This window comes from Haemaphysalis longicornis, unplaced genomic scaffold (genome assembly GCF_048455015.1).
Source record: "Haemaphysalis longicornis isolate Haplotype H1 unplaced genomic scaffold, Haemaphysalis longicornis Haplotype H1 scaffold_2, whole genome shotgun sequence".
Classification (NCBI taxonomy): Eukaryota; Metazoa; Arthropoda; class Arachnida; order Ixodida; family Ixodidae; genus Haemaphysalis; species Haemaphysalis longicornis.
Window position 1 is genome coordinate 222,303,960 of NW_027526295.1, and position 69,590 is coordinate 222,373,549.

Consider the following 69,590-nt stretch of genomic DNA (forward strand, 5'->3'; position numbering starts at 1 on the left):
GCTCGGCTAAGGTAGCGTGAGCTAAGGTTCAGCAATCCAATCGAATCCAGTCCAGTCCAGTCTAATACAATCCAATCCAGTCCAGTCCAGTCCGGTCCAGTCCGGTCCAGTCACTGCTCCTCGCGCATGCGCAGCACGGCTCCCCAGGAGCCACGCGAAACGGCTATCAAGCGGCTCCGGCCCAGCGTCAGATTTGGCTACTGTGCAACAGAGGCGCACAGCCGGGCACGCGCCGGCGTTAGTGCGTCTGCCGCGCCTATGACGTCACTCCTCTGGAATGCGTAGACCGGCGAATGGGCAGACCCACTTCTCTACTCACCCGTACTCCTGTTACAATCCAATTTAATCTGATCCAATCCGAATCCAATCCAATCCAATCCAATGCTCCTCGCGCTTGCGCAGCACGGCCCTTCAGGGTCTACGCGAAACTGCTCAACCTCGGCCAGTGACATCCGCATTGGCGGTGAGATGTTTGAGTGGCGCCCTCTGGCTCTGACGTCAGCTTAGGGACTCGCGCCGCTGTCGTCTGCTACACTCCGCTTGTGAGGAGCAGCAGCGCCTGTGCTCGGAATCACCGGCTTTGATGTTTTAGTGCATTCAAAAATTTCCAGTAATTTTTGCCAGCTTCTGGAAACTCTGAATAATTTCAAGCTGTATCCCGCTCAAGTTCGCGACACACGAAGAGAAAGAGAACAACTTTCTTCAGAGCACCGATGAGACAATCGTCTTTAACTCGTCCTTTCTAGCTTATTTGCGAGGTTCAGTGCTCAGGGCTCCTCTATAAGTATTCAAAATGCGTAGGCTTCCCTAAAGTATGTTTGAGATGCTCTTATGAAGACTCAACGGTCTAATGCTACGCACTAAGCAGCGGTCCCCTACACGCCGATCGCACGGCAGCAAATAAAGCGGCTGTCTTCTATTCCTTTCATTGTTGTTGGCTTCTATCAGATGAATGTTTTTTCTGTGTCCAATGCTTCTATTTTTCTGCACCGTCACAAACGTCTTATTAGTACGTTTAAGGAGGTTTTCAAGACTGACAAAGTTTGCGTGAATATTTTCTTCAGGCTGTACGCATAGATACCGTTTTTCACAAATTGGCTTTCCTTACGCGGATGCGTGCAAGAAGGTGCATATCCGCAGCGTGCGTTCTTTATTCACATGCAAATACAATGAGGAAGTTTATTTGTGCTACGCCACCGCGAAACAGCGCAGGCAACGTTGTCCAGAGTACTCAAAGCGGCCTTTGTGCCCCGAATTTCTATACTAACCATCGTTAAAATAACGAACTGACTCTTAACCCGAACAGTTATGACATGCTTACGGTGTTGACGGCTTCATATACTCGCTCACAAACGCAATAAATGCTATACGTGACAGTTTCCAGTATAACAAGAATCAAAACCATTGAATATGTCAAAGCAGATCTTCATTGTTTTCCAACCCTTCCAGGTGTAAAGAACAAATCCTGGCCTACTCTGGATGGCGTACTATGAATTGTATAAAAATTACTCTTGTCCTGAACTGAGGACCCCGACCACTAACCAGCTAGATTTCACTGTTAAAAGAGTTTCCTCCTCCTGCTCCTCCTCCTTCTCCCCATCAATGCAGTTTTACTTACACGATCTGAATATTGCAAAGAAATGGCTCTGGGACATGTACCGAAATATCCCTCCAGGTCTGAACAAACACGGTGTTACTGTATTTTTACCGTACACGTGAGTAGTTTTGCTCAATAAGCCTCCATACTGATGAGAAGCCTGATATATAGTCAGAACGCACCTATACACACAGTAGGTTATTTGGAACTCAACCGACCGTTTTTGTGGCCCAAAATGCGTGTCGCCGTACTTTCGGCATACTGACAACATAAAGTGATGTGATACAATACTTTAGAGTTTTCGGTGGGTTGCGGAAACTGTTTTCCTATGCATACGATTAAATGCCTTCTGCCAAAGCGGAGAGCCCCGAAGGGCTGGAATTCGTTTTGGTCTTGCATTTTAGCTGTTGTGGGTTATTAGCAGCTAGCTGGTCCCTTCGTTCCAAAGATTGCTGAATACAGAAGCTGACGCCTAGCTCCTACTCTTCGCGCTCCGCACAGTACCGGCTTCGCAAAGAATGGGGCGACGGCGGCAATGTTTCTTTTGCAGCGGTATCTAAAAGTGTACTTAAAATCACGCCTTGAGCTAGTGTATGCAATTTGAAGTCTATCATTACGATAAAAAGTTACACACGCGCAAAGTGTTCTGCAGACGAACATCAGACGTCAACCGAGCGCAAAGAAACAGCTTGGAGTGCGAGTCCGGGTGAAGCAGACGACAAATACGAGAATCCCTAAGCCGACGTCACGGAGGCGCGCTTCGCAGCGCCGCCTGTGGTCGCGCTCACCGCCAATAGGGGGAGAAATGGCTGAAAACGCTGATTGGTCAACGTGTGTGACGTCATCAAAAATATGAATGACGTCATTATTTTTTTGGAGTTAGATTTGTTTGTTTAGTTGTTGTTTCTCTCCATAAATTGTTCCCTAGTCTTTGCTAAAGCGCTAGAATGCCTCCCAAGTCTGCCTACTCCCCACAGGAGGCTAGCTATGTCCCCGCGCTTGGACAAGTAATGGCGGAAAGCTCTTCAAGCGGGCTTCTTTGTGTTGTGGTTGCAGAAGTTCATCATGGTGTGGTGTGTTGAGTTTCAGCACACTGCACATGCCACTGGCTGCAGTAAAAAAGGTGAGACATCCATGTGATTTCTGTTATTAGTGCTCTCTTATTTTTATTTAGGCCTTCTTGTTTACTTTAAACATTCCTTTTACGTGAACTTTTTGGGCCCGGTTGTTTTGCTTCGGCAGAAGTTGCACGCTCCACGTGCGTCATTCCACGAACTCGGTGTTCAGGGGAAAAAAAAGGGAGATACAACAAGTTTTGAGGACAGATTTGTTCGTGGAGCGATCGCATGGTATTCCATATTTTTTCCTGTGTGGCGTGTGCAGGTATTGTGGCGCCTGTGCACTGAAATGACGACCGTCCCTGATGAAATGACGATCGCCCCTTTGTCCACCCTGTTCAGATCCTCAACCTTGGCAGCAAGGCGTACTTACTAATAACATTTCGAGACCGCTTCCAACATTCTACAATATAATAAGCTTAAGCGCGTGCCTATCGTGAAATTCCTGATAGCAGATTGAAATGCTGTGTTGACGTGGGCAGTGCATGCTTTAACGGCGGCGTGAATCATGCAAAATGGGTTTAGATTGCGATGTGGCGTGGCTACGCAGCGCAAGTGTGAAGGCCCGTTCGCACTTGCGACTGGAGCGATAGAAGCGACGCGATTGCTGTCCTTGGCGAAAAAAAATGGTCGAGACCAAAAGAACACGGAAAGCGGCAGAAACCTTGCCGCTTCTACCGCTCCAGTCGCAAGTGTGAATGGGCCTACCATCGTCCCACCAGAAACACATGTAGGTCATGTAATTGTCCTGTATTTACCATAGAATGCACTGCGTTTAATGCGTAATAAAATAAGCTGTATTCAAAAACTTAACCTAATCTGCAGTGGCTTACATGGAGTAAATTTGACACGTACGTTTCTATATTTTCGTGCGCCTTTTAAAAACCCTGTTGCAGTAAATGATTACTTGTGGCTTTGCCGGAATGTTTTCTTTTTCTTTACAGAGCCTGCCTGATAGTGCATCCGCCAGGTGGTTGTAAGTGCGAGGCTCCTACCAAATAAGGACAGAGTAACTCGCAACCCTTGCCTAATTACCTGGCACAGCAAAAAACTTTATGGCTGTGGCTATTCTCTTCTGAGGCAGCGCTCAATTACGCTGTTTTCCCTGGTTCCGGAAAGCGTAAAAAATAAATGCAATCACTAATTCATTAAAAACAAATAGTGATAAGTCGTTACAAAAAATGAGTGAAGAAAACATGGTAGTGCAAATGATTTGTTTTATAGAATACTTTTGGTAATAAGTCACTAGAAAAACGAAGTAATGAACAATAAGGTTGCCTGAAGGCTACAAATATTCAGCTTAATATTCCACATAAAAATGCACTTTTCGGCAAGCCCGCAATAACCATGCGCTGGCCTAAAATGACGCAGAATTGCATTGCGCACAAGATCATCTGTAACAAATCAATACGAACTGCGTTCTTGTAACCTCCACGTCAACAAAACGCGCAGCCTGAAGTGCTCGCCTGAATTCATCTTTCGAAACGCCCGTGTCCCAAAACGTTCGGTGTACAGAAAAGACCGAACCGAAGCGCCCTGTACCGAAACGTCATAGAGTTTGTTTCCGGTCGTGGTCACTGCATTTCTGATGAGGGCGAAATACATGAACGTGCTATATATGGGCCCTAAATCATAAAATTTACCACCGTTTTACAGGTCACAATTTTCTTTTTTAATGCTATAATGTGCTCCATGGAATAAATGAAGGTTCACCCGAGATTGTACAGGTTTGCTCCCGTTTCTTTGAGGTATGCAAAAAGGGAGCGGTGAGGCTTCCCAGGATGAAGGCCTGTTCGCCGCAGCAGGGGCGGATCCAGGCGACTGCTTATCGGGGGGGGGGGGGGGGGGGGGGGGGGAGGGGGGGGGAGGGGGGGGAGGAAGCAACTAATCAAAATGTCATGATTTGTACTCAGACGCACACAAAATTCTCTTTTCATCAACATATTGCATGCACCCATGTGACCAATTTAAAAGAGGCTCCCTCCTCGCTGATACTACTTGAAGGGGAAAAATTGGTAGTGGGGATAGCGATGAGCACGCTCCCACTAGGGCAGTGGTTGCGTTAGCCAATATCACGCCTAACAAAAAGAAGTGAGGGGTGTTTTGCTCGCCACGGACTGCGATTGTTCGCGCCAGGGTCTAAAAAAATTACGCGTGCCGAAAGAACAGCGTCGAGGAGGTGGAAGCGGGCGTGGATTGGTTAGTAGCGCGATCGCCCCTCCCTTCCTTTTGGATCCGCCACTGGCTCGAAGGTGTCGAACCCTCGATGCACAGCGCCAAGTAGGATACGGTCGCTGCCCCAACAATCGGCGCCCCACAACCGGGATCCAATTGGGATGGCATGTACCATACCTGCTAACTGTTTACGGTCGCAGGTGTGCGCCACAAGCAAGAGGCAGACCCAGAAGCTCCGAGTCACCAGTTTATTCCAAGAACTGTTCTAGAAATCTCTCGCTCTCTCTTTGGCCATGGCACGCGTAGCCCGCAACCTGGAACGGGACATCGCGGCTCGTTTTGCTATCTACGCTGACGACCTCACAGTGTGGGTTGACGCCGCCGACTACAAATGCACTGAAGACATGGCTACAGAATCGCAGACGGCAGCAAACAGCCTCTCAACCACTCTTCCAACCCTCGGCCTTGAGCTGGCACCAGAGAAGACAGAATTTTTCCCGGTCCACGGTCAGCACCAACCGCCCGCCAACATGCATCATACTATCTACATCGGCGAAACACCCATTGCTTCACATTGTGGCCATATCCGTCTACTAGGTGTTCCCTCGCCAGCCACAGCAGTGCTCGGCAATGAATAACGCAGCTGCGCAAAAACTGGAAACCGATGCTGCGCCTAATCTCTCGCCTTTCCAACAAATCTGGCGGCGCTAACCAATCGGCGTGTCTCACGCTCCCAAGGGCAGCAGCCGTCGGTCGTCTGACTCATGGCGCCCCGGCTTATGACCTCTCTTCGACTAACAAGACGCACTTAGCGGTGCTTTACCGGGCCATGCTTCGTACGATCACAGGCCTTCCGAAGCATACTCGCATTGACGCTCTTGAACGGGCTGCCCCAGTCCCTCCGATGGGAGAGCTCCTTGCGGAAGCCGTACAACAACATCGGCTTCGGCGGACACTAACACAACAGGGGACTGCACCAACTGCACTCTGTGCGTGGGACGAACGTGTACCTCCAGTACTTCCGTCGGCATCACCACCCCCTCCCCCTTGGTTAAGCCCGCCTGTTACAGTTGCTCACCAACGAACCGGAATTCCGCGCTCCCGTCGTACTGCTCGTGAAAAGGCCCTTCAGCGCGTCCTCGCAGCGAAATTGCCGGACGAGGTCGATGTTTTTACGGATGCTAGCCTCTCCCCTACCCATATGGGTGTGGCCTGGCGCTGCCCAGCTCGACCGGACCTGGACGGCTCCCTTACACGTGACGCTTTTAACTCGTCCCTCCTGGAAGCGGAACTCCAGAGCATCCTTACCGCACTGGATCATTTGACCTTCACTATTGCAATCCCGCCACCTCCACGCATCCGCATTCTCACAGATTCTCACCAAGCCCTCCAAGAGCTGCGCAAGCCCTTCACCGATCATTCAACAGTGCACCGAATCCAACATATGGCCATCATTCTGGCTCCGTAGTGGGATCACTACCCGTTTGGCATGGGTGACGGGTCACACGGATCCGTATGGGGGCAACCAGGCTGCACATGAAGCAGCACTGGAGCGTCTTGATAGCACCCCTCCCCTGGTCGACAATGCGTCGCCCTCCTCCCCATTCCCTCGCCTTCAACTAGATCACGCACGCCAGGCACAAAAGTGCCGTCTTTCTTCCGTTACCTCTCCTGGCTCTGGCTCCCCCGATGCCTCGCCCTGCAGGAAGTACCGTAATTACCCGATTTTAACGCGCCCGCGATTCTAACGCGCACCCGATTTTCCCGGCAAAAAACCGAAAAAACTTGACCCTCCGATTGTAACGCGCACGGAAATTTGTGAGCAAGAAAAACGAATGCGAGAGAAACGGGCGATTTATTTCTCGAAGTAATCTCACTCATCTCACTCCTCGTCGCTCTCCGCTGACAACATCTCGTCCTTGGTGGCGTCAAGCTCGTTCGCAATGCCACACTTCATAACGGACGTTCAACCATTGTCGATGGGATCGTGGCCCACGCCTCGCACGCCCATCCTGCGAGCTTCTCCAGAGGCGCATGCTTCAGCCGACCGCTCATTTTGAACGCGTGAGAGCCGCTGCTGCCACTGCTGTTATCAAGCGCGCAAGTGGAACGATTTGACAGTTTGTGTGAACGCCGATAGAAAGGCCTAGGCGCCTATGCTTCCTGCGTACAAAAAATCGTTGCTAGAAGCTTTAGCGCCATCTTGAGATGGTGATGGCGATGGGCCGGACGAAATTTCCGTTGTTTCGGCAGTTTCAGTTTCGTATCCGATTCTAACGCGCATGCGATTTTTCGACCTATTTTTTCGGAAAAAAAGTGCTCGTTAGAATCGGGTAATTACGGTATTCGTCAACAAAGCCAGGGGTCTCCACCTCCTTACTGTCGCACCGCCGTATGACCGTATTCGCCACCCTTCACCACCTAACCTGGCGCTGCTCCGCGTTTTCACTGTACCGACCTATCCTCACCAATGCTATGCCTCCCGATGCCTCAGAAGATGATCCTCCATTTGAAGATCCAAATTTTATCAGAGCCCTTGGGCTGTTCGGCGTAGAGAGTGGTCTGTCAAGATTAGTGTAGAATGGGGCCTACTCTGGTCGTGAAAATCCCCTAATGGTAGATCTTCACCTTAGCCTGACCTCCGCGGTCTGAAGGGAACTCCTGTGCGGTCTTCATGGACGCATCATCTTTTTAACTGGGCTACTCCTCCCTTCCCCTCCTTCCCCTCCTTCCCCTACCCCTATTTTGGCCGCATGGCCTTCCTTCGATTAATAAAGGACTACAACAACAACATTCTCATCGAACACAGCTTCTATCACGTCACACCCCGTTTACCTTATCTGATATATCAGACAACATAGACCGCGGTGAGCTTCTTTGGGAGCTTGCTAGCCTCGCAATTAAGAGTGGTCTGGCGCGGGTCGTCTAGCAGGGCGACGCCTAGTCCGTCACACTGACTGAAAGACTGTGAAGTGTGAATAAGTTTGAAATGTGAAGTGTGAAATGTGAACTGAGTGTGAACTAAGTGTGAACTGTGAAGTGCTAACTAAGAGCTCTAATATTCCCCTTCCCATCCAAACCCCAACCACCCCCTCATTGGCTATGGCCTTCCTTTCAAATAAAAGCTTCAACTAACTCTCTTTCAGGCGCCTTACCCGCGATGTTCCTGCGGGTGCATTTTTTAGGGAGGTGTTGTATGGGCAACCTCCAAGGTCGCGTGGCATCCGCAGCAACATCGCGGGCAAGGCGCCTGAAAGAGAGAGCGAGAGATTTCTAGAACAGTGCTTGGAATAAACTGCTGACGTGGAGCTTATGGATCTGCCTCTTGCTTGTGGCGCACACCTGCGACCGTCCTTAAAACCACCCCTGAAGTGGCCCAGTAACACACGCCGCCGCCATTCACTTGAAGTACGGTATCCCCATTGAAACCTAAACGAGATATAGAACACGATTAAAAAAAAAAAAAAAAAAACACCAGCGCTGGTGTCGTTCCCCTTTCTTATTCATGCCTAATTTTGCGTTTCGAAGATGCATATTCAACTAGCTTGCCCCTTCATTTTGCTATCTGGTACTCCCGTCGCAATGAGGGTCATTGAAATCACCAGCCATTAATTGATTCGCGCGAACAGAATATAATTTGCACAGGTTCCTTTGTGGATATGTCAGTAAAGTATTTTAAAATGCTCAGCAAGCCATCCGCTCTTTGGCAATGGTGCCACTTAGATATGGCCTCGATATATTGTCCAATCTGGAAACAAGGAGATAGCCTGTTTCATGGTGATATTATCGCTAGATAAATGCCGCGGTTACAATTTGGGTGCTAAAACATCAAACCGCGAGACTCTGGTTTAACCGCAAGGCTTTAATTAGATTGTGCTCACAGGAACTGTTCTTGTGACGGTGACAAAAAAAAGAGTCAGCGAGAGAACGCGGTGGTTTCGATGTCTACTTCGAGGTCATAAGTGCTACGAACTCGTCGTAGTTAATTTGGCCGTCACCGTCGACGTCGGCTTCTCGTATCATTGCGTCGACTTCTTCGTTTGTCAGTTTTTCTCCCAGAGTGGTCATCACGTGCCGAAGCTCCGCCGCAGTGATGAACCCGTTCCCGTCCCTGTCGAAAACCTACGCAAAAAGAAAATTTGCGTGTTAAGACGCCATGCATCATGGAGGAAAAAAAAAACTTTTTTCCCCTCCATGCCATGCATGTACATGTCATGAATCATATAAAGCAAGGCTTAATCGTGCTGTGCTGGGTTAATTGACAGGTTTCCGATTGCAAAACTTCCACTAGCGTCAAGCCGATGTCCCGACAGGCATGAAACAGGAGTTGACTAAACACAGCCCCACTCTCTGTCCCAGGACACAAAAGGTGTTGCGCATGCGATGATCTGATCCTGGATCTCGAAGAAATGTGTAATTAAAGTGCTCCGTTGATCCAAGGTTGAATTGAATTCACAAGTCACATTAATATCAATGAGGACTGCGAAATTCACCAGCTTTATTTATAAGAAGTATTCTTGCAAGAAAGACATCGGTGATAAACAAAATCATGATTTTATGGATACATGTTCCTCTCATAGGTGAAAAGGGGTAGCTATAGCAGGCTGTCCCCCATACCTAATATAGCATCAACTTCTACAAGATACCTGACCCCATATGTTAGCAGCCGATTTCGTCGTTTGGAGCCCACTGCATTCGTAATGCACCAATTAAGCCACTTTAGTCAAAATTTCCAGCAAGAGCTAGCTCCCCAGCAATTATTCATACAATAGCTATACAATTGATAACGCTTTAATATTATTTCGCATTACACCAGTGAACTGCCGAAATCTGTTAACACGGATGCAGGCATTGCAGAGCAAACGCAAACTGGTCCGACCTATTTATCTTTTAGGTCTTAAAAGTTGATTATCTTCCAAGCGTATCCTTGGCTCGTGACGCACCTATAAAAAAAGCGTTTGGCATATCCTAGACTTGTTTCGCGCTGCAAGGACGTTCTAAGAACCAGACAGGAAAGGAGAATTCGATAAACGACCATATCAATGAACTGGCGAACTAAACGCGACGAATGCCCGGCGTTGTCTGATGTCGGGTCGCGCACGTGAGCAGGCATATAGCTTGTTTTGTCAAAAGTTCACTGAAAGCTCTTTCGGACTGGCGAGGCAAATCTTTCCCTAGCGGCGTCGACTGCCAGCCCTGGATTGCACCCGAAAAAAAAAAAAATTGCGGAGCAGGAGAGAGAAAAACTGGGCGCTATAGCTACAGGAGTCGTAGCGGCAATCATTAGATCAATACCGTAATTACCCGATTCTAACGCGCACCCGATTTTCCTGACAAAAAACCGATAAAACTTGCACCTCCGATTGTAACGCGCACGGAACTGTGTGAGCAAGAAAAACGAATGCGAGAGAAACGGGTGATTTATTTCCCGAAGTAATCTCACTCATCTCACTCCTCGTCGCTCTGCGCTGACCACAACATCTCATCCTCGGTGCCGTCAAGCGCGTTCGCGATGCCACACTTCTGAACTAACGGTCAACCATGGTCGATGGGATCGTGGCCCACGCCTCACGCCCATCCCGCGAGCTTCTCCAGAGGCGCACGCTTCAGCCGACCGCTCGTTTTGAACGCGTGAGAGCCGCTGCTGCCATTGCTGTTATCAAGCGCGCAAGTGGAACGATTTGACGATTTGTGCGAACGCCGATAGAAAAGCCTAGGCGCCTATGCTTCCTGCGTCCGAAAAATCGTTGCTAAAAAAGCTCTAGTGCCATCTTGACATGGCGATGGTGATGGGTGGGACGAAATTTCCGCTGTTTCGGTTTCGTATCCGATTCTAACGCGCATGCGATTTTTCCACCTATTTTTCTGGAAAAAAAGTGCGCGTTAGAATCGGGTAAGTACGGTATGTTTCCCGCGGGTACACTGCGTTCAGGATGTTGAGGCAAATAGATATTAAGTTCGGCCGTTCTTAAGTTAGTTCGGCCAAAGGAGACAAATCGCACGAATATCGTTATGCCGGTTACACGCGGGAGCAAAAAAAAAAAAAAAAAAAAGTGGGAGTGGACTTCCACATACGCAGCGTGGGAGACCCTGCGCATCCACGTCGGGGCGCTAGGCGATCACAAGCAGACACGTACGCACCGGCGAGGTCTGCATGCACCCCCCCATGCTCTGTCCGCGGAGGCCGAAGACTCACCTTGAAGGCTTCGCGGATCTCCTCTTCGGTGTCCATGGTGCGCGCCTTCTTGGTCATCATGGCGAGGAACTCCGGGAAGTCGATGGTGCCGTTGTTGTCGATGTCCACCTCGGCGATCATGTCCTTGAGCTCGGCCTCGGTCGGGTTCTGGCCCAGGGCGCGCATCACGGTGCCCAGCTCCTTGGTGGTGATCACGCCGTCGCCGTCCTTGTCGAACAGCGCGAACGCCTCGCGGAACTCGGCGATCACGTCCTCGGAGAGCTGCATGCCGGCCGGTAGCGTCACGGACAGTGCCGCCGGCTTGCTGCTGCTGCTGCCGCTGGCCTTCTTCGAGGGCTCCTTCTTCGTCTTCTTGGCGCCCTTCTCGCTGGAAGACGCCTTGCCCGCGTCGGCCTGCGCCGCCGGTGCTGAGCCTGTCGTGCCTGCAGCCGGTGCTCCCTCTTTGGAGGCGGCCTGGGGCGCGTCCGAGCCTTCCTGCGACTGCGGTGGTTTGCGGCGGCCCGAGGAGCGCTTCATGCGCGCGCCGCTCGCGGGCCCACACACGCGCCCTCGCTGCGACCGCGTGCGCACCCGCAGGTCTCTTCGTGGCATGCTTCTATCGTCCCGATATGGCCAATCGCCTCACGCCCACGACCATATATACTACTCGGATAGCCGCGGCCTGCTCTCTTCGCCGCTTTGCCGTGGTTCAGAGGGTTCCCTAAAAGCTAAATACGTATTTCGACTAAAGCCGGACTGAAGTAAAATGTTTTCGTCCATCATTGTAGCGTCCGCACTAAGGGACAGGTTTAGAAGGAAGGACATGCCATTAGCTCGATGGAGGGACGAAATAAGAAAATTCGGAGGCAAGGAATGGACTCGGGAAGAGGCCAGGTCTGGCTGGAGGTCAATGGGAGAGGCCTTCGCCCTACAGTGGAGCTAAACGGGCTGATAATGGTGATGGTAACTATAGCATGCCTCGACTTGCAAATCAGGACCAATGAAAACATTAAATAAGAAATAAACATTTTCACCCGCTGCTGCTTTGGTTGCAAATAGCGAGCGTTGTGGAAAGCGCCGTGCCGTAGGGCAACGGCGTGACGTGCTGGGAGCGCGGCTGTAGCTGCGCATCATATGAAGGCGGCAGCTCACATATTTCTGGATCGTGGATCTCCACGATTCCCATAAGTTGTAACGAGTGGCGTGACCACGCATGGTATATGTAGCTTGCGACAGGGACATAATTATCGGCACGCTTTAATGATAGGCGGCGTTGGTGTCCTGGTATAACTAAGGTCCCCAGGGACCTTAGGTATAACACCCCTCCCCCCTCCTCTCCCGAAAGCCAGTGTGTGAAGCCTCCCGTAATCTAACAGCGAAGCTGCTTAGAAAATCGTTATTTTGTGTGTCCGCTGTTGAAAATACCAAGAAAATTCTGAGCGCAAGTAAGGGCGTGCCTCGCGGCGACCGCCCAGCGTCCCCGGCGCACGTTTGTCAAGCCAAGCATACCCACTTAGAAAGATTGGCCAAAACTGCGGTGACCGCAGGGCAGTTAAAAAAAATCCAAGAAAATTCCTAGCGCTCGTGTGTGCGTGCCTCGCGGCGACCGCCCAGCGTCCCCGGCGCACGTTTGCCAAGCGAAGCATGCCCACCCAGAAAGATTGGAAAAAAAAAAAAAAACCTCCAGCGTTCGCCGTAGTTGTGGCAACACTTGCTTGGAACAAGAAAGACACGTCATAGCGTATGCCCCTCCAAGGTGACGTCCAATGATTATGGTACTCCCAAAACAATGAAGGACGCTCACACTTTTAGTAACGACGGAGTAAATGTCGTTGCGGCAGCGAAGAAGCAGCAAATCGGCTGCAATTGTGGACTCAAACCGATGTGATGGTCGTAAAGGTTGCACCCAGCTTCGCTACCTTCAAGTCTTATGCGTTAGTGCGAGCTTCCTTCATTTTTTCCGGTTTATAACTCTTGCACAAAGGTTGCCGCCACTGGCGGATCCAGAGGGGGGGTCCGGATGTCCTGACCCCCCCCTCAATTTGGGAATTTGTACCACCTAGAAGATGACCCCTCAGGTCGTAGAAAAAGTCTAGTTTAATATTTTTTTCTATTTCTTGTATTTATGGTTTGAAATATTTCAGCTGAATAAAAAAACACTACTATCCTCATCCTCCATTTTATCATCATCATCATCATCATCACTGGTAGAAGCTGACTCCCCCCTCAGGAAAAACCTGGATCCGCCCCTGGTTGCCGCTCAGCAGAGGGTGCGGGCAACAAGTATGAGCATGACATTGCTGGCGCGTCGTAAGGCTTAACTTGAAGGTTGCCAAAAGTCTCATACAAAACATGGGATGTTAGCAAAATGTCGCGCTTTGAGGTCTACCACCATCAAGCAGTACCTATTGGAAAAAGTACTCGTACGTCAACTGCGGGTAGCAGTTGACGTCGTAAGACCTCAAAACGAAACATCAGGCCTAAGTTCTTGCATGCAGCTAGCAGTTCCTGCTATTACTGATACACATACCCACAGTGGCTATTGGGCGACGGTTTACAAGTGGGAATGTATGCTGCCATAGCACGCAAGTAATCTGTGCCCATACTCAACCCTTGTATGGGCATTCTTGTATGGGTATCCACAGTGGGGCGCTGGACAATGCCTTGTAAGCAGGACTGTATGCTACTTTAGCACATCCCATGATTGGCACAGCTAAACCGTATGCACATTTTTTTCTTTTGTACAAAAGTGTAGTCAAGTTTCTCATCTGGTTTTGCACAAACAACACGATTTAGCGCCAAACTACATCCTCTGAATTGAGCACATAAAATCTGTTCATCTCATTAAAACGGCAATCAGGAATGGCAAGAACATCAAGTGCAGAAGGACTGCTGGAAACACTGGAAAACAAGTTTGCAGAGACGTTACATTTCCTTGTGATCATGGTAGACAGTATCAGGACAAAACCTGTGAAGATATAGCCACCTTGAACAGCCTTCAACATCAACAGGGGGCACCGGGGTCAAGATGGGTGACACTACAATTTGGAGGAATTAAACCATTGCCAGGCCCTCCTAGAAGTTCTCGACGGCATCAGGTCTTGCCTTGAAAATTTGGCTGGGAAACTTATGTTGCATCAGTGGATAATTGTTGCTTTGCCGAGTGACATACAAGCAGAGGGTGAAGCGCGCTGAAGTCAATGTGTAGCTGCTAGCCAAGCAAATCAGGGTGAGAGCAATTTGCGTAGCAAATATCTAATCGGTAGATGGAATGTGAATTTATTCATATTATGTGTTGCAATGGTGCAATAAAACGGCCTTCTTAGGCCAAGAGAGTTTGGGTAGGGCAACCAGAGGCAAGTGAAATCTTGAATGTCCCGTCAATGCTATTGTGTTGTCAAGCCTTTGTGCTGTTTCCCTACCCACCACCTCCCACACACTGACTATATTTTTGCTACTTCTCTATCTTAACTAAACTTGTAATGGACTCGCTTCCTTTTATTAACACCCCATTTGTGTCCACTGCAGAACAAAGGCTTTTCTCAGAGATTTCCAACCACTCCTGACACAGGTTTTTAGAGTCCACTTTTTGCCCCCAAAGTTTTGAATTTCATCCTTCAATCAAGTCCTTTGTATATTCCCATATTTCGATTGCTATCCCTTGGCAGCAGTTCTGTTCAATAGATGGTCCACCCGTTGGCCATCATTGGCATTACACGACTTCCCCATTTTTTTTTTTTTTTTTTTTGCAATACATTTGAGCTAAAATGTCCTCTCCCCAAGTGCAGTCTCAACAGCACACAACAGATTACCACAGGTCATCAGGCCTGGAACTTGCAGGTTAAGTGGGTGGAGGATATCGAAACAGGCCAAAAAAATGAATGCATAAAAGCCAACATTCATCACTCCCAAACAACTAAACCCTTTCTCTCAAAACCCCTGAAACAAATGTCAAAGACAAGCAATCAGTGTTCTTGTTACGGCAATGCTTATGCATAAATAAAAGAGTAAAGGACACCATTCGAATATTTTTTCATAAGTACTAAAGAATAAACAGGCTTAAATGCATAACCAAGGGACGATAGATCACAGAATGCAAAAATTTATTCCTGCCCGATACCTCATGGGCAACTAAATTAAATACAATACCACAGCCAGCTTAAGCTGCTAGCTGCCACAAAACAAGAACAATATAGCAGCGACAGGCAGACAAAAAGAAATTCAGAAAGTAAAGAGAAAAAACAAATTTAAACACTGCTGAACCAGGAATGATAACAATGGCGAATGTTCTCGGTCAGCTGACTAGCTTGTCTTCTTGTCTTCTCCGGAATCAGAGGTAGGCCCAGAAAGGCCGTTGGCAAGCTTGGCTTGGTCGGCTCCGTCTATGGTGGCATCATCGGCAGCCTGCACAAAAATAAAATAAAATAAAACCCATTGCGGATCCCATGGCTAGCTGGCCTAACAAGGCCACCCATCATACTTAATTTCAATAATTTTCACATAAAAGAACTACGCCTGAGAAAACATTTCAAACAGACAAACAGTTCTAAAACCCCTGCCTGATGTGTGAAGTAGCATTTTTTGGAGAACATTTCAGTTCCATAAGAAGCTTTTGGCCAAACAGGCAGGAACCATAAATTTTAGTAGGAACTGATCATGTGCTGTTGTAATACTGTCAAACAGATAATTTCAATCTCGCTACAATCATTCAATACGTAAGTTGTTACAATAAAGAAGGACTACTACTTTCGTGCTTTTTTTGGCTCCATAGTATATATATCAACTTTGTAACACAGCGTAAACACACAAGGACAGAGACAATAAAAAAAACACACAAGCACTGACTATTAACTAGTTTTCTATTCAACAAAAGAACATAGAGGTAATACTGAAAGAACATGAGCATTACACATGTGCTTCTTTCTTAAGAAAAAAAAAAACAAAAAAAAAAACCACTTGGTAGTAAGTGCTTGCGTGTCTTTCCATTGCCTCTGTCCTCAAGTGTTTGCACTGTGTTACAAGATGAATTTGTACAAACTTGTCCAAACCACTACGTTGCTCACTTGCCCTAGCCGCTATGTTACTCCGGCATGTAAACCTTATATGCATCAACAAAAATTCACTTGTTGTTGCTGGGCAGCCACCAAACTCAAAAGATTGGGGTGACAAAGTACTTGTCCGGCAGCCAATAAAGCTTTATTCACTGAGAAATTTAGCAACTGATGCCACAATTTTAATTCTCCCACTGCATAACACTTTTTGTGATGTCAACGATGACGTACTGGAGGCAGGTATGGAAGGTTAGCACGTCAACCTCACAGTGTCTCTATCCAAATGCTGCAATGCAACAAAACCTGTAAAGTGTTATGAGATATACCAAAACGCACTTGGTTGCTGCCAGCCTTCTTAGATGATACAGCGATGCTGCTGGGCGCAAGGGTCAGCTATCGTTTTTTGAAAGCAAGTGTTTCATGAAACATTGAGTATGACTTAACATACGGGGTTACGTAAGTGGCAGTGTCATTTATGCCAGTTGGCTGGTGTTGCGTAAAAATAGTGTGCACAGCCACAGGCGTCATCTACAAGAGGGAGCGGGGCACATGCCTGCTTCCTCGCAGGGGACGACGTCTTGCACCTCCCTCCCTCTGGCTACCCAGAGAAAATTTCCTTTCTGCCACCCTCCTCCTTCCTAAGAAATTATAAAAGGTGGTTCGCCGCATGGAAAAAAAAACCTACATGTACATGTCGGTGTTCTCTATTGTGTCTTGTTGTGAAAAAAAAAATCACGCGGATTGGCACTGGTGAACGCACCGCCGTGAAACTCCTTGCCATCCCCCCTTACAATGGCATTATGAAATAGGTTGGTTGTTAGTGTATGTTTCAAATGTTCAAAAATGAGGGGTTTAGTTGTAACAGCGAGGGAATGTCAGAGGTGGTACAGAGCATTTTTTCATGAAGCAGCAAAAATGGGAAATAATCTTCACATGTAAGCATACATTGACACTGATGGGGCCTCATTTTCCCAATTTACAAACATAAATGGAAATAAGCAGTGGCATAACCGGGCATTTTTTTCGGAAGGGGAGGGGGGTGCTCAAACTTTATGGTAAAGGGTGTTAGGCAGGGAATCGGACATAAGCTCAGGCCAAAAGCTTATTGGCCAAAAGCTCACCGGGCAGAAGCTCACCAGTTTCTTGGACGGCTAAGACATAACCTCACTCGTTCTTACAAAACCTGTTGCGAAGCAGCCAGAGCTATCATTAGGATCATTCTTCGTGTTTTCCTCCAGGTTAGTGAACTTGCACCAGAAAGTGTTAACGTAAAAAACTTCAGTATTACTGTTGGCGTCTCCAGCCTCCTAAAATATTTATGTGCACAGATGCCACCTCCAGGTCCATAAAAATAACAGGATAAATGGTAAGTTTCCACACATGCATCCTTTTATTTCATGCACGCAATCATGTGTACATATATATATACATATATATATATATATATATATATACATATACAGTAATTCCTCGTTAACTCAAAGTCGTAAAATCCGGTGAAATTTTTGAAATAAGCAGAGTTTCGAGTAAAGCAAAATGCCGAAAATTTGTGGCCAGGTCACTGAAATAAGAACTAATATTGGTAACAAAAGATCCACTGCACAGAGGAGGTTTCTTAATAAAGGGAAAAACGTCCACAGGAAGAACGAATTGTTATTATTGCGGAAGAAAGAACTGCATGATGCTAGCCTGTTCCACGTTTCCCCTGGTCCCAGAAAAATGTGCTCGAGCTGCTCAATGCATCGCATCAATTCTTGGTCACCACAGCCACATTCTACCTTGTTGCAAAGCAGGCCCCGCATCTCTGTTTCTGAATTATAGGCACTTATCAAGGCTCCTTTTCGTCCACATTATCAGCTGCATCGTCCACAGCTCTCTCCAACAATGTAGGCGTCGGACAGCATTCCGGTAATGGGATCCTCGACCTTGTACAGCGCAAATTTGCCGTTCACGACCGCGTTCGGCGCACAGTGGCATCTACACGTTAGAATGGAGATGTGATCATGTGCCTGTAGCGAACTTTGCCTTGTGTCCTCTCGTCAAAATTTACAGAAATCCGCAGTCCCCTGAAAAAAACATTTCAAAGGGGGGGGGCAAATACATGGCGCCTATGGGAGGTAAATGCACGGCGAAAAAAAGTTTCGGCTTAACCAATATTTTGAGATATCTGAGTTCAAGTTAATGGAAGACGAAATTGGGCTGCCTGCCGTGTCCCTGCCCCCTCCGGGAAAATGAAAACTCTACGACTACGTGCACAGCGGATGGCAGGAGGCAGGGTTTCACATGAAAATGTACTGGTTCATGTGTTTATTTGGAATTTCTGGAACCTTTTTACCCCACCATTCTTACTGCATAAAAAAATTATGCACGTAGCTCAGTCTGCAAAGCTTCGATCTGTGTTTAATTTGTGTTTGATTTTGTTAGTCTCGACCAATCACACAAGTGGATCAACTCAAGTGCTGAAAAGTAGGTGGCGAGCTGCATGCCTCCCGTTTTTTTCTTCAATACACAGTTTATTTCAGTGAAGTTTGTGTTAAAAATGGTATCAGTGGTATTCTGATGGGGCAATATTTTGAATGAACCAAACATACATTTCGTCTTCATGGCCCCTTTAATAAGCAGCGCTGTGTCTTTCCCCACTGCTTTTACTTTACGATGGCAAGTACAACCAGCTGAATTGCTCTGATGTGGTAAAACTACAAACCGAAATGCATGCAGGGGGCCAAAAAACAGCAAAGTGCCACCGCTGTTCCCACCACCTCACTTGAGTGTGACTTACAGTGCTCGACTTCTCTTTGCCAGGCGCATCTCCGGCAGCGTCCATGCGGATCTCCTTCTTCGCCCATGGGTTCCAGATGGAGAGCACAATGGGCTGGATGAACCGGTACCAGATGTACAGCAGCACCGGGGCAATGATGCACGGAATGCACACCATGGCTAGCCGCCTTAGAGTCCCCACCAAACAGCTGCGGGCAATGGCGACCAGGTAGTACAGTTTGAATGGATGATTTAGCCTCAAAGAATAACCATGCAAGACAGAGCCTGACACTCCCCCACTTGCTGCTACAAAGAGAGGACCAATCCTCACTGAAAGGGCAACTACAGAGACATGCATGCGACATTAGCGATGTGAAGATCCTTCCGTGTCGCACACAACTTCATCACCCTTGTCAGTACCTTTCACTCATGCACCCTTTGCGAAGACGATGACACCGTGTGCCACACTGTGGGTGTGCCCCGAAAACACTTATCCCTTTCATCGATCGATGAGAGGCAGCGTTGGGTGGTGGAATGCATTGCAAAAGTCCTACGCCCAGTGGTCACAACCTCCCCTAAATTTTCAGTATGCAAATTATTCCTCCTCCTCTTCACTGAATTAAGGGCCAGCGAAATTCTCCCGTGAAGTACATGGGGGGAGCAGACAAAGAGGACAGCCACTCAGAAAACAAAGATCTGGCGATGGGAGTTCAACCTAACGCAACCTAATGGGGCGCTTCATTTATAACCGTGTGGAAGCAAGTGTCCGGTGATCCAGACGATGAAGGTTAAGCTCTGGTTTTTTACATTTGACCAGGATTGGAAAACTAGAGCACAACTGAACTCTCAAGATAACAATAAGAAAACGGCCAATCCAAGTTCCTGACATTTATATCGATTTCCGCGGCATACAGCCAGAGCAGAGTGCGAGGCGCTTCCGTGATGCTCTCACGTTGAATGACGCGGGTGATGTCACCAGATGACGTCAGTCAGTCGGTGCGGGAAATGCCTCAAAAAGTTGCATCTCATCGACATGTATTTATATTTATCAAGCCAAATTACGCACGATTTGCGTTAAACGTGCCCGGGTTGTGATTTCGCCACGGAAATTTTTTGAATGGTCTCAAAACTGCAGAACGCTTCATCACTTTTACTCTTCATTGCATGGAGGAAAAAGATGCTGCATTGGATGGAAACTCAACTGCGCTGCCGCGGATAACTCCGCGGACCATGGGGTGGCCTGTGAGCGTCTTTGCAACACGTGAAAACTGAAAAGTTCGATTACAACGGGGCTGGAGGCCCCTAGTTCACGCCTCAAGCGATCGACTGGTGCTCCTGATTGGCCTTCAGCAAGCGCAGTGTTTGCTTAGATGTAACTGACCTAAAATATTCCAAGAAGAACTGCCTGTGAAAGAAATTCACTGTGATGCAATTAGGGTGCGGTCTTTCAACGCACATCACACGCTGCTTGTACGGCAGGGGTGCGGAGACGTTGGGTCACTTGTAAAAAAAAAAAAAAGCAGTAGCGTTTTGTTCGATAAGCACATTACAGAGCAATGCTAGGAAGGACAGTAAACGTAATGGCGTCATCTTAAACAAATCTTAACATTCCCGACGGCTAACGAGTCGCAGCGAGTTGGGTATGCAGTAGGACCGCGATATGCTCATGCGAAAAACAGCGGGTTGTTGAAACATGCACTACTCACCTGGCGTACGGAAAAACTGTACCGATGAAGTTTAATAGCTCGAAACCTGTCCCTGGCCTTAGTGAAGTAACTAACCGTTACATTACAGCTGCATTCGCGTGGTTTTGTGCGCTTCTCCGGCTTCTCCAGTCGCGCTGATCGCTTCCTGTTGACGACAGCTGCACGGCTGCACAGCCAGGCACAGCTGCCTTGCGCCTACTGCGCCGCCAAGCGTGCTTCATGATGTCCGAGCTAAATCGTTGAATTATCGGATCGGTCACATAACGCGACGTTACTGCGTTTATTACAAAAAATATGTATTTTGGCTGAAAAATTCGACGTATTTACGCACTTTCGACGCCGACGTGTTGGCGCCTTTCTGCGCTTTGTGCCCCTAGAGCAATAACGCGCTAAATTCAAACGAGACCGACGCCAAGACTGACGGTCCGAGGTCTTAACGATAGTGACGTTTATGTACATGACAAAATGATGAGAGCTCTAGAGGGTACGAAAGTTAGGTATGGCTGTTTATACCTCCAGAGTTCCTCAGACTCCATCAGTTTCCTCCAGCCCATGGAGGCAGTCCAAGTCCCGCCCCTCCACGTTCTGCGCCACACGCGAGCGAGTTGGCGCAGGCACCAAAGTCGTCCACGTGCACACAGCAAGGCCTGTACAATTGACGACGTCGACGCAGCCCTTTTATCCCGTGCCCAAACACATGGCGCCCTCGTGATGGGAGGACGAGACGGGGCACAGCATATAGTCGTTCATCCCATCTTACAGTAACACGCCCGACTCAGTACTATCACGGAGCTTGTAAACCAGCGTGAAGAAGCAAGAAAGCTCCAGCATTTTTATATACCTGTAGCCGCAGCCCTTTATTCCCATTTCTGTAGTGAGCCACCCGTGACTTCCACCACGGCGGTACACAACAATGACAACCAATAGGACAACAAAACAACGAAGCTTTGTCACCATGGCCAGCCAGCGCCAACCTCAGAGAGAGAGAAGCACCTATAACTACATCAAAGACTTTCTTTCAGACAGGACAGCTGTCATACACGTGGGTGACCTCGTAACCCACATTTTGTCGGTTGGAGGAAGGGGTACTCCTCAAGGAGTCGTTCTTTCGCCAACCTCAGATACCACCATCCCCAAAGGTTACTGCGCATTGTACACTGACGCAGCTCTTCTAACGCACAGAGGACGAAGCGCTTTCGTCAGTGCCACACACCTGGAGCTTAAAGACACGCCAGACCCGCTGCTACTGGAGCTCCAGGTTGTATACACCATTTTCCATAAGCAGCCGGGAAAGGAGGAAAATACTCGCAAACCAGTTCTCTCAGCGGTTCTCTCGCAAACCAGTTCTTTCATCTAAAACAACTTTGATATTGCATGGATGGGACAGCATAACCACATTTCACTGCATTTCGTGTGGCCTGACAAATTTGACTTAGGTAAAGCGTCTATACACACCTTAAATGCAGCAATAAGCACACTGAGCAACTTTTGCAAGACTAGCAATTTTGTTATTCAAAATAAACATGACAAGTCAAAATAGAATAAAAGGGGACCAAAAGATGTGGGAGTAAATAAAAACTTGATATGCATAAAAGGCAAAAATTAGAAACAACCCATCCTATTTGGTTTCCATAGCAATTAAAACATGCTTATAAAAATGACTAGATACTGAATGCCTTTCAGCCTTTCAATGTTATAGCGGAAAAAAAAAAGTCAACTGCAAGAACTAAAAAGAATGATCATAAAAAATAAGTTAGGGATCACAGAAAATATATCAAAACATGTGCATTACAGCGAAAACTATATTTAAAGTGGCCGAGTCTTGATGATGTTTGAGAGAGAGAGAGAGAGAGAGAGAGAGAGAGAGAGAGAGATAGAGAGAGAGAGAGAGAGAGAGAGAGAGAGAGAGAGAGAGAGAGAGAGAGAGAGAGAGAGAGAGAGAGAGAGAGAGAGAGAGAGAGAGGACTTTATTGAGGTACCGGCAGTCGGGGACGGATCAGGCCACGCAGGGCTTCACCGTCCCGTAGTCTTCACCGCTCACCGCGGCGTCGGGCCGACCCCGAGGTCTGCGTCTGGTCGGCGCGGGCAACTTGGAGTGCCGCCGCTGTCGCCCCTAGCCCTCGCTCCCGCAGGAGGAGGCCGAGGGGAGTGCGGGTTCCCCTTTCGCCTTTGCCTGTCCAGTGCAGCCTCGAGCCGCTGGATCATAGAGATCATAGAGCCGCTGGATGGCCCTTAGCTGCTCTTCTCGCCCCGAAGAGCGCACTGAGTCCGCAATGTCCGGTGGGAGGATCGGCCTCCCCGCACTTGAGTCGTGGACCGCACATCCCCACATCAAGTGGGCCAAGTCTGCTTTCACACGCGCACACACACTGCACACCTCGTCCTCGTACATGTCCGGGCACACGTGGCGCGCGAGCGCCGGCGTAAGCACCGTCCCGGTTTGCAGTTGTCGTAGAAGCACGGCCTCTCTCCTCGCGAGCCCCGGGTGGGGCGGAGGATAGGCCTGCCTCTCTGTCCTATACCAACACAGCGTAGCACCGTATGTGGTCAGGGGCTCTGCGCCGTTGTCGTCCTCGTCGTTGCTTGGCTCCTCGTCGACGTCGGCGTCCGTCGCTGGCGCGGCCCGGCACGCGGCGAGATCACGGGCCGCAGCGTCGGCTGCCTCGTTGACGTTCCTGTAGCCGCCTCGCAGCTCCCGACCCATGTGGGCCGGAAACCAGCGCACGGTCGTCGTTGCGTTCTTGCGCGCGCCTTCCCCGATGCCGGAGAGGACTCGCATCGTTGTCTTGCAGACCGTACCCCTGGCGAGATTGGCGATGGCCGACTTCGAGTCGCTGAACACCGTTCGCGTGTCGGGGTGAAGCAGGGCCAGCGCTATGGCCGCCTCCTCCGCCTGTCTGGCGGTCTTGGCTCGCACGCTGCCCGCACTCAGTACTTCTCCTGTGGCGGCTCGTATCGCCACCACGGCGTAGGTGTCTTCCCTGTCGCGGCGTTTGGAAGCGTCCACGTACACCGCGTCGCTCCTCCCATTGTACCCTTGGCGAGCGCACACGCCCGCGCCATCCTCCGCTCCGAGTTTCGCCCCGGCGCCACGTTCTTGGGTAGCGGCGGGATCACCAGGCTGCTTGCGATGATGTTTGAAGTGCTGGAAATTCAGGTAGGCCGATCCAATGATGGAGGCTTAACCTTCCTGCGATGAGATAAACACACTAATCTGAGTATACATAAACACGCACCCAAATGAAACACCAGATGGACACATTTTTGTGTAAGGAGACTTTTTTAGACCACAAGGCAGGGCAAAGGTAAATGCTTAAGGTAGCTACTATTTTACAGGTAACCAGTGAACTCTTGCTGAGAAATTTTTTTATGAACCATTCTTTCCTTTTGATACATGGAAGGCCATGGGTAGGGGAAGTCAACAGCGACTGATGATAGGGGAGGGGGAAGTGGGTACACATTTAAGTGGCTTCAGAGTGCCACTTATGCAAGATGCCGATAATATGCCGAATATGACAACGTCAGGTTAATAATGCAAATTAGTTGCAGGAAATAGTAAAACGTTGCTTGAATACTATTTTAGGCAATATAAGGCAGCATAAAATCTTTTCATCAATTTCCACAATATTAAAGCAAATTTAGAAGAGGGGCAACACAAACACAGGGGGTGTGGAATATTGGCTGCATTCTCTTCCAGGCTACTACCCACTATGGAACATTTTTTTTTTGTGGTGGCCACCTGACCATTTGGCAAAATTGTGCATCTTGCAATGACAAAATATGCCATTTCAACCCAACTTTGAATTATACTTGGGATTGTTTTTTTTTTTCAGGTAAAACCCGAATTTATTGTATTTTTACCCTCAACATGTGTCAGGAGAATTGAGTTTAAACCCGCTTTCTCCTCCGAATAGACCTTTTCAAAGTAGCGATCTGCACAATCATGGGCTGACGGTCCACCGTTCTCAACCAGCACTTACTGGAATTCCAGCAAGCCCCAGAAGAACAGCTTCCAATTGAGTATTGACATGACTCTACTGGTCACTACGCCAGGTCGGCAAACGCTGCACTGACAATCTTGTGCCTTGCTGATGGAAACTTTGGTACCGAGATGACCTTTTCCCAGCTGAGATACGTTCAACGATCAGAGAGATCTTGAATGGAGACCGACATGTTGCGCATGCAGATGATATGTGCATAAACAAAGACATGTAAAAAATGTTGACCAGGTTTTTGTGGACAGAATATTTCATTTTTTAAAAGTTATCAATGCTTTCCGCTGTCATCATTACTGATCCATTTCCAAACAAACGCCAAATTTTGAACGGTGTTCAATAGGAAGCCCTGATATACCCCCGGTTACCAGCTTGAAACAAACATCATTTTTAATGCGTCAAAGTTAAGAAGCTCATAATGCTTACTGATAAAACAAAAGTGAAGTCAAGAGTTTGACGAAACTTCGTCAGGTCAGGCATCATGATGAGGACGAAGATGCGGTCACTGACCAAGTCAAGGTGAAAACACAGACGTTTCGTGACCCGTACGAGTTCCTTGATCACACTAAGCCGGCGAGCAGGGGCGTAGCCAAGATTTTTTTTTTCAGGGGGGGGGGTTAAAGTTGTTCTCAAGCCCCCTCCCCCCCCCCCCCCCCTTCCCGACAGAACAAAAATCGCGGGGTAGTTTGTAAGCGCCTCTAAAGGCTAAGACAAAATACATGGTTGGTTCATTAAATAGACTCTATTGTCCGGATAGCAATGCTATCAATCTTATCGCAAGCTTCACAGGAATAAAGGGCACAACGAATGGCGGTAAGTTTTGATATTAAAGAAAACCTAAGAAGCAGTGGCGAATCCCCATCCGCCCATTTTCCAGCAGTTTCTTTATGACGTCACAGGATCCTGTTGGTACGATTGGCGCCCAACGACCTAAACCACCGCCACAAAACATGATCACGCGATTGTTGAAGGGCCTCTAATTCAATTGATCCTATCATGTGAATTTTAACTTGCTGCTAACTTATAATTACGTCTTAATGATGGCCTAAGCTACATCACTGCTGCCGATATTACGTCACTGCAGTGCGAAATTTGCAAATTTTTTTATTTGTTGCCTTGCTTCGGGTGAAAAACGTCTTCTGTGACTGGAATGGAGCTGAGTGAGTCATCAAAGGTTAGTTTTTCAAATTCAACAAGGTTGTATTCTGTCTTCAAATGGGCTGTGCAAGGTCTCGCTCATGATATTGGTGTTGATTATGATGTTATTTTAGTGCCAGGTGAAGTTGTAAACGGGGAAAAAATCCGCAGATAACGTGGTGCAAATCTACGCCCCTGATACGGGACGTATACTGCACGCACGGGCACCTTGTGCAGACATTGCATTGAATGACCATAGTTTCATGTGATTACTTGCTTTATTTCAACGTGTGTGGTATGATGAGTGTGACATCCGCAGTAAAACGGCTAGGCCTTAAGAATTAGTTTTTTTATTTAGTTGCTGTAGTCCAAAATGCAGAAGAAAAGTTTTTGCTCATGAGCATTTTGCACCCGTACAGCAGCTTTCAGTGTAAGGCCAATGGAGCTCATTTTGTGCAACCCATATCAAATCTATGCACTTACGTTCTGTGTAGCGCTGGTCTGATTGCACGAACATGTCAGGATTAGCCCTCATGCAAAGCGGAATAATTCAGCCATCGGTATTGTGAAGCCTTGTCAGTTGAAATTTTCGATTCTTTTTTTATTCTGTGACGCAGTCCACCTCGTATCTTCTAAAGACGCCGGGCGGACATGAGAAGCTGGTGCTTTGTAACAACATCAATCTGGTTAACATTTCGGCACAGCCCAAATGTAGACTCTGCTGTAATGAGCTCCCCCTTGGTGTTTTAAAATGCTTGCATTATTCTCTGTCAAGTTTTCAATGCTTCGTGCATAAATGCCCTTTAGTCTGCCTGAAGGCGGCTACTATCCAGCAACTTTTCTGGGGCGGCCACCCCCTTTAGTTGTAGGTACCACTCCTGGATAAGGTAGAGCAAGTCACTGCAAATTTCACTATTCAATGCTATATAGAACTTTAAATTTAGCAAGAACAAATATTAATGCAAAGACGGCGTTGTCTGACCATACACTTTGTGGTTGGTCATGTTCTACGCAAGTTGAGCAAAATCTTGCTGTGTTTGAACTTTCGTCGTGAGATCTGAGGAAAGAATTATAATGAGGTCCTGCCATTCTGGTTTGAAACAAAAATGAAAGAACATACTTTTTAGAGGACGCGTGCGCTGCTCTGTTCAGCCGAGTACACACAGTCGGTTTTAAAGCTAAACGAAAAAACATCAAGGGCGGGAATGTATAGGGCGCATAGGAATTTTGTAGTTTTCGTTAGCGACACGGGAAATGGAAACTATGTTGGGAAGCTCCTTGGTCCACCAGAAACCGGAGCATTGGGCAGTTGTACAGAGCCAGCATGACCTTCGAGCGTGGGTCGATGCTCGAAACAAGTTAGCATTTTGTTGTCAGCAGTGCACCAAGAAAACATGCGTAAGGGCATGGCCCCGCGTACATAAATGCTACAGACTACCGCGTTTCAGCACGAAACGGACAGTAATAGTAGAGTTAAGGCATTCGCTTGGTTGACAGCGACCATGATGTTCAAGCATGGTTTCAGGCTACGACATAATTTATTGGCAAAAAATTGCAAAATTTGCGGAGATAATTCATGTTTACGGTGATGATTCCTCGGTCATTTTGGTTCGTGTGGGTTCTTTCCCCATTTGCAATTTGGGTCCTTGGAGGTTGGATGACCGATGGGACGCACTTTCAGTGAAGGTTGAATGCACTTTTAGAGAAGGTTTTGATGCAGTTCTGATGTCAGAAATCTTTCGCACTTCTCTCAACTTCCTTTAGGAAAGGATGAAGTTTTTTTGTATGCTGCACACATTGTCTCCCAGACCCAGTTCCTGCAGCTCAAGGCCCTTGGTGCTGTCGACTTTTTCTAGTGGTTTGGTGTGTTTTTTTAGGGCTTTAGCTGTTGATGTTACCTTGGCTGTGAATTACCCGTATAATCTCCAATGTGCCCAGTATTCTCAAATTAATTTACTTTATAATCGTAATTTTTATTGATTTAAATGATTCCAATACCCACTGAAATGTGTTACTCCTTACAGCAGTTGCCGTTTTTGTACTGGAAAACAACGCCGTTTTTCAGGCGAAGCTTGCATTGGTGGCGGCGTTCCATTATTGGGCAAAGCTCAGCGAAATAACAGGGTTTCGTTTTGGTGGATCAATGGCTTTGACTTTGGTCATCGGATTTAGATTTTATTCGAAGTGTTCTCGCTTTCACTGAGCTTAATTGTGCTTCCCGAGCACCCTCATTTCCAGCGAGAAAAGTGGCACCGAATTTGATTGATTGTAGGGTTTAATGCGCCGACGCAGGCGATGAGGTGTGCCGTAGTGGAGGGCTCCGGATTAATTTTGACCAGGTGGGGATGTTTAACGCGTGCCGAAATTTCTAACACACGGGCGTCTTTGCTTTTTGCCTCCATCAGAAAAGCGGCCGTTGTGGCTGAGAATCGAACCCGCTTCCTCGTGCTCAGCAGCACAACGCCTTAGCCACTGAGCCAGTCTTTAGCCCTATTCACGACTGGAACTTGCCCTGTGACATTGTATCGGTTATACCTAATGATTCGTTCTTTTCAAAGTTGGTGTAACACGTTTGGTTGTTTTGAGTGTTTGTCTATTTGCGTTCTATGAACCTAATGATTCTATAGGTGCTTATTTGTGGTGTATGTCTGCATTGTACAGATGTTTTGTGCGCTTGCAATGCTGTAAGGCCGGTGTGCGGCTGACTGCAACCCTGTGTTATTTTGTCCACCCCCCCCCCCCCAACTGTAATGCCCGTGGCGCTGTGGGTATTATATAAATAACTACATAAATAAATAAATATAACCCAGGTGTCGCAATTCGGACATGTAGACGGCTCGTCACATCATTCAAATTGCTGAAGCATGCCAATTATAAGATCCCCAATAATTTTGTTCTCTCATTTGTCGCCCGCTGTTGTCATCCTTGCAGGCCAGCGCCGTCCACCGGTACAGCGCGACGACGGCGGACTTCTCGCGCGAGATCCGTGACCACACGATGCACGCGACGGTGACCGTGAACACGTGGCTGGTGGTGTGCCCGCAGCGCGAGTCACGCGCCTGCAACGACTTCATCAAGCAGCTGGTGGACGTGGGCCGCCCCATCGGGGTTGCCATGAGCCTCCCCCAGATCGTGTGGCTGGAGGACGACCGCACGGGCTCGTACGTGCGTGAGCTGCGCGACAAGGGCGCCAGCACTCAGCTCGTGCTGCTGGTGGTGCCCAACAACCGCAAGGAGCGCTACGACCTGATCAAGAAGCAGGCCTGCTGCGAGATCGGCATCCCCACCCAGGTCTGCTCGTTTCTCTCTACTGGATTGAGCTTGTGCAGACGTTTGAGGCTGCATTTGGGAATGCTTAAATGGGTATGCAAACACTTGATATGCAAGGCAACTAGGTATACCTACTTGCCTTCAAATGGTGTCCTGTGCGTAGTGTTACGAATGGGCCAGCGCCGCAGTACTTCCCCGCATCACTCCTCGGCTGTGCGGCGAAGCCAGTCGTGCGCCTTCGAAAACAGGCGCAACCATGTCGGCAACAAGTTGCGACAAAGCCTCGTCAGACGCTTCGCTCTCTGCGCATTCGGCTGCCTGCGGCGGCTGAACTTCGGCGGCTGCCTGCACGGCTCGTCTCCACGCTCTTCAAGGACACAGAGGCAGGCCCCGGTGATCGCAACGGAGTCCTCCTCTCTCCCCTCTCTCGGACTCAACGTGCCCGAGGCTATGAACGGCTTACGAACTCTGGAAAGAGTGTTGTGCGTGTTCCAGCGTGTTGCGTTTGACCGTTATCGCTTTTGGGTATAAATAGAGCTTGCCCAAGCGTTGTAAACCATTCCTGTTAGAGCAGTGAATCGATGTTGTCGCTCTGTACGAGTCCTGTATTGTAACCTCGCCCGTCGGGGCATTGATCTTTGGCTTCGGCTCACCTCTCGCTATGAAGTAAACAGTTACGTTAGCCTTCAGCTCTGGACCCCTTCCCGGCTGCAGTCGGCCGCCCGGTCGCAACAACTGGTTGGCAGCGGTCGGATGGCAACTTCGTAACACCTGAGGCCAGCGGTGCGAGACCCAACACCACGGACGTCAAGGCGGCTTCGGACTTCGCAGAATTCACGGCGGTCAAGGGTGAGTGCGGGACTTTTCTTCACTGAGTTTTACCAGGCTTCTGAGGATAGCTGGTAGGGCGTGTTTTTGTCGCGTGGGTTATTCGCGCAAAACATTTTTGGAGCAGTGGGAAAGCAGTACTCTAGACCGGCCATGAATTTGAAAGCGTTGAAAAAACCGCAGTTGTTGGAGCTTGCAAAAGAGTTGCGCTTGGATGTTACGGACGCGCTGAGAAAGCCAGAGCTGATACAGGCTATACTCGCTGTCGGGGCTGACGATGAGGAGCTGTCGGAATGCATTGAGCTGATCAATGGCAGGGAGACCGCGAAACGTCAGGCCACCGAGGCAGAGGCTAAACGTCAGGCTGCAGAGGCAGAGACTGAGCGCCAGCGTGAGGAACGCGAGAGGCAGAAACAGGAAGAACAGGATGAAAAGAGACGAGAGCATGAGCTCCTACTCGATCGAGAAAAGCGACAGCATGAGCTGGAAATGAAGCGTCTAGACGTCGAGGCGTCTCGACCTAGACGTCAGAGTGGCAGCAGCGTTCAGTCTGCGGCGACTGAGCGGCCTACGCTGCGAATGTGTGACCTAATGCGACCCTACAAGGTAGGAGGAGACATCGGTCTTTTTTTGGTCAACTTCGAGCGTACGTGTGAGAGGGCCCAGTTTAGCCGAGACTCATGGCCGGAAAAGCTGCTTACGCTTTTGCCAGGTGAGGCATCCGACGTGATGGCCCGCTTGCCAAAGGAGGAGGCGGAGGACTATGAGAAAGTCAAGTCTAGCCTCCTGCGTAAGTACAGGCTGTCAGCAGAGGCGTTTCGCCAGAAGTTCCGTGAAGCCGAGAAAGCCAGGGGCGAGTCGTACTCTGAGTTCGCCTACAAGCTGAGGGCAAACATGGAAGAGTGGCTCAAAGAGGCAAAGGCTTTCGGAGAGCACGACAAGGTAGTTGAGTGCTTCGGTCTTGAGCAGTTTTACCGCCGTCTACCTGAAAACCTGAGACTCTGGGTGCAAGATAGGCCAGGGGTAAATACTGTAGATAAGGCAGCTCAACTAGCCGACGAGTTCATCTCACGTCGAGGTGCGCAAGGGCTGAAAGACGGCCAAAAAGAGTTCAGGCCGAAGCCTGATAAGTTAGGGCCGAAAGGCAGATCTCCCTACGAAAAGAGCGGAGCAAAAGTGACCGAATCCGCGAATAATGAAACGGGCTCGGAAAACGAAAAGAGCGCAAACGCAGATGCACAGCGCCGAAAAAAGGCTTTCGAAGCGCGCAAGCAGTCCGCGTGCTACAATTGTGGCGAGACAGGGCATTTTGCAGTTAGTTGCAAAAAGGGCAAGCTTGTCTTTCACATAGTACACCAGGATGAGGAGAGCAGACAACTTTTAGAGCCCTACGTACGCGAGCTTGCAGTTAACGGCAAACCGTGCCGAGTGCTTCGCGATTCCGCAGCAACAATGGACGTGGTCCACCCGTCCTACGTCGAACCGCACCAATTCACGGGCGATCGCGCGTGGATAAAGCAGGCCGTAGAAGCGCAAAGCGTGTGTCTTCCGATCGCCAGGATAACCATCGATGGTCCCTTCGGAAAGCTCGAAACCGAGGCCGCTGTCTCTCCCAGCCTTCCGGCGCAGTATCCGTATCTTTTCTCGAATAGGTCCGATCAGCTACTGCGCGAAAGGGGACTCGTTTTCGGGGAAGGGATAGTGTCCGCGCTGACGCGCTCGAAGGCTCGCGAACTCGGAGTGAAGGCGGCGGTTGAAAGCAGGAACGATTCGCGAAGAAAGGAGCTCGAGGGAGAGAGACTCCAACGGGAGAACAAGAACCTAGAGCACGAAATTCAACTCTTGCGCGAAAAAGCGAAGTTGAGAAACCCAGAGTTAGAATTGCTCGAGAAAGACCTCGTTGTCGAGGAAAGCACCGTGCCAGCGCTGCCAGTAGCAGACGCTCGGGAGCGCGAGTCGGAAGCGACCGTTGCTGCCCCGCAGTGCGTCAAGGTTGCTGAGAGAGATAACGACGGCGCATTAGCTCAGACTGTCGGCAGAGGCGGCAGAGGGCAGTGCGTGTCCACTGAGTGCGATAATGCGTCGGAGGGCCTCTCAAGCACGGCCGGACTGGAGCAGCGGCGAGCGCGCACTTTCATACGGCCTGCGCTTCGGGTATAGTTCCCACCTTTGACCGCCGCTAGTTCGTGTCGCTGCGGACCAACCCTCGCCGGACCTACAGCACGCGCGGGGTAGGTATTTCTTTCTCTATGGTAGAGCGGCGGCGCGCGCGCACTTGCCACTGCTCTAGCCCTGCCGTGGCTACACGCGATACCTGTCCGTGTAAATTTACATGTGCGTCATTAAAATAGGCGACTCCTCCCCCTTCTGAATTTTCGGTCTAATAGGGTCAAACAGCCTAACATTATCACTCGGAAGCGGCTAATCAAAAAATTGAAAGAAACATTTTAACTCGGGGCACATGAAGAAAAATGTGCGAGGCCTTCATATCTTATCAGCGACTGTATTATATGAAAATGGTGAGACAGGCAAATAAACATGGCACTTTCCGTGACTGAAATATCATTTCTTATTTTTTATTTTTCCTTTCGGATGATGTCTTGGTTTGCACACGCACAGGGCACGACCAGTGACGCGAATGATTTCCCGTCGAGGGAGATAGGGTTATCGCTTAGCTAAACGTGATTCTGCTATTCACGCTCCGGTCGGGCTGAGCAGCCCGCCGGCAGCGAAGCGCACTGTCAAAAACACACAGCTGCTCGGCCAGAGGCGATGCGTCGACTAACAGAAAAACAGAAAGACGGGTTGGAAGGGCAGAGGGTTGGTTCGAAGCGCCCCCACTGTAAAGAATCTGCTGTATTGGTTCCTTCTTGGGTGCGCAGGCCGTATGAAAGTGCGCGCTCGCCGCTGCTCCAGTCCGGCCGTGTCTCAAGCTTGGACGTTCCCTGTCTTCCCTATAGGCGGCGTAAAAATCGACGCCCCACGTGACCAACCTAAAGCGCTGTTTTCGACCATCAAGCCCACCAGACGGCGCAGGCAAAATGTTACTTTTGGTATAGAATACAAAACATTCATTCCGTGACTCAAAGAGCCCACACAGTTCGCTTACAATGTGTTATTTAAAAATACTATTAACAAGTTCCGCATCAAACATCCGTTGAGCAAAAATGGACGCAACTTTTTACGAACAGCCGACTGGTGCACCACCTCGTTTCTGAATTCGCAACCACAAAGCCGCCAATTCAAATTGAAACCGCTGCAACGGCCGACCGTTTCAATGTGCGCGGAGCACCGGTTTCGTGACTGTTATTGTTGTTATGTGCTTTTGCGTCCATCAGTTGTTGAGAGGACTGGCAAAACACGGGAATTGAGTGCTTGTGGAATGACAAATGTGGGAAATTCCGCATCGGAAGGCAGCTGTCGAGGCCAGAATATTCGATTCTTCCAACAGAAGGTGTGTTATGCACTCCGCTAGAAAGACGGTGCAAAGGAAACCGTTGTCGCCGTCAATACTTCAGTTGTGCCCTTCGTTCGAAATCTTAGCGCAAGTGAACGAGTTGTTATGGCAAAAAAAAAAAATGTTGTCACGAAAGCGACGTACAATTGCAGCGATCGAAATGAAATGATGTCCTGGCCTCTGTAAACTTGCGGATGTCAATAAACGATTTGTTCTCACTTGCTGCTCACTGTGGTCTGTGCCAGTCGAGGCCATCTGGTCACCTGGCGTAACATCACTTCACTAGCGAGGCGCAAGTAAACACGCGACCAGCGTGCCAGCCAGCAGGAGCAGCCACGGCCGGACTCGACGCCCCTTTCGCGCGCGGGAGGAGGAGAGTCGAGTCCGGCCGTGGAGCAGCGAGCCGGCGGCCGCCGTGCGAGGGCAGCCATGTTATTAAGGAGCTCAAGCGGCCTGTGCAAAAAGCATCCGCCATGTTTACAAAGCCGTGTTTACAGCGCCATCAAGCGGGCGTACTGGGTAGTTCACGACGCCGCCACTACGCTTTTTCTGGCACTACAGGCAAAGCTAGACCTTTGCTAATCCTCCCTGTTCTGTGTCGGAGTTTGTTTTGGAGATCTCGGCGGAGTGTTCGGACGGTTCAAATTCGCGGGAGGCCATGGAAATGGCTACCGGTCTGAACATGAACATTTCGCGAGATAGCGAGGTTTCGCTGGAGTGCGTAAACCATGGGGCTACCGAAAGACAACACGAGTCCGCTGAAACGGAGGTTGTTCCTTCGGACGGTAGCACAGAAACGAGCGACGTGGTGGCAAAGCCTGCTGCCGAGGCAGCGAGCGGTTTGCACAGCTCAGTTGGGAGTCATGACGATCTCGCCACTGAGCAAGCCGATTCCGTTCTGCCACCAGCTCAGGTAGCTGACCTCGAGCAACGGCCAGCCGAGCTCGTAGAGATTCAGGTGTCGCGGGCGGCTGAGCCGTCTGAGACAGGGCAGCCGGGATCTAGTGTAGCCTTGACAGCCGCAAAACAGAACGAAAACACCCTTCGGTGTTCGCTTGCTGAGAGAGAGAGAAAACGACATTTATTGAAAATTTCCGGCGGGGAGGCGGGTCAGGCCACGCAGGGCTTCGCCACCCCCTGTCTATGTGCTAAGCAGACCCCGAAGCTATGCCTGGGCACCGGTTCAGGCTACTCAGCGAGTCCCCTCCCGAAGGAGGGTCTCCTTTTCGCCTTTGCCGGGCCAGAGCAGCCTCGAGCCGCTGGACTGCCAGCAGTTGCCGCTCGTATTCGGGCGAGCTCACGAGTCCTATAATGTCCGGTGGTAGCTCTTTTGGGCTCCCCACTGCACTGTGTCTTTCACATCCCCACATGATGTGGGCCAGGTCTGCAGTCACCAACGCGCACACACTGCACACTGCACTTTCGTAAGTTCCAGGGCACACGTGGCGCGCGAGCGCTGGAGTCAGCACGGATCCAGTCTGTAGTTGACGGAGGAGGACGGCTTCGCCCCTCTTGAGCCTCGGGTGAGGTGGGGGCAGGGCGCGTCTTCCCGCACGATGCCAGTGAAGGATGTCCCCGTAGTTGGTCAGGGGCTCCATGATCTCCGCCGCAGACGATGGGCAGGGGGGCACCGCACGGTGCGCGAGCTCGCGTGCGATGGCGTCCGCCTCCTCGTTACGGTTGACGGTGCCACCCGCAATGCCCCCCACGTGTGCGGGGAACCAGCGGATGTGCGTTGTAGTCTCCTTGCGCTCGGGGAGCAGGCTCGCTGCAGTCCCGCACACGGCGTTCCTGGCGTAGCTTGCTACTGCGGTCCTCGAGTCGCTGAGCACCGTGGTGATTGTGGGGCTGCTCGCTAGCGCTAGGGCTATGGCAGCCTCCTCTGCCTGCGCGGCCGTTCGGGCCTTGATGCTGCAAGCGTTCATTAGTTCCCCGGTGGTGGCTCGTACGACCACCACCACATATGTGTTGGGGTGGTCGCGGTGCTTGGCTGCATCCACGTATACTGCCCCCTCGTCACTGTTGTGTGCCTCGGCGAGCGCTCGGGCTCGCGCCGCTCTCCTCTCCGCGTTCCTGTCCGGGTGGACGTTCCGCGGCAAGGGGAGCACCTTGATCTTGCGAATGATGTCGTCCTCTATGGGAACGATCCTATCTTGATGTTGGTCAACTTGAGGTGGGTTGAGGCCCAACCTCTGGAGGATGGCCCTGCCGGTCTTGGTGGAACCGAGGCGTTCGAGCTGGGAGACCCGCTGGGCTTCACTCACCTCGTCCAGGGTGTTGTGTACCCCCAGTTCGGCAAGGGCCTGGTTACTCGTGCTGTTGAGCAACCCCAGTGCTGCCTTGTAGGATTTGCGGATGGCCGCATTGATCCTATCCTTCTCCTGTTGTTTCCAGTAGTGGAACGCACCAACGTATGTAACGTGGCTCATGACAAATGATTGCAAGAGGCGCAGCAGGTTAGCTTCTCGCATTCCCTGTCTGAGCGTAGATATTCGTTTGATGAGACGCGTTGCGATCCCCATCTTGGTGACCATGCGGTCGATTGCGGTTGTATTGCTGCGGCTGGCTTCGATGTGCATGCCGAGCACTCTGATGCTTTTCACGTGGGGTATGACTGTGCCGTCCCCCGTGCGCAGCGTGATCTTTTTGGCGTCCTCCGCTGCTCGCTTGCGGAGGCGCCCGGGCGGTGGTAGTATCAGCAACTCCGATTTCTGCGGAGAGCATCGTAGTCCCGTGTCTTTCAGGCAGTCTTCGATGTTTTCGATTGCCTCTTGTAGTGTGGATTCAATGTGGCCGTCACTACCCCCGGGGACCCAGAGGGTAATGTCGTCCGCATAGATGGTGTACTTGACTTGAGGGAGCTGGTTCAGGCGTTCGGCGACTCCAATCATCACCAGGTTGAAGAGAAATGGCGAGATGACTGCGCCTTGCGGAGTGCCGATGCTGCCCAGCTTCCGCTCTTCCATTTGTAGGTTTCCAATCTGTAGCATCACCGTGCGGTGTGACAGAAAGTCCCTGATGTAGTTGTAGGTCCTCTCTCCGAGCCCCAGTCTGTTGACTTGAGCCAGGATCGCAGAGTGGCGTACCTTGTCAAAGGCGCTCTGTAGGTCTAGGCCGAGGATGGCGCGGTTGTCCCCGGTGTTGACTGTGGTGGTGTCCATGGCTTCGTGCTGAATTAGCAGCATGGCGTCTTGCGTGCTGAGCTTCTCTCGAAACCCTAGCATCGTGTGCGGGTACATGTTCCGGTCTTCTAGGAACCTTTGCCACCTGTTGTTTAGGACATGTTCCAATACCTTTCCCGCACACGAAGTGAGGGAGATGGGCCTCAGATTCTCAATGCCGGGTGGCTTGTTCGGCTTTGGTATTAGGATTGTTCTGGCTGCCTTCCACTGCTTGGGTAGTGTTCCGGCGCGCCAGCACTTGTTGTAGTAGTTGGTGAGGGCCGTTATGGCCTCGTCATTTAGGTTTCGCAGGGCCTTGTTGGTGATTTGGTCAGGGCCGGCTGCGGACTTGCAGTTGAGGTCTTGTGCCGCCTTGCGAACCTCCCACTCTTCAATATCCTTGTCGAGCAGAGGGTTGGGCGGTCCCTGGTAGTCTGTGTGCGTTTCGCTCGGGGTGCTGGGGAGGTAACGCTCGTTCAAGCGTTTACACATCTCCTCTTCTCCGAGTTGCTTGGTGGTAGCGTAGACAATCTGTGAGAGTCTGTGCTGTTGGTAGTCTTTGCTCTTGGATTCGTCCATCAGGTGCTTGAGCAGCTTCCACGTTCGGCCAGCGTGTAACTGCCCGTCCGCTTCATTGCAGATGGCGTTCCATTGTTGAGCGCAGAGCTGCCTGCTGTATTTTTCGATGCTGCGGTTCAGCTCCGCTACCCTCTTTCTGAGGTTGCGGTTGTGCCTCTGCCGCTTCCATCTCTTCTGTAATGCTTGTCTCGCCTCGATCATGTGAGCGAGGCGAGGGTCCATATGCTGAATGGTGTTTTCCGTTTCCACCTCTGTGGTAGCCTGCGAAGTTGCCTCTACCAGCCTCTCCGCCCAGTCTTCAATGTCCGTGATTTGGGTGCCCAGGCTCGTTTCGCGAAACCGGTGCCAATCCGTTAGCCTGTGTTTGATTTTCTGGTAGCCAATGCCTCCCTTTGCCAGGGTGGGGATCTCTACCTCGATAATGTGGTGGTCGCTGCCCAGGTTGTGGCCCGTGTTCCTCCACTGCACGGGTCTGCCATCTGGCAGCCGCACAAATGCGAGGTCAGGGTTGGTGTCCCGGGCAACCGATGTGCCGATGCGGGAGGGGTTGGCCGGGTCGGTGAGCAGGATGAAGCCCGCGTCCGTCGCATCGTCCAAGAGGTCCCTTCCCTTGGCTGCCGTGATGCCATATCCGAGTTCCTTGTGCTGCGCATTAAAGTCCCCGCCGATCACTATCGTGTCGCTGGGGGCCGTCTTCAGTGCTTTATGAAACAGGGCTTTGAATTTCTGTTGTCTGTGTTGCGGGTTGCTGTAGGTGTTGATGAAGAGCATGGTTTCAGTCTTCTTCTTGCCAATCACCACCTCGGTCGCGCAGAGCTCGATTGCCGTGCTGCGGCCGAGAAAGTGTTCGTGCTTTATGAATGTGATCCCCTTGCGGACAAAGGTGCAGACCCCCTGTGCTGCTCCCGTGCCGCATTCCCGTGCGCTGGGAGGGCTGGCGTGTGTGCGGTATCCCGGCAAGGTTGGTGCTTGCTCCGTGTGTGTTTCTTGGACCATGATAATGTCAGGGGGAGACTTCATGGACCTCAGGTGTTGCTGTAGTACGGCTCTTCGGCACTGGAAGCCATTGGCGTTCCAGTGCCAGATCTTTAGGCTTGTCTTGGTTGGGGTGGGCATGGTTGTTGTTGTTGCGTTCCGTTGTTGCCGTGGTTGCCGGTGGCTGCAGAGGGAGCTCCGAGTTTCTCGAACAGGAACTTCTCCAGCCGGTCGAATCTGGCATTCATTCTGTGTTCGAGAGCGTCCACGCGTTTCTCGAGCCTGTCTACGCGTTCTGTGATACGTCGAATGCGGACCGCACAGCCGATGCTGCACGGTGTACTCGTAGTCTGTGTTGTTGGGGACGATACCGAAGAGATCCTGTCGGCTTCGTCTTCCATGTTCAGAGACTCTTCGCTCGCTTCCTCTGGGGTGGCGGGCTTGTTCTCTGGTTGTTGCTGTTGCAGGTGTTTCGGCGTGAGGGATGGAGGTTGGGGTACCTTCCCTTCCTTCCCTTGGACACAAGGTGTTGTTGCTGTAGGCTTGTTTCCTGTAAGCAGGATTTCTTCTAGTTGCTTGGTCAACTTGGCGATCACGTCCTGCTGTTCGCGCACCATTTTCTTCAATTGTTGGATCTCGTTCTGAGGTCCTCTTGTACTCCTTGAGCGGGAGCGCGCCTTCTTCTTGGCGCCGCCGCCCGCTGCCGCCACCGCGACCCATGACGTGTTGGCTCGCGTCACACCATCGCGCGATCGGCTTCTCGTCCTATCGCGGTTCGCCGCGTTGCGGGTAGCAACAGCAGCGGCTGGCGTTCTGCTGCGGCTCCGCTGCTGACGTTGGTGGTTTCCGAGAGGAGCGAGTTCGGGGAATTCGTCCTTTCTAGAAAGCCTGACTTTCATGGCGGGCTGAGGCTTAGCTTTCGCCTCTACTGCCTCTTTGCGGTTCCATTGCCGTTTCTTGACTAGATACGGCGTCTTGAATTTGTTCTTACAATTTTGCGTGCCCGTTGGGTGCGGGCCTCCGCAGAGTTTACAGTGCGGTTTGCACTCCTCTTCATGATTGTGCCCCGGGTTGTGCTTGCCACAGGCGAAACACACTCGGGCGTTTGGGTACGGGCAGACATCTTTTCGGTGTCCAATTTGCCCGCACGTTCTGCAAACTTCTCTGTGCTGTCGGTACAGATAGCACCGGATCAGCACTCCCGCGTACTTTATGTATGACGGGACCTTGTTGCCTTGAAACAGCACGATGACCGCTTCCGAGTTGCCAATTCGGTGAGCGTCAATCGCCGTAGTATTGAAATTGTTGAGTACATACCGGCGTATGTCCTCGGGGGTGTCGTTGATGGAAATGTTTCGAATCACACCCTTGGCTGTGTTTTCCGGTGCTGCGTGATACGCGAACACTTCAAAGACTTGATTTCCCATGGTGATGGCCCGAATCGCCGCGTAGCGCTGGGCCCGCTCTTCGTTCGGGGTGCTCATCACAACAATGTTTTGAGCGATGTTGGGACAGGCAGTGTCCTCCGTAAAAGCTTGCATTTCCACTCTGGCAGCCCTAGCAATGGCGCTCATAAGCTCCGTTGGCTTGGTCTTGCCGATGATCAGCCCGCCGCGAGGCCTAACCACGATCTTGAACTCGCTGCGTGCCATGTTGTTAGGCATACGTGCTGCCTTCTCGATGGTTGCGTTCACTCTACGGGCAAACTGGGCCCTCGTTGGTTGAAAAGTCTTCTTACCGGTGACGGGCTTGTTTGAAGCTTGCTGCGAAGCTTCGGTGCTCGCCTTCGGTGTTCGCCTTCCACGCTGAGTCGCCAAGACCCAGCCGGCTTGATTCTCCTGTGCGCTTTCTTCCTCCGCTCCCGGGACAGCAATTGCCGTGCGGCCCGAACTGCGGTCCAATATGGGCTGCTGGTCCGGCGCCGAACTCGTATCCATGGCTGTCGGGGTCCCGGTCACGTACGCAGGCATCTCCGAGCTTGCGTCGGCGACGAGCAGCTGCGGCTGGACCGGCTCGTGGAGCTCTTGGGCAGCCGCAGCTTGCCGATGAGAGCTCGCGCTGCTGCTCATGCGCGTGGTGCGGGCATGTGCTACTGGCTCCTCGAGGCGCTCTCCTTCGCCGGCCTTGGAACGTTCCTCTCGTGAGGCCTAGCCTGATGCGATGTTTAAACGGCCTGAAATCTTGGCGTAAAATGCACTCACTGTGACAAACGGGGCCACGGGAGATTCCTTGTGACTTGCCGGTGTTCTTGATGCACAACTGAGAAAGGTGAATGGCCTTTTTCCGCATAAAAAGCAGCAAAAGCGAGAGCTCATGTGGAGTAGGTTATGACTCCATAGCCCCCTAGCGGCAAGCCCCCTCGCTTGCTGAGGCTGTCGCTGAAAGCGCGAGGGACGCCGAGATAGGGTCTGTTGGAAGCTACGAGGTGTCTAAAGAGCTCGTCGTGCCCGTGTCACTCCCAGCTGATGCTCCCGATGATAGGCCAACATCGGCTGAGCCAGTTGAGGTTGCGGTGTCGACTGCGGCTGAGCCGAAGTCGGGAACCGACCAGCCTAGAGCAGAGAACGTAAACGCGTTCCGGCGTTTGCTTGCCGAACGGGTTCGCGAAAAGGCGAGCAAGAAGGATAGAGGGAAAACTTCCGCGCGTTCTTGTGGCGCGCGTTTCAGTGCGGGCACGCGAAGGGGCAAAGCCGTGAGCTCGCATCGCGCCAGGGGAACGCCGCCTCCAAAAAGGAGTGCGCGCCTCTCCTTTGAATTTTGGAAAATCTCGTTCGCTCCTCCGCGCGCTCGACCTTTGTCGAACAAGACGACCGGTGTCTTTTCACGCGGTCGCAGCAGTCTCTTTCAGAGAACGGACGCACCTAAAGTGCGATACAAGGGGAAAACTCGGAGCAATGATGAGAGCTCGAATCGTAGCTCTCAGCGCGAGAAGTGGCTTGTAGACGCCTGACTTTCTCAATTTCATTGTTTTTCCTGGAGCAGGTTTCGCCCTTTACGATTACGTTTTTTTTTGTGTGGGACATTTCCAATCACGCGAAATGTCAACTTTCAGGTTTGTTCACGTGTCTAAAGTACTGCTGGGCAAAAATATAACTAGAGTAGTTAGTTATTCGCGTACTTTTTCGCAACTAAAAGCCTGGTAGATCTTCAGTGTTGATTTGTCTTCGCACTTGCCGGCGATGCGGTTGTGTCTTCCTGTGTTGTTCTGTTGCTTGCCTGACCAAGTCAGAGACGTTTTTGGGGAGCCACTACTCGTCCAGTGACCCGCCCGGTGAAGCTCCAGCACGGTGTCGTATAGACAAGGCCTGGAGTCGAGCGTCTGCCGAACACTTCACCTCGACAGCATCCCTCCGGACAACGGTTGCAGACCCTTATCCATCGGGATCTCGGACCCCCGGTGGAGAAGCTGTTACGAATGGGCCAGCGCCGCAGTACTTCCCCGCATCACTCCTCGGCTGTGCGGCGAAGCCAGTCGTGCGCCTTCGAAAACAGGCGCAGCCATGTCGGCAACAAGTTGCGACAAAGCCTCGTCAGACGCTTCGCTCTCTGCGCATTCGGCTGCCTGCGGCGGCTGAACTTCGGCGGCTGCCTGCACGGCTCGTCTCCACGCTCTTCAAGGACACAGAGGCAGGCCCCGGTGATCGCAACGGAGTCCTCCTCTCTCCCCTCTCTCGGACTCAACGTGCCCGAGGCTATGAACGGCTTACGAACTCTGGAAAGAGTGTTGTGCGTGTTCCAGCGTGTTGCGTTTGACCGTTATCGCTTTTGGGTATAAATAGAGCTTGCCCAAGCGTTGTAAACCATTCCTGTTAGAGCAGTGAATCGATGTTGTCGCTCTGTACGAGTCCTGTATTGTAACCTCGCCCGTCGGGGCATTGATCTTTGGCTTCGGCTCACCTCTCGCTATGAAGTAAACAGTTACGTTAGCCTACGGCTTCTGGACTTCTTCACGGCTGTAACAGCGGCTGGCCGCTCGCATCATACACGCTACCACTCGTATGTCGGAGGCCACGGAGCTCGGATCGGGTGCCCCCGCCCGGTCGCAACAGTAGTCAAGCTCGGTGAGTAGCGTTTAGCCCGAGAGACCGTCCCATTTTCTATATGTTTTCCAGAAAATAAGTTTCGCCTGTAATGTGTCAGAAGCTGAAGGGAAGCTGTGTACATTACGATTGCGGTAAGGAACCTCTGGGTTCATTTTGTACTGCGACGTAACGGCTGGCACCGTCTACCAGAGGAACGTTGTTGAGCAAGCTGGTACTTGGTTATGGTGCACATAACTGTGCGAAAGGGAAATGAAGGCTTAAAATACAAGGGGCAGCGCCTTTTCCACTTGTCTTCAAAATCTTTGTTCACTTTTCATGCAGTTACGTGTGCAGTCTTACCAGTTTTGTAGAACCGGCGTGGGTGCTGTTGCTCTGAATTGCCACTTGCTCCAGGCACATGTTTTGGCAACTAAAACTAACGTTCGTGTCATCTTTCGTCTGCACGTGCACATTTCAAACTGTGTACTGTGAACAAGTTGGGGTGTGTCTGGAGCAAATTCACCAATGCTGAGACTGTACATTGCTGTTGAGTTGTTTCCTGTCTTCTCCACGGAATTGCGTAGCCGTCTTTGTTTAGCGCTCATAATCTGTCTTTTTAGCGCTCATAATCTGTCTTTTGGCTGCCACCGGAAGTCATAAAAAAAAAACCGTGGAAAATATGAGCAAACAGTACCTTACGGGGACACTGGTCTTAAAACAACTTCTTTTAATTTTCAAGTAAACCTTGTGAAACTCGTCAGCCTTGCTGCCTTTTTCCCACTGATTTTGGATATGCCATTATTTTTTCAGTTGGTCAATTAGTTCCCAGGATAATTAGGGATAATTAGCTACTTTTGGTGAAACAATAGACAAAACAGTGTTTGTCACAAAACTGTACTCTTTATATTTTCCAATACTATGAACCCGGGTGAATGCAATAATCGAAGCCGTTTTTTGATGCACTGTCTGTGACTAATTTTACAGCTCATTAAACTTTGGTAGCACCAGTGGCAAGGTGTACATAGGGGAACTCTGGACGTTTGGGTGGGGTGTTGTGGGGGTTCCGCGCAGGTGGTGCTGGCGCGCACAATCTCGAACCAGAAGAACCTGCGCTCAGTGGCCACCAAGGTGGCCATCCAGCTGAACTGCAAGCTGGGCGGCGAGGCGTGGTGCCTGGAGATCCCGCTGAACAACACCATGATCATCGGCCACGACACGTACCACGACTCGGGCAGCAAGGGCCAGTCGGCGGGCGCCTTTGTGGCCAGCATGAACCGCACCTTCACCCGCTGGTACTCGCGCGTCGCCTTTCACAAGACCCACCAGGAGCTGGGCAACACGCTCGCCAAGAACGTGCAGGACGCCATCGGCCGCTACAGCAAGGTCAATGGCGGCGCCGTCCCCGAACGCATCATCTTCTTCCGTGACGGCGTCTCGGATGGGCAGATCCCGCAGGTGCGTGCGTGCGTGTGGGCTGTTATCACCCGACTGGTACATACACCGGGACGTTCGGCCTGCGCCTAGAGCATTAACCTGTTGGCACACCGTACCCAATGCACTTAGTCTGTATGGTTGTATTTAGCCTGTTGGCCCCACGTACCTTGACTTGCTTGGTCGGTACAGGATGTTTCGATAATTGGAACACTTCAAATTTTTTCCCTGAGCTGCTTGGTTCGCGCTCAAACTTCACACGAAGGCCGCATTTTTTGGTCTCTTTTGTTTAAACGGGAACGACGGTATGTACCTGTTTATTCTGAAAATAAATAAAAACGATTTTCGCCTGTGGGGAAACTGGCGACAGATTTGGGCATGAAAGGCAGTACAAGCTGATCTTTGAACGATGAGCCCACCTGGGGTATGCAGAGTGACACGGACGATGGGGATTCATGCTCCTTCTATGGCAGGATGGATCCAAATGGGGTAGCAGACGATCAGAAAATGTGAAAGCAGGTTTTCTGATTGTCTGCTCCCTCATTCGGCTCTTCCCAGAATAGGAAGGGGCCAAATGAGGTAGCAGACGATCAGAAAATGTGAAAGCAGGTGAGGAAAACAAGATCGTGTATTGGCAACGATGAACTGTGGGGATATTCTATGATTGGTATCAGCTGTTATTCAACTAATTGTGATCATACTAAACTATGTATGAAAGGGATTTTCTGATAGTCTGCTAGCTCATTTGGCTACTTCCTACCATAAATCCCCATCATCCATTTCGCTCTGCCTGCATACCTCAGGTGGGCCGTCGTTCCAAGGTCAGCTTGTACTGGCTCGTCCGTTCAAATCGGCTGTCACTTTTCACATAGGCGAAAATCGTTTTTATTTTCAGAATAAACTGGTAAGTACCATCATTGTTTCCGGTGTCAAACAAAACAGACCACAAAATGCGACCTTCATGTGAATTTTGAGCGTAAACAGAGTGGCGGTTCGCTCAGGAAAAATTTGTGTTCCAGTTCTCGTAGTAACACCCTGAATACTGGTAGGTTCGTTGGCCTGATCTACCTGACATGGTACCAACATGCTTGGTCTGTGTACCGAAAGATACAGTATATGTGCCAACAAGGTGGACCTGTTGGCCTAAATCACCTGACATGCCCTTTATTCGGTCTGTGCCAACAATACCAGCAAGGTTGACCTGTTGGCCCAAAGCACCTGACTCGACCTGTGTGACCTGTCTGGGCCAACAAGGTTGCGACCTGTTGACACACATCTGCACTTTGGCGGATGCCTAAACGGCTTTGGTGCTGCCCATACGCACTGTTCTATGCCGACGTTTGTTGTTGGTACCAACTGTTGGGAGTATTGGTTTGGCCGGCATTTTTAACGTGGTGTGAAGACCACGCGGTGGTGAGCCAAGTGTCATCTTGCACTTAAGCTTTCAGCATCTCGCTGCTGATGTCCGTGCACAAAAAATGTGCTGCAGTGAAGCCTACTTTCTCTGGCAATGATTGCAGGTGAAGTATAGGAAAAGTAAGACGCTTCCATGTGAAGCTTGGCGACAACTCCCTCTGCTAAAGGTTGAAGAGTAGCATAGAGAAGAGGTGGTGCAGGCGTGAGATAGTGCGATGTGTATAGGCCTAACGTCACGTTCCTATATGAACGTCGACCACTGGATGTTGCTCTGCATGCTGTAAGTAACGTCATATCTTGAGGTTTACACTTCAAGGGGCGGCACTGCTCTTAAGATTTCTTTTAATTGTTAAGCAAACTCTCTAACATGTCAGTCGTGTTGCTTTTTTTACCCACTGATTTCAAGTATGCCATTATTTTTTGAGTACGTCAATTAGTTCCCAAGATAATTAGAGATAATTAGCCATTTTTGGTGGAACAGTTAGCAAAACAGTGTTGGTCATAGCACCTTACATTTTCCAATACTATGAACACTGGTAAATGCAATAAGAGAAGCGGTTTCTTGATGCACCGCTTGGAGCTCATGAAACTTTGGTAGCAGCAGTGGCAGGGAGCCATTTCGAATGCCGATTTCAAACACAAAGTTTTAATGAGCTTTAAAATGAATTCCATGCGGTGCATCCAGAAACCGCTTCTCTTATTGAAAACCGCTTCTCTTATTGTTTATAGTATTGGAAAATGTGAAGTATACAATGCTCTGACCAACACTAGCTGTTTTGCTCATTGTTCCAACAAAAAATGGCTGCCTCTAATTATCTCGGGAACTAATTGACTTACTTAAAAAATAGTGGCATATTTGAAATCAGTGGGGGAAAAAAGCAACACGATTGACAAGTTACATAAAGTTGACATAACAATTGAAAGAAATTGCTTTAAAGAGGCATGTCCTTCCTTACAGACACCCATTCGAAGTACTCACTGTACGTCAAGCAGCATACACCGATTCACGCCATGGAGCCCAAACCCAAACGCAAAGCCTACGAAGTGCATGCCGAAAAGTTGCTGCTTTTATTCTATAAAATTAGGACAAACCTTCAGAGGCGAACATACCCGCAGTGTGGGATTGGCCATCTTGAGAAAGCTTCTTAGACGGGGGGGGGGGCATCATCTTTGGAATGCTGCAATGATTGTAGTAGCTGGCAAAAAGTTAACTTTCTCTACTTTTCAGTTACTTTCTCTATCACCCACCGCTGTGGCTCAGTGGCTAAAGCATTGTGCTGCTGAGCCCAAGGTCGCGGGTTCGATTCGCGGCCGCGGCGGCTGCTTTTCTGATGGAGGCGAAGAGCAAAAACGCCCATGTGTTCGAGGTTTCGGCGCCTGTTAAAGATCCCCAGGTGGTCAAAATTAATCCGGAGCCCTCCACTACTAGTGCACCTCATAACCTGTGTAGTTTTGGCTCGTTAAAAAACCCCATGATCTCTGCTCTCCTCCTGCCTTGCCGTGCAGGTCAGGGAGTGGGAGATCGACCAGATCGTGTCGTCAATGCGAGCGCTGTTCCCGGAGACCCACCAGCTGAAGCTGGCCTTCGTGGTGGTAACCAAGCGCATCTCGACGCGCTTCTTTGCCCGCCCCAACCAGACGGGCACGATCAGCAACCCGCCGCCCGGCACGGTGGTCGACTCTGAGGTGACGCGCCCCGAGCGCTATGACTTCTTTCTCGTGTCGCAGAGCGTGCGCCAGGGCACCGTGGCGCCGACCCACTACAACATCATCTACGACACCACGGGCCTCAAGCCGGACCACATGCAGCGCCTGGCCTACAAGCTGACCCACCTGTTCTTCAACTGGCCAGGCACTGTGCGCGTGCCCGCTCCGTGCCAGTACGCCCACAAGCTGGCCTTCCTGGCCGGCACCAGCCTGCACGCCGAGCCGCACAACAAGCTATCCACAACGCTCTTCTACCTCTAACTGCGGCAACCTCCTTTCTTGTTTTGTTAATGGGGCTCGTTTATTGTGCCCCGAGCCCTGGGAATTGGGCTGTGGCCCGGTGTACTTGATTTGCCAATAAAGGATTTGTGCCGGAGTTCTGTTTTGGCCAATCCCCCTACCCCCTGTCCATTTGGGAGGAGGAGGAAACACTTTCAACTGAAGAGCTGGTAGGTGGGTGGGGTCGTTAGTCTAGGACTCCGTCAATTCTACCCACCCACCGTCTTTACCCTTTCGGTCAGCTATAGCTGCCTTTTCGGGTCAGAGCTGGCAAGTTCACTCCCCCACTGCTCGTGCGTAGAGCTGGGAATTGGTTTCAAGCCTGGGTTTCTCGCACTAGAGTATAGGGTATTAGCTGCAGCAATTGCACAGGGGGGTACAGAGTGTGGGGTGAACGGGGCAGGAGGTCACCTGTAGTGTTGCGTTATATCGCTGAAAGTTGTGAAAGGGTGGTCCTCCAACAGTCCCCGGTTTGCAAGACCTTGAGCGAACGCATGGGCTGCTTGATTGCTGCGGGGTAAAAATGGGTGAGGTGTCCAAATTGTGTTTTGGGGGGTTTCTGGGCAAGAACCTGCATTGCTTTTTGGAAATTTCTTCCGCTAGTACGTACAAGCGTTTTGGGAGTCTGATGGTACTGGCTTGAGTCTGCACAATGGCTAATGTCTTCCACTTGGAGGGTAATGCACTGCATTGGTACAAAAAGCTTGTCTTTATGATGTCACGAGGGTGATACATTGGTAAAGGTGTGCCACTTTCGCTAAAATGAATTTTTAAAGGCACTGGGAAAATGTGTATTAGTCAAACCCGGTTATGTCGCATTCGCAAAAAAAAAAAAAAAAACTCCCATCAGTTCGATATAACAGATAACTTGATATAGGCAAGCTAAGTTGACGGCTACTATCCAAAAATGGTGATAACACTGGCCAGTTTCTTCATTGTTACGCTTGCTTGAGGCGCTGTCATGTTGCTGACTGAGCTAAAGGGGCCATAATGAAATCCAAATTTGGTTCATTGCCTAGTCCCAATAATGCTAATACCAATTTTATCACGAACTCCAAATAATGAACAAATTACATCTCGGGGACTTTGTGCAATTGCAGCCACTAACATAAGCTGTGTGTACCACCAGGAAACATTAGGCTTATGTGGTGGGGCCTTTGGTTCTGTTCAATCATATCACAAGGATGTTAATGTGAACTTGAAACACTGATCACATTTTTAGTGCTGGCCTCTACTGCATCACTGCTGCCCGGATTGTGCCACTGTAGCGTGAGATTTTAATTTTTCAATATTTCTTCAGTTAAAAATACCTGCTTTGGATAGAATGAAGCTGAGTGAGTTACTGAAACCTCATTCTTTCATATTGAAGTTCCTTTTTGTCCTCTCTGCCCCTTACATTAATCAAAGACAGTAATAGTTTCTTTTCGCCTCTATTATTTGCCAGTCCTTGTGCAGTCGAGAACTCACCAAATATAAATTCAATAAGAAAAAAAAAAGCTGGTTTAAGGGGGACACTGGTCTTAAAACAAATTTTATTAATGTTCAGGTGAACTCCGTGAAACTTGTCAGTCTTGCTGCTTTTTGTTTCCAGTGATTTCAAATGTGCCGTTATTTTTTTCAGTTAGTCAATTACTTCTCGAGATAATGAGCCATTTTTGGTGGAATAAACAAAGCCATGTCGGTCATAAAACTGTGATCTTTGTATTTTCCAATACTTTGAACCCTGGTGAGTGCAATAAAAGAATCGTTATTTTGATGCGTAGCTTGGAGGTAATTATACAGCTCATTAAACTTTGGTGGCACCAGTGGCAAGGAACCATTTCAAATGTCCATTTCAAACACCGAAGTTTAATGAGCTGTAAAATGAGTTCCAAGCGGTGCATCAACAAACCGATTCTCTTATTGCACTCACCAGGGTTCATACAAAGATTGGTACAAAGGGAAATACAAAGTGACCTACACTGTTTTGTTTATTGTTCCACCAAAAATGGCTGATTATTGCTAATTGCTTTGGGAATTAACGGACCAACTGAAAAAATAAGGGCATATTTGAAATCAGTAGGAAAAAGACTCGTAGGAAGTCTGACAAGTTTCACAAAGTTTACTTGAAAATTAAAAGAAATTGTTCAAGGCCAATGTTCCCCTTAAGGGGGGACACTGCTCTTAAAAAAACTTTAATTTTAAGTGCGAATGCACTTCTTAAGCGAGCCTGAATCGTCCGCCGCCGTCGTCCGCATAGCAACAGCTGCGGGTGCGCGCGCTCCTCGTCTTCCTCCCCATCTTCCCTGGCAACGGGGGGAGATGGGCGCGCGCTACTCTCCTCCTCCTCTCTCCGCTCAGTGACTGCGGGTGTTGGGCGCCTCCTCTCCACTTCGGGCGGGAGAGCTCTCGCTCGCGTAGCGGGCGCTCCGCATTCCGACGCGTGAGGGCGCTCGTGTAGCCCTCGCCTTAACGGCGGGCGCTACTCTCCTCCTCCTCTCTCCGCTCAGTGACTGCGGGTGTTGGGCGCCTCCTCTCCACTCCAAGATCACGATATCCACCGTAATCGCGCAATCAACAACCGTGCATTCGCACTTACACACTCTCCCCCTCGGGGAAGTGCGAGGGAATATTTTAAGTAAACTCTGTTAAACTTGTCAGTCTTGCCGTGTTTTCCCCAGTGATTTCAAATATGGCATTATTTTTTCATTTGGCCAATTATTTCCCGAGATAATTACAGATAGCCATTTTTTTAAGTGCGAATGCACTTCTTAAGCGAGCCTGAATCGTCCGCCGCCGTCGTCCGCATAGCAACAGCTGCGGGTGCGCGCGCTCCTCGTCTTCCTCCCCGTCTTCCCTAGCAACGGGGGGAGATGGGCGCGCGCTACTCTCCTCCTCCTCTCTCCGCTCAGTGACTGCGGGTGTTGGGCGCCTCCTCTCCACTTCGGGCGGGAGAGCTCTCGCTCGCGTAGCGGGCGCTCCGCATTCCGACGCGTGAGGGCGCTCGTGTAGCCCTCGCCTTAACGGCGGGCGCTACTCTCCTCCTCCTCTCTCCGCTCAGTGACTGCGGGTGTTGGGCGCCTCCTCTCCACTCCAAGATCACAATATCCACCGTAATCGCGCAATCAACAACCGTGCATTCGCACTTACACACTCTCCCCCTCGGGGAAGTGCGAGGGAATTTTAAATGCAGAGCATTTCAGTAACTCACGATGTCACCCGCGTTGGCGTCCGTAGTCCGCATCCCGCAGTCCGCATCGCTCCCCCTACACTATATAAAAAAATAATGCCTTGCGGCGCCAGGTTTCGATCCCACGACACTGCGGGCGGAACGCAAGGTACACGGCGCTCTACCATGTTTGTTTACCTGTGCCACTGTATAGGTCGTTATACGGTGAGGGCACAGGGCTTGATGTTTTAAGGAGGGTTAAAAGTATGCCTGTGAAGCCTGCAATGAAGTCCTTTTTTTTTAAACTACACAGTGAAACCCTTCCCGTAGATACTTGGTTGGCAGAAAGAGGTATTTTTGTGCCGTGGACAACCGACTGCAGACTGTGCAAAAAGCCGGAAACTATTAATCACGTCTTCATCGACTGTTGGGACCCAGTGTTCCACTGGGACGTCCTCCAACGTACGTTAAAGAAAGACTTACCCATAACGCCGCGTGGAATTCGGTTCTTACCTGAAAAAAATGAGGGCGGGGTGCCGTACGATTTGATCATGCTCCTCAGCCTTCATAGTATATGGAGGACGAGAATGGCGGTGAGGAATGCGGATATAAATGCCCGGCCTGTCAGGGAAAATTTCATTGAAAGCGTACAGTATATACGGGAAGTGTTTCGTGCTGAGGATGATCCCCCTGAGTGGTTGCCTGTGCTTGACGATTTAGTGTGAAAAGTTTTAAAGCCAAGTAGTCAGCCAAGTAGGGTTGTCATATCATTACATGACATGATGTGTGATGTGCTGTACAAATGTCAAAGCAGGCAATAATAAAAAAAAAAGACTGCTCCACAATGCCGACACAGAATGGAAGGTTACGCACGCGCCTTATATCCTTGACTCATTCAACCATTCAACCGTCGGCCACAGGTGCGCCCTCTCCCCCGCGTCCTCCTCGCCTTCTCTCCGCTCGCAACACCCTCTCTCGCCGCGTTCGGTTCGGGCGCACAAGTGGGGACGTGCGCAACACCCTCTCGCCGCGTTGGATTCCCGCGGAAATGCTCTGCATTTGATCGTGTCCCTCGCGAGGGGGATGTTTTGATTTTTTTTAAAGTAAACTCTGTTAAACTTGTCAGTCTTGCTGTGTTTTCCCCACTGATTTCAAATGTGGCATTATTTTTTCATTTGGCCAATTATTTCCCGAGATAATTATTGGAGGAACAATTCGACAAAATGTGTTAGACAAAATAGTGCAACTTTTGAGAGAGCTGAAATAAACTCAACAGGAGTTTGGTAACGTGCAATAGTGAGGAGTTTGGGTTGTAGCCTTGAACTAAGGGCAGTTTTGGGCCCTTGGTTGGACCCACGGCAGGACGAACGGGCTACCAAAGCTCTGTTGGTGTTCTTGCGTAGTACTGGCTTGGAACAAGTGCTGTGACCAACTTAACTTCGAAACTCTGTGTATGTGCTTTCCAAACTCTGTAAATGCGGTTGAACACTCGTGCGCAACACCTCGTTTTTTATTTATTTATTTATTTATTTATTTTAGTTCACAGACCATTATGTTTTCGTTCATTCATATGGCGTAGCATGCTAAGCGCTATGGCTCGGCTAACCTCGCTTTTACCATTAAATGTTCCCTCTCTCTCTCTCTCTCTGGTTTGGGTTTGCAGCTTTAGGTTTGGGTTTGCAGTTTTAGCATACCGGGTACCGCCCGCTAACGCTACGGCGGCGGGTAGCGGGGCCCGACTGGGTAGGTGAAAATTCGTTCCGGTGGGGGGATTAGTTCCGCCGGCCGGCCTTCGCCATGCCCGCGCCTTCTCTCCACTGAGGGGCAACCTCCTCGCCCTCCCCGCGCGCGCATGCGCGGTCGGGTGCCGGTAACCCGCCACCGTAGCGTGAAGCCTACGCTAGCCGCTATGCTCCGGTGGCAGCGGCTCATCCAAGTCTGACGATTCAGACGACATGTCGGCTGTGCGGAACAGCGCGGACCAGTCGTAGCAGACGACGCGGCAAACGTCCCTGACATCACGGGTTTTCGATTGACGCCCCCACCAGCATGTTTGCATCCGCGACGTAAGGCCGTCCGGCTTGCATTTGAATGGCCATTTTGCCCCGCGGCGACCGAAGTTGAAACTGGTTGGAATAAATTAATGTGTCATAATTAATTCTATGCTGGCGGATGGCCGTTTTTAATTCGATTTTCGTAATCACTGGGGCAATAGATATTCTTTACAGCATAGAGACCGAAAGTGAAAAAAAAAGTGTCAGTACTCTCTTAAAAAGACACCGCAGTGACTGTAAACATTGCGGGATTGCAAGCGCAAATTGTATCGACGTCACTGCTGTTGGTGCGGCCGCCGCAACCCGCGCACGGCAGTTTTTCTTCTTTTAGGCTTTATAATATCAATCGCCTTAACACCCTGATAAACGATGAAAAGTGTGTTCATGGGCCATGTTTCGACCGCTCTCATTGCGTTTACGCGACTTTATTCAGTAGAAAAATCAATTCGAAAATGCTGTCTGCATCCTCCTCGCCGATTTGCTCTGAAGTTTCGCATGACGTCAAAACAAGATGGCTTGGCTTGACTGCGCTACCACACGGCTTGCCGAACCTCCGACAGGATCAGTCGGTCCAGCGTTTAGTCGGCCAGCGGCCGGCGGGTCTTCGAAATTCGTTCACTCATTTGAAACTAGCCACGACACGTTTGTGCCTGGAAGAATGGCCTTTAGTTCGTTAATTTGTAGACTGTATCAAGCTCTAACCAAGTCGCTCCACACACGCGCACATGCGTCGGCGCTTTGCTGACTGGTATGCTAGCAGAAAAATCTAAGGTCAATTAGGGCGGGAGAAGAGACAGCGAAGTTATATAGGTACTAAGAAATTAAAATCAACCAAAACTTTTATCGTACAGCGTAACAACAGGGTGCGGGGAGCACTTTGTGCTGGGTGAACTAGCACAGCGGTCATCAGCACGACCACACATGTGCGAACGCTTTTCCGTCCAAGGATTTTTGTCGGGATTCGGGGGCGCTTACTGCACGAGCCGCTATAGTTATCTAAGCTGCATAAAGTGCTGAAACTAAATAAAAATGTAAACTGGCTATACATTATATACTTTATATATCCGCCTCTGGCATCGCTAGCTTATGGCCTAGCGGTCAATAGAGAAAATAAACTAATGGCCTAGTGGTCTGGAGAACTATAATATAGTTTAGCAAGTTGCAAACCCGATCAAGTTTTTTTTTTTTTTTTTTTGGGGGGGGGGGGGGGGGGCAATGTTTTTGATACTTAATTCACCCTTCTCGCGCTGTAACGTTTTGCTCCAAGAGCAAGTTCGCAGAACGCGTGCAGACTGACACTGACGCGCTGGCGAGTTTTCGTTGACGTGGTTCTGCCTGAGCACCTACTGCTTTCCAGTCCAGTCCCGAATCAGGCCTGGTGCGAATCGAGTCACCGAGCCAGGCAAGCTCCAAAGATGGGGGAAAAACGCATCGCATTTGAGCGTCTGCGGTGACGCGGAGCGCGCTCATCCACTGCGTTCGCCTCGGCTTGTGATTGTTACGATTCCAAACCGTGCTGGTAGGCTTATTTATCTGACACATTTTACAGCCGACAACATGGCAGAATCGCGGTATGCCGATTACTGAGATATCGAGAGTGCCCATCCAACGATAACGTCGAATGCAAAGCATGTTGTTTCACAGAACCGAAACCGAAACTGTTTTGAATTTTAATCTTGAACATCATCAAATCACGTAGCACCTTGTATCGACGTCACTGCTGTTGGTGCGGCCGCCGAAATCCGCGCATGGCAGTTTTTCTTCTTTTAGGCTTCATAATATAATTACCGCCTTAACGCCCTGATAAATGATGAAAAGTGTGTTCATCTGAGCCAGACTACGCAGTGCAAGCAAAAACAGGCGCCTGACAAATTCACTTCAGTGTCCCCTTATGGCTTGCCTTGAACGAGATTACCGTGATTTGTCCCCGCCCTGGTTATCCCGTAGCGTTGTACCCTATGATTGTACCCGCAGGTAGGGGTGTGCGAGAGGCACGTTTTAAGCTCGAAAGGGAAGGATGCAACATCGAAAGGGAAGGATGCAACGACGACATTTTGCCTGACGACTTTCCAGCCCGCGCCGATTTTGACACACGTTGCTGGACTTTGGTCACACGTCATGACATTAGAGCAAACAGGCAAAGGTGTAAAAATGGCAGGAAATTGGTTACGAACATTGGTTGCATCAAGCCCCTTTGGCGCAATGGAATAAAGACGAGTGTGTATGTGTGTGTGTGTGGGGGGGGGGGGGGGGGGTTCTCTCCGACTGAGGCTCTTGATGTGACCGTGGGTTTTGAGGCGGTGCTTCATACAGTAAGCTGTACACGAAAAGGGACATCAAGCTCATTGGACCCGTGACTGCGGAGATTTATTTATTAATAATACCTCACAGGGCCTGAAGAGCGTTGCGTGAGGTGTGGGGTATTCATTTTGTGGTTTCATCTGCATTGTTCCTTACCTGAAGAATACCACTATTGCAGTCCTAGACCACTTCTCTTCCTCTTGGGAGGATGGGTTGACATCCCCAATTAAGAGCCAACTGCACTCTAATTTCACCTCGGCCAACTTTACTTTGAACGTACAGTACGTATACTACCAGGCCAAGTGGGACATGACATGCGCTTGAAAAGAAGTACTGGCGTGTTCGTGTCCAGATAACCGTGTAGCTTCAATATAACACTTCCAATAACGAATTTCCGCGCGCATGCGCAACAATACCAACCTGCACGAATGGCAAGCCTCCCATGGGCGCACAAATAACGAATCAACACAATGCTAACTCTGTCACTACTATCCAGATGTCGATCATATCGCTTATGGCTGGCTTCGTAAGTATTTTACAGTCACAGGCATGCACGGAGGCTAGTGCAGGCTTGGCCTCACGGGACCAAGAGTTTGTATCCACGAGGCGCGCTGGCTGCAGTTGCCCTCCGCTGCCCGAGGTCGACTTCTCTGACCCGATTGTACCGAGCCGCCGAGGAACCCTCGTCCTCGGTCGAGTACAGGTCCAGGTCTTCCAGCTCGGTGAGGGCAATGTCGGAGGGGCTTCGCCGCATGGCGCCCTTGATGATGTACGCCACGAACCAGTAGGAGAAGACGACCAGTGACACGGTGAGCACGACCACAATTATGGAGACCAGGACGAACCGCTCGGCCGTGTAGAAGCCGTCCGTGGCGGAGCCGAATTTGAGCTGGCGTATCTGGGCCTGCTTGTCTTTGTCCATGCGCGGCACCACGTAAGTCTCGATGCTCTCGAGCATGGAGGCCTGCAAGGTGCGCCGAAGGGCGGCCCTCGACTTGGAGTCCTGCTAGTAGAGAGACGCATAGTTGGTTTGCGATCCGTTGTGTACCCACCAGGGTAAAAATGAAAAGTCCATCAATGTGCATCCTTAGGAATGCGTTACCATGATACAACGGTTGAGTTAATTCATGATCACGCTGTCTAATTCGTTCTTTCGTACGATCTCTGCTACTCTCATCGGAACACCAGTAAGTCAAATCTCGCATTAAACGTTTTCTTTGTCATTAATCGACCAATAAATTATACAAGACGCGGGACTGCCCATACCCCCCTCCCTCGGTCAACCTTCCGTCTCAACACATGGTTGTTCGTGCCAGCATTGATACTTTATCGATCCAAAGCCGCTTATCCTTGCCTCCATAAGCAAAGTAACTGCACTCCCGAAATCAGCCATTGATATACATTGCAATATTTTGGCTTAGAGGGCATGGGGTGCATCGTGTGGACGACAAGTAGGACACCAAGGAACGGGACGCGGGTTGGGGTGAAATGAAAAACCCTGTTCGCGCGAGCGACAGCCACGGAGGGAGGGGCCTTGCCTGAGCATCTCGGAGTACGAGGCGGGACATGTTGCGGTACAAGCTGAGCAGCAGAGCCGGCAGGCGGCTGTCGTGGACGTCGACCAGGCTCCCGTTTATGCTGAGCAGGCCGGGTTGATCGGCGGCGGGACCCATGGGCAGCGACACCCGGCGCCCGGACACGTCCACCAGCCCGGCAGACGGCGCCTGGTCGATCCCGGCAGCCGCGGCCTGCAACAGCGCTGCCAGGAACCAGGCGCACAGGGAACCCGCCGCCGCCATGGCCGCCGCTGTCAGGCCCCCTCGCAAGGGACGCAAGCATGATGATGATGGTGGCGGTGGTTATGATGACGACTATGATGAGCCTCGGTAGATGGCGCGCACGTAACACTTGATCGGGATAAAACGAATTACAGTGACTTTAGATCTACAATCAGCCACGTAGAGGTGCAATGAGTTAAATGGGCCGTGCAGACAAAATACAAGTTTGGTTTATTCGAACGATTGTCTCGTTAGAATCATACTGACACCACTTTTAACGTAAACTTCGCTCAAGCAAGATATATAACGAGGAAAAAAGGGAATGGTCATGCGACTCGCTAGCTCATTTCCCGCATTAGAACCTATGACATAATATGAACAGCTGTGCGATCGCTGGGGCCGGCAAAAGCAAACGCAAGTTAAAGGGTCGAACACATGAGCGGAAAAGCACGCGTTCCCGCACGCGTCTTCGCGCCGAGAACCGGTTTGGCCGCCGGATGACCCGCAGCGCGGCCCTCTCCCGCGCGCATCCAACCTGCCAGATATTTGGACGCGCCGCGTCGGAAACCGGATTGCTCGGATGGACATGTGCCCCCCGCTTTAGGCAGGGTTTATAAGCTTGCAGAAGAGCTATTTTCGCTCAAATGTAATGCATATTCATTTTACGGCAGTAAGAACTGTGGGGTATACAATGGAAGTTACGAAAGTACACGTAAACATAGAAGTATCAGTGCGTACTGTTGTTGGTACTGCGTGCCCTGTGGTTGTTAAGTTGCCCAGAAGTCTCGTGCTTTGGGGCTGTCTCACACGACACTGGCCGATTAGCGTAAGCGTCATTATCTTACGTGACCCTGTTTGTCGAGCATACCCAATGTTTCACGAAACGATTACTACCTGCCGTAACGAGAACAAGCCAGGTGCAAATACGGTCAGAAACATAGCAACGACATACAGTGGTCCTGCGAGTATATATGGTAACGCCATCTAGGAGGACTAACGGTAAAAAAGGCGTTCCGCAGTCTGCTGCAGAGTAAACAGCCCAGTAACGTACGGTGGAAAACCTGTCCTTGTTACGCCATCGCAGACGTCACGAAACACACGATTTGGCGGGAAAATCAAAGTTTTAAATTCCATTAATTAATTTCTCAGTGGATGAAGCATTGTTTGCTACCGGACAAACACTGGGGGCAGTATACATAAAACACCAAATCTTTCGAATAACACAAACCTTTATTTTGTCTGCATGGCGTGGAGGACACCCAAGTCTGCTTTTGTGTGACGATGCGAAAGCATGCGTATGATGCGGGGTGTTTGCGAGGTTCGTTTGCGATTTGACCTCATCCATTCGGGCCATATTGCAGGTGTTTGATGAAGTGCGTTACTGTTTAGGCAACGCGTACGCTTCAATGTCCAGAGGGAGGTCGTTGCTGGCCTTGATGATTGCTATTGGTTTCCCCTTTGTAGCGGGGTGATGACATGTCATCTTATCAAAAAGGACTAATGTACCTACGTTTTATACTCTTGGTTTAATAGTAGCGCTGCTTAGGGCAGGCACACAAAGCTTATTAGGCACAAAAATATTTTTTCTGTTACATGTGGTAACTGTCCTAGGCAATATTCCCCTCTGCTTTTCGTCCACCAGCATTCTAATCTTCTTTTCGTCGCCTCGACAGCCTTGAAGTGAACTTCCTCTGTGCTACCCTTAAACCCTAGGGCTTCTGGAAGCCGAATATTTCCCTCATGTAGATTTGGATGGATACCCTCACATTCTAACACTATGTGCCGCATAGTTTCTGCTACTTTTCCGCAGACCACGCATACCCCATCATTTTGTGAATACTTCCCCACAAAGCCCTTACTTCGTAAGCAACCTGCTCTAGCCTCAAAAAGCAAAGCACTGCCCTGGGAATTATCGTTGAAATTTTCCTTTCTGATGCTCAATTTCTCAGCCCTGTACATCTCTCGGCTTTACGTCAAGATGGCGCATACCCGCGTCTCCCCCTCCAGCTGCACCGCCGGTCGGCTGGTCTCCAACGATGACGGCATTGCTATGGATCCACGTGACGCATCACAACCAATGAGGACGTCAGGATACCAGCGCATACCCGCTTTCACAACCAATGACGCTGTTGCTTTGGAGCCACATGGCATGACATGTCGCTGCCGATGGGACGCCAGGCGGCCGCACACCCGCGATCGCAGCCAATGGCGATTTCCCTTGCGGCCAACGCCGTTCCTTCGCTCCACCAGCCACCCATGATTTCGCATAAACGCACATATTAGCTGCCAGGCGCCGTGTTGTGCACCCGTTCATTCGGTGTCTGCAGGAACGGGGAAAGACACGGGAAGGAGGAAGAGGCAAGGAAAGATAGATGGAAAATGGGGCGTTTACGCGTTCACGTTAAGAGTCACAACTTGGGCTGCTTGCACTTCACCGTCTAGACAGCAAAACTTGAAGGAGCGACGTTGACCTTGTTGAAAGTCTCAGAATGAGTTTTAACAAAGTTGAAAGTGTACGAAAAAAAATCCCCCCACCTCCCCGAAGGGGATCGTGCGGAAATGCGAATGCATTGGGTGCACCGAATTCTTCTTTGCGGTATCGTTGCCGCGAGGGATTCGACTTCACCCACTTCCATCGCTATCAAGGCGCCAGTCGGCAAGCAGTCACGGAGAGAAGCGCGCGCTCCCTGCATTTATATGCGCAGCGAGCGGAGAGGGGTACGCGGAGAGGAGAGAGAGACCCGCGCCAGCCCGCGCGCGAGCTCTCTCTCCGCCCCGAGCTCCGCGATGCGAGCGCCCTCACACGCCGAGCGCGCTCCTCCTCTCCACTCACTCTCCGCTACTCCGCCCGAGCTCCGCGATGCGAGCGCCCTCACACGCCGAGCGCGCTCCTCCTCTTCCCTTGCCCTCCGCTACTCCGCACCTGCTCCGGTTGCTAGGCGCGCGCCACAGCTGTTGCTAGGCGCACGCCGCTCAACGACGCAAGACAACCTGCGGCTAAGAAATGCCTTCGCATTTAAAAGCGACAGCGGCGTCTTTGGCCGGGCTAGGCGTTCACGCGCTCACATCCCTGGGCGCGAGAGCGAGCAGGTTAGCTTTGATTCCTGCATGTACTTTTCCCGGTCAAAAAAGCTCATTTGTTCTATCCCAAACTCTACTTACAACTTTCAACCAATTCTATTTTCTCTCTTTCTGCGTATAAATCGCTAGGTTTATACTTTTCCGGTGTTTTAAGCGGTCGCTTTAGCCCTTCTCCCGCCCGATTCCTGGCCAATCCCCCACGTGGGTATCTGCCAAGTCACCAGGAACAACAACAACAACTTGTCCCGACGCCACGTTTTAGCAACAGCCAGCGGCTGTACTCTCACTCGCTTCCGCAAGTGACTTGACACTTCAATGCCCACGAAGACGGACAAGGAAACCTCCGGGCTGGGAGCAACGTCTTTGAAGGGTTAACTTTATTCATGTTAGCACCATGAGGCCGAAGCGTTGCCACAAATGAACCGCCGCGTAAAGTGGGTGGCGTGACAACACCAACTTAATTCATTACGGGAGCCGCCCCTGCAGCACTTAATTGAGTGAATATCTCCATAAAAAAATCGCAGTTGCTTATCTCGGCTATGCCAGGATATACGTAGCGTGAGCTAAGGTTCAGCTGATTATTCTTAGCTTTTCTGGTTGTCCAGTATTAGCTTGATTATCATGCTTACTGCTGCTTCAATGACACACACACGGTATGCGCATTATGTGACACATGTATATTTATCAAGCGGCTCCGGCGCAGCGTCACCAATCGCCCCAGAGCTAAGCTGGTTCGAGAATTGACCGGCCGAGCACCTGAAGAAGAAGATCTGCGTCCGCTTCCTCTAGTCTCGTTTCATGAGATTACAACGCACTATCGGCTCCAAAGACAAACATACGCCCCATCGCACAAACAACTACCCAAGGGTCACGATAGAATACTTCGTGCCCTGCAAACTAATACTTACCCCCACCCTAGCAGAAACCACCACATAGCCCCCACCCTGTATCCCCGTTTGTGCCGCTTCTGCGGGGAGTTTGGAACACTTTTTCACATGGTCGGCGGCTGTACACAAAGCCCACTTGACCCGCCCAATTCCTTCCACACCTATGAGCTTTGGGAGAGCGCCTTGGCCAGCTCTTCCCTCGACGTCCAGCGCAAGTTGGTGGAGAGGGCAGAAGACGCGGCCCGTGCCAATGGACTCCTGGAATGAGGAGGCGACCCGAAGGACTCTTTAATAAGAAACAATAAACATGTTTAGTCTCTCTCTCTCCACAGAAGCACGCCGGTGTTGCTGCGACGCACGAGCCATCGGTTCCACACCCGCCCACCCCTCGATGATCATCAAGTGGACCGGGCCGCCAAGCGCGGAACGTAGGTCGACGAAGACGCTGGGCGCGTGGGGTGTGTGAGAGACGCCGGGCAGCGAGCAACGTTCCGTGCGCCGTCGCCGTGTGACGTCACTGCTCCTCGCGCATGCGCAGCACGGCTTTCCAGGAGCTACACGAAACTGCTCAACCTCGGCCAGTGTAGCTCACGCTACAAAAAACACCACCAACCTTAACTGTACCTACAAGCAGCTGACTGGCCACAGCCTGCCTCGAGAAACGCGAAATTAATGTTTTCTAATTGTGATCGGAGACACTTCTAGAAAATACGCTAAGACGACGGGTAAAACAATGTGCATTCATGGTGAGAGAGAAAGGGGGGAGAGAGAGAGAACTTTATTTTGTTCAGCCCCTTGCGGGAGGCCCAGCAGCCAAGGCTTTGGAGTTTCCGGTAGCGGTAGGCCTCAGCCAGTGCCTAGTATGTTGTCAAGGGGTTTCTGTGAAGCCTGCACCAGCGCCACCTACCGGAAGCGATACCTGACGTAAAGGAAGAGGCGAGGCGGTGGCTGTAGGCATAGAGTTGTTGCCAAAAGGCTTCCGTGCTGTATCTCTACTGAGGGGTCTGCCACAAGCGAACAGGTCTGAGGGTAGATACGCTCTTGATGATTTACAGCATGTATGTTCGATCAATCTTGGAATTTGGGTTTATTTTGTTCTCTGGCTCTGCGACCTATAAGCTCCTGCCATTGGTGAAGCTGGAACGACAAGCACTGCGTTGCTTCTTAGGCCTATACCGGTTACGTCCCAATTCGGGTATTGATAATATTTTTCCAAAAAATGCTAAGTTTCTTCCAACTAATTTAATTAAAAACAGTCTCTTGGCTCACCAGTCTGAGTACCCATCGCACGTGGTTATTACAACCGACGCCACGGGGGAAAATGAGAAATTTGGGGCGGGTATCGTCTCTCCGGCATTGAATTGGTCTTTTTCATTGCGTCTACCAGATTATATATTCCCATATTTTATGCAGAATGTCTTGCTATTCTTCTTGCCGTCCTGAAACCCGAATCGACGCAATCTTCAGTGATGGTACTCACTGAATCCCTTTCCGTGTGCATGGTCCTTTCCTCGGAAACTGTCAGTCTCATGCTTAAAACTTTTTTATTCCTGCGTTCCCACTCATATGCGGGCAATTAGGCTTGTTTGGATGCCTGGCCACTGTGTATTAGCCCTTAATAAAGCCGCTGATAAGTTAGCAAAAATGGCATTGGCATTACCGATTGTGGAGGTGCTTCACCTGTTCGCTTGCGTGTTGCTAGCCCGTTATCGCCAATACCTGTTGGCCCAGGACGTGCCTGATCACGGACTGCCCGCTTCTCCGGAACTCGAACATCTCAGGTTCCGTTGGAAAAGAAGCCTCTACTAAACTCGCCCGTGCGAAGTTTCGCTGACCTCATTTCGTTGTGGTGTTCCCCCACTTAATCGGTACCTATATCGGGCAGATCTAAAAACCTCACCCTTGTGCCACTTATGCCACGAAACTGAACCGGATGTTAAAATTTCTTCCTTCTCTAATCATCGAAGAAGGTTGCTGGAGGCTCCCCTGCGACGACTTGGACTGCCATTAACTCTGCCAGTGTGTTTACCTTTTGGGGGCACGAAGCCAGGCCACTGCCATGGGGATGTTTGTCACGCCATCCTTCCTTCACTTCAGAGACCGCTCGTCTGCCGTGCTAAAATGATTCCGATCAGGCTTTCTTGTTCATCTTTCTTTTTTCCCTTTCTCTCTTTAATCTAAGTACTAAATTCTTTCTCCGGCTGTACTGTTTTGCCTTATCTGATTTTTTTTAATGAAAAAAATCTTGGCCAATCCACCTGGGTGGGTACGCGCCAGTTTATGGGCCACCACCACCGTAGCGGACGGTCGTGCGGCGTGCGGGCCGTGGTCATGCTCGAGGTTGTGGCCACCGTGGTGGCGGCGCCCCGCACGGCCGTCAAGGACAGCTCCGTGCCTCGGCCGTTTTCCGTGTAGCGCCCAACGACGTGGCGCTGCTGCCGCGGCACGGCGACGATGCCAGCGGCACTGCGGCCAAGCAGAGGCGCCACGGCACGTCCGCCTTCGACCAAATTATCGTCGAGACTCTCCAGCAACCGGCCAGGCACCGTCATTCGGCGGCGGTCATCATCTTCATCGTCATCACCAGCCTCCTCCTGGGAGCCGTGCTGCTGCTGTTGTGCATCGTGTGCTTCCTGAAGGCGTCCCACGGGCAGATCGCGTACCAGTCGTTGACGCAGAAGGATGACCGCCTCTGCGTGGTCGAGAGCCACGGTAAGCCTCTGACCAACGTCCTCTTCAACAAGCGCCCAGTCGACAAGTCCATGGAGGTCCGCGACGAGGTCCGACGCGACTTCCGCAGCTCCTCGTACAGTGCCGCGGATCGCTTCGAGCCGGAGCACAAGATAGCAGCCGAAGAACGACGGTGTTCTCACACGACAGACCCCCGGGCTCCGACGCAATGGATCCAGAGTACGGGCGAGAGAGAACGCCAGGCGGAAGGCCATGGCAGAGTACGGCGCCCCAACTGCGGACAATATGGCGGAGGAATACGCGCGGGAAAGCGCCCACAGGAAGGCCATGTCCAGAGCGCCGCCCCCCTCCAGATACGCGCAGCATAGACGGGAATATGGTAGCGAAGAGACGAACTACGACGAGCCCGAGTGTCCGCAACCACTGTCAAACTAACTTAACCTGCGCATCAACCAGTACCGCCCCTCCAGCACGAACACGAACGTCCCGTGGGCTTACACTGCAGGAGGAACCAGGCAGGGGAAGGCAGCTCGCTTACTTCCGTCTCCGTCGGAGAAGATTACCGGCCACTGACCGACCAAGTCACGGCCGTTGATGTTCTCCCTGTACCCCGACAAGAAAGCCAACAGGCCACGCAACGGCAGTTTCGGTTGCTGAACCCAAGCTGCCTCTTTCGAGGGAAGCACCCAGCGCCTGGCGCTCCAATTCCAGAGATAGCATGCCGAACAGGACACTTTGGAGGTTGTTCCGGCCGTCAAGAGCACGTGGGCCGAGGGCCACGCCGAAAGGCCGAGTCAAGAGACCTCGGCGCCTCGGCGCAGCAGTTCGGCAGTCACGCTGCGACAATGGGGAAGGGGGGCAGCACCGGGCAGCAACCCGGCTCGGACATGGCAACAAAGGACCAGCTGATGCTGTTCATTGACGAACTTCTCAGCACAAAGGGCCCGGAAATGCGGGGTGGGGAGGGTGAATGGAAAACCGCCGACGTCACCGCTATGCTCTTCTTGGAGCCGTGTGGCGACGCAAATGTGGCGTGCTTATGAGAACTTACTAACTGGAGCCCGGGGAAACGCGCTAAAGTGTGTTTCGGTGCCAGTCGGAATGTATTGTAACGTATGCAGCTCCCGACGATATTCGTGCTACGTGTGATTTGATTTTGATTTGGTCTTGGCGTGCTTGAGCCCACGACTGTTACTTTTTTTTATTTTTGCTAGTATTTTCATGTTGTCATATAATAGCGCACCACCTTAATTAAGAAGGGGTCGATCGATCTTTTACGTACGCATGTCGATATAATTTTGTTGGCCTAATATCTTTGATGCCTGTACGTACAAAAGAATCAGGTTTACGTTAAAGATAATAAGAATCTCACTTGCGGAACTACAGCAATATTTACGAAGCAACAAATAAAACCTCAATATCGCCTTCACTGCAAGACATACGTGTCGTGCGGAAAAGCGCACTTGCTCTTTCCGTTAACACGCGAAAAGCTAAGCGTGCTCTGTACCCTTAGTATAGAAAATGAGGCAAAAATCACACAGGCGAAGCTTCAATTTTAGGCGCACAAATTTGCCTGAGTTAAACATTTTTTTTAACAACCATTGCCTTGCAATGTCTTTTAGCTGCAACAGAAGTCTATTGCAGCACAGGCCACCACATGCTGCAGACTTGGCGGTGTAGTAAGTGTTGTTGCACTGCCAAATGAGCCCTGTTATCTATGCCTCTAAATTAAGTGCTGCAGGATATAATGAACATATAATAGGATGCCATACATTCATTCAGGTTGTTCTATAAGTATGTACAAATATAGTTTCGTGGAAGCACAAGAGGAAAAGGCTGGGGGCTATGAAAGGCTGATTTAGGAGCAGCATGAGCCCTCAAGTCGGTATCTTTTATCAGCGTATGGGTGTTCAGGCTGAGACTTAACTTTCAGGTAGTAAGTAACACCGATGAAAGTTGGCTGGTTCTGCATAAAGGTGCACCACTGGGCTCCAGGAGATAGCCTCTGTTGCAAACCTAATGTCTAGAATTTAAACAGGATCAAGCATCTTCAGCGCTGTGTTGGAGGCTTACGTCACAAATCTGTAATCCCAGCAAGACAAGAAAAGGCCTCTCTACAAGTGTTTTGCTATTGTCAGCGTCTCTTTGTGTGCAATAAGATCTTTGATGCACATAAAGCTCTCAAGAACTTCCGTTCGAGACACTTTAGGTGAGGAATGAATTACAGCTTCGAGTCGAAGACAAGAAGCCAATGTTCATTCTTAACAGCATGTTAACCGATAAGGTATAGTAGTTGTTGAGCAATGCACCTCCATGGGACTGTCCACAGTCCCGCTGCCTTCCCTGCCTACCTTGCCCCTCTGTTCCTCTCTCTTTTAAAAGGAAAGACTGGTTATTTGACCCAAGTTCGTGTATTTTGCCTTCGTGGCCCAACCCCGAAGACGAAATACAACTTCGTTCATATGGAAAAAAAAAAAAGCCTTTGTTAACTCAATCCGCGTCATTCCAGCCACGAAAGATGTTTTTTAACCAAAAAAATCCTAGAAATATTGAAAAATTGAGGACACCTCCCGCCGGGAGAGTGCCTGAAGATTGCGCTTGCTGTTGTGTAATGTTCAGTGACTCACTCACTCGTGCTGCAGTGTCGTAACATGGGCACCAGTGTGGTAACATGGGCCAGCACTAAAACACAGTTTTCTGTCCGTTAACTGCACAGCAGCATTCCAGTGATACGAACAAATGAAACTGGAGGCCCCACTAATCACTCATAATTCTTACCATTTCCTTAGGTCGGCGGCCGCCAATCACACAAACAAGATTGAGCAGCTGCCGGAAAAGGGCTGCGGCCACTATTTCGGCTGCTTTCTCAAGTATCTCGCCTATTTGGTTGAAGTTTTCGATAAAATGGGTGTTACTGTTATCAGGACGAAACAGTCTTTCCAATAAACCAACTTGTATTCTGTCTTCACGGCCCCTGCAGTGCGGGGTAACCTTAACATTGGGCCAAGCAATGTCCCACTTGTATGCCACCCTGCAGGTACCAGTTGATGGTGTCACTCCTCAACGTGCAACATTAGCGTAACATCTGCCCATCGAATACCCGATGGAGATGTGAGGACGCCACATAAAGGTCTGTACCTTGATGCAGATCTTTTCCTTCTTTCAAGATTATAACAATCAAGGACTGTCTCAGTTTTCAGGGACATGGCTCAGAAAGTGCTTTATAGGGTACAATTTGTTTCTGTTGTTTGGTCCAAATGCTGCTTTACCAAGAATAGAGGCAAGCTTCTAGCTCAGCAGCATTAAATGCCTGTGAGGAGGCACTTTTTGATGGCATAGAAGTGAAGAGGGATGAAGCGGGTGTTGAGGCCGGCGAAGATCATGTGGAGAGAGGAAAAGGAAGAAAAGGGGAAGAGAGACGGAGGTGGCATGGGCGAGAAGCAGGAGAGAGAGAGAGAGAGATGAAACATTTGTTGAGCTGTGAAGGTAGGAGCGGATCCTCAGTTCAGGAAGCCATGTGTTGACCGCGATGTTGTAGGAACTAGGTGTTTGGGGACGCGAACCTGCTGGACGCGAACCTGCTGGACGCGAACCTGCTGGACGCGAACGTTCAGGGAACCTACGCTCTGAGCCGCATCTTCCTCCTGAAGCGCCACCCTGTTACTATGAGGCAACTTTCTGCCGCGACCAACCACCGAGCGCACAGACCAACTCCGACGCGTCATGTCTCGGCCGCAGCCGTGCCCACAACAAGGGCACTGGTCGTGGGCACCACTCCCAGCGCTCCAAAGTCATCTACTCCCCACAGGTAAGCCAGAACACTTGTGAGTAGGACATTTTCGTAGGTAGCTTAAGGGAGAGGCAAGGACACCAACCAAGGGCGTTTGTTAAAAGTGGTCCCGTTTCGGAGCCTACTCGGCTCCTTCACCAGGGGTGACTGTGTTCGACTGCAAGGGCAAGATGCAAGCAAAACAAAAAGAAGCCACCTGATATAACTCCTGCTTGTGGTCCAACAGAGTCACCCCTCATGAAGGAGCTGAGTAGGCTCCGAAACGTTGGGACCGCTTTTAATAAACATCTTTGGTTGGTGTTTTTGCCTCTTCCTCAAGTTTAACTCAACGAGACAGAGTTATGTCGAAAATGTTCACATTCAATTCTATTTCGTAGACTGTATTCACTAGTTATTTTGATTTTCCTTTTTTTGTCACAACACGGCACAAACATTTCCCTGAACTCTACAGACGACACATTCCACTGCACCCATCATACTTAAAAAAAAAAAGCCTACGAACCAATGTTTTCTGTTCAACATGTTAAGTTTTTAGCAGAGATAAAATTTCAACAGCTCTCGTGATAGCACACATAATCACCCTGGCCCTATACACCAGCCATCTTCATTGTCTTTTGTTTCGTTTCACTGTTACTCAGATTTTAGTATTTAGTTACATCACTCACTAAATAACTCATCCTTTGGCGCCCTTTGCCCTTCTTGGCCTTGCGCCATTAAACATCAACTATTATCATCATCGTTTTCCATTTCAGTTTGTTTTGGATCTAGCTGTTCCGTCAATACAATTCGTCTTTTCTCTAACACCTAAATGCCTCGTTCTTCTACACTTGGAAAAGCACCTCTTTGCAGCAAAAAACCTGCATCACAGCTTATTACATGGCTCATTTGGAGAGGATTTTCAATGAAGTTGATGTACTTTTTTTCAGTGTTTAAAATTCAAAAACTTGGCGAAGTGCGCGGCTCTCGATACAAAGTACAATTCCAATGCGTCTACTGTACCTGCCAAGGTGTCACCGATGTAGTCAACTAAAAGGGGGGGGGGAACGCTTGCTGCCATTGCAGTTTGCGTGCCATGTTCCGTACCTTTTGGCCCGTGTAAGACTTTTCCTTCTATATACTTCTCCCAGCTTTGTGCTATGGCCTCACACTTCACCTTCACTTCGTGCTATCCACCTCGCACATTTAGATAGCGAGTTGACTCATCTGAACGTAACATAATTCTCAGCAGCAGCGGAACTACAGGAAATGCTCGATGCAGCATTCCAATTCTTTTAGCATTTTGGCAGCACTCGTTCTATCAAGGCATGGATTTTATTTTTTGTAATGCCAGAACTCTCTGGGATACATTTACTGGCCACTTAAATTACAATAAGGCTCTATCGATGAGGAAATCTAGATAATCCTGTGAAAGGCACATAAGCTCCCGAAACTTGTTCCAGTCAACAGACACTTCCTTCTGTTCCTTGGGCTCATGAGTAGAAATATACATCAGCAGCCAGAGCAGAAAATGACTTTTGGGTCGTGTCCAATCCCATCACCCTCATATGCAAACATGTCAGTTAATAAAAGCAGTTTAGTTTCAATGACAACTCCTCACTCGAACACTTTGGTAATTCATTCGTTGCAGCTGGAGATGACAGCCAGAGTCTGTTCACAGCTGGCAGTGGATATGCACGGTGCAAATGCTCGTAATATCGCTTTTCATAAGCATTGTGGCTATCTGTTACTTCAAAGAAGGTACAGGATGAAAAAAAAGTAGAACTTTATTTTTAGAACGGCTCGAGTAGTAAGTAGAGGTACAGGGTCATCCTAAGAGCGAGTCCAACGCTTTGTCCCGGTCGTTTTGGGCTTGTACAAGGGCCTTCGCAATGGTGTCTCGCTCAAAGCCAAGAGCCAGGAACTGTTTCTGCAGCTGCAAAAATTCCAGCGCCTGCACACACAAACACAAAGAATGTTTGCAATGTTTGCACAAAAAAGGAAGATATCTGCACATTGTTTTGCCTAGGTATGCACATTTCCTTGACTCGCAAAATCAGAGCGAAATCTGCCATGCTTGGTAAGATGCAATAGTCACCGGCCTTATGGTACAGATGTAAAGCCCTGTGGGAGCTTTGGAAAAAAAAAAAAAAAAAAAAAAAAAAAAAAAAAAAAAAAAGAGTTCGAACTGTGACCAACCTTCTTTTTTTCTTTTCAGACTTTTAGATATAATTCCAACCAGTATTCTAGACTTGTAGTTATTCAAAATTAATATGTCTAGCATTATTTAAAAGCTGCTTATTTCAAATAGCACTTTTCTTTGCTTGTCCAATGTCTGCACTGGGAGAAAAGTGCTTTTGTGGCCATAAATGGGCAAACATGAATATTCAATAAATGCATGAAACACAGCACTTCCTGTTTATAATTTCCACAGGCAGAAAGAAGTGTGTAAAGTTGCTTGCTTTGATTTGTCTAATAGTACTTATTTTGAATCTGATTTTTCGCTTACAGTACAAATTGTCTAAAAAGGAATTCAGCACAGCATTTTACAGGCATAGAATTGTGCGAAGTGCTTTAGACAATTTCCGATACAACACTATAGGAGTGCGTATTGAACTACCCAAGTGTATGTCAGCTGGAACCACCTGGCCTATGATTTAATTCCCAGCAAACATTATTATTAAAGTTACGGTAATGAAAATAGCAAAGAGATGTTAAGCACAAACCTTAGAACTTTCATAAAAATATTGCTTAATGGATGAGGCTAAGCACTGAGTGCGCCCAAATGTTTGATGTCTTGCTTGTTTCAAAGAGATTCGGCACACGCTTTTATAGGCAAAGTATTGTGCAATGTGCTTTAAACTATGTCCAATACAACGCTTTAGAAGTGCCTATTCATCTACCAAAGAGTATGAAATCTGGGACAAGCTGAAACCAACTACTTATGATTTAATTTCTAACAGGCTTCATTGTTACAATTAGGGTAGAAAGAAGTAGCAAAGACAAGAAGGTGACAAACTTTGAATATAGAATTGTGACAAGTTTCGT

At 50.0% G+C, this 69,590-nt stretch overlaps 6 protein-coding genes across 9 annotated transcripts in view; 2 read left to right on the plus strand and 4 right to left on the minus strand.

Moving 5' to 3' along the window:
- Positions 1–8,801: 8,801 nt before the first annotated feature.
- Positions 8,802–12,112, minus strand: LOC144167640 (calmodulin-like). The gene is made up of 2 exons (XM_077696830.1): positions 11,087–12,112; positions 8,802–9,012 (listed from the first exon to the last, which is right to left on the minus strand). Exons 1-2 carry the CDS (start codon positions 11,675–11,677, stop codon positions 8,836–8,838), a joined length of 768 nt encoding a protein of 255 aa, XP_077552956.1. The 5' UTR covers positions 11,678–12,112; the 3' UTR covers positions 8,802–8,835.
- A 3,039-nt stretch (positions 12,113–15,151) lies between these two features.
- On the minus strand, positions 15,152–20,726 carry LOC144169974 (UPF0729 protein C18orf32 homolog). Its single transcript, XM_077699452.1, has 3 exons — positions 20,580–20,726; positions 18,896–19,082; positions 15,152–15,469 (listed from the first exon to the last, which is right to left on the minus strand). Exons 2-3 carry the CDS (start codon positions 19,049–19,051, stop codon positions 15,368–15,370), a joined length of 258 nt encoding a protein of 85 aa, XP_077555578.1. The 5' UTR covers positions 19,052–19,082; positions 20,580–20,726; the 3' UTR covers positions 15,152–15,367.
- A 2,986-nt stretch (positions 20,727–23,712) lies between these two features.
- Positions 23,713–46,874, plus strand: LOC144168509 (piwi-like protein 1). Its single transcript, XM_077697479.1, has 4 exons — positions 23,713–23,736; positions 28,643–29,002; positions 43,075–43,458; positions 46,357–46,874. Exons 1-4 carry the CDS (start codon positions 23,713–23,715, stop codon positions 46,816–46,818), a joined length of 1,230 nt encoding a protein of 409 aa, XP_077553605.1. The 3' UTR covers positions 46,819–46,874.
- On the plus strand, positions 29,063–36,544 carry LOC144170946 (uncharacterized). The gene is made up of 3 exons (XM_077700942.1): positions 29,063–29,074; positions 30,503–31,741; positions 36,521–36,544. Exons 1-3 carry the CDS (start codon positions 29,063–29,065, stop codon positions 36,542–36,544), a joined length of 1,275 nt encoding a protein of 424 aa, XP_077557068.1.
- A 7,573-nt stretch (positions 46,875–54,447) lies between the features above and the next one.
- LOC144168510 (uncharacterized) lies at positions 54,448–56,138 on the minus strand. Its single transcript, XM_077697480.1, has 2 exons — positions 55,884–56,138; positions 54,448–55,345 (listed from the first exon to the last, which is right to left on the minus strand). The coding sequence occupies exons 1-2, from the start codon at positions 56,136–56,138 to the stop codon at positions 54,917–54,919; spliced, it is 684 nt and encodes a 227-aa protein (XP_077553606.1). The 3' UTR covers positions 54,448–54,916.
- A 12,173-nt stretch (positions 56,139–68,311) lies between these two features.
- The window catches only part of LOC144169975 (uncharacterized), a 14,930-nt gene continuing 13,651 nt past the window's right edge, over positions 68,312–69,590 (minus strand). For all 4 annotated transcript variants that reach the window (XM_077699456.1, XM_077699455.1, XM_077699453.1 and 1 more), the window contains exon 8: positions 68,312–68,496. In XM_077699456.1, the coding sequence (XP_077555582.1) occupies positions 68,371–68,496 (126 nt within the window). In that variant the 3' untranslated portion in view covers positions 68,312–68,370. The remainder of the gene's footprint in view (positions 68,497–69,590) is intronic.

Bases quoted from the DNA above. Each gene is read 5' to 3' on its own strand.
- LOC144167640 (XM_077696830.1), bottom strand. From the start codon at position 11,677: ATGCCACGAAGAGACCTGCGGGTGCGCACGCGGTCGCAGCGAGGGCGC. The intron at 9,013-11,086 runs GTGAGTCTTCGG...CTTTTTGCGTAG, and splicing joins AGATCCGCGAAGCCTTCAAG to GTTTTCGACAGGGACGGGAA.
- LOC144169974 (XM_077699452.1), bottom strand. From the start codon at position 19,051: ATGGTGTGCATTCCGTGCATCATTGCCCCGGTGCTGCTGTACATCTGG. The intron at 15,470-18,895 runs GTAAGTCACACT...ATTTTTGTGCAG, and splicing joins GCAAAGAGAAGTCGAGCACT to GCTGCCGATGATGCCACCAT.
- LOC144168509 (XM_077697479.1), top strand. From the start codon at position 23,713: ATGTTTGAAGTGCTGGAAATTCAG. The intron at 23,737-28,642 runs GTAGGCCGATCC...TCATCCTTGCAG, and splicing joins TTGAAGTGCTGGAAATTCAG to GCCAGCGCCGTCCACCGGTA. The intron at 29,003-43,074 runs GTCTGCTCGTTT...GGTTCCGCGCAG, and splicing joins AGATCGGCATCCCCACCCAG to GTGGTGCTGGCGCGCACAAT.
- LOC144170946 (XM_077700942.1), top strand. The intron at 31,742-36,520 runs GTAGCAGACGCT...CCGGTCTTCTAG, and splicing joins GCACCGTGCCAGCGCTGCCA to GAACCTTTGCCACCTGTTGT.
- LOC144168510 (XM_077697480.1), bottom strand. From the start codon at position 56,138: ATGGCGGCGGCGGGTTCCCTGTGCGCCTGGTTCCTGGCAGCGCTGTTG. The intron at 55,346-55,883 runs GCTCAGGCAAGG...TCTCTCTACTAG, and splicing joins CCCGCCTCGTACTCCGAGAT to CAGGACTCCAAGTCGAGGGC.